The sequence below is a fragment of the Osmerus eperlanus genome, chromosome 19 (assembly GCF_963692335.1).
Source record: "Osmerus eperlanus chromosome 19, fOsmEpe2.1, whole genome shotgun sequence".
Taxonomy (NCBI): Eukaryota; Metazoa; Chordata; class Actinopteri; order Osmeriformes; family Osmeridae; genus Osmerus; species Osmerus eperlanus.
In genome coordinates this window covers 11,257,037-11,326,002 of record NC_085036.1, presented here as the reverse complement: position 1 = coordinate 11,326,002, position 68,966 = coordinate 11,257,037, and the positions used below count along the sequence as shown (strand labels likewise).

At 48.7% G+C, this 68,966-nt stretch overlaps 6 protein-coding genes across 10 annotated transcripts in view; 3 read left to right on the top strand and 3 right to left on the bottom strand.

Moving 5' to 3' along the window:
- LOC134039374 (voltage-gated potassium channel subunit beta-3) overlaps positions 1-12,091 on the bottom strand; it is a 14,444-nt gene extending 2,353 nt beyond the window's left edge. The window contains exons 1-13 of one of the 3 annotated variants that reach the window (XM_062485201.1): positions 11,699-12,091; positions 2,988-3,031; positions 2,832-2,869; positions 2,585-2,664; positions 2,350-2,394; positions 2,068-2,112; positions 1,913-1,956; positions 1,718-1,804; positions 1,352-1,441; positions 1,082-1,198; positions 716-810; positions 446-566; positions 139-227 (exon numbers count right to left, since the gene is read on the bottom strand). In XM_062485201.1, the coding sequence (XP_062341185.1) occupies positions 139-227; positions 446-566; positions 716-810; positions 1,082-1,198; positions 1,352-1,441; positions 1,718-1,804; positions 1,913-1,956; positions 2,068-2,112; positions 2,350-2,394; positions 2,585-2,664; positions 2,832-2,869; positions 2,988-3,031; positions 11,699-11,976 (1,173 nt within the window). In that variant the 5' untranslated portion in view covers positions 11,977-12,091. Of the gene's footprint in view, positions 1-138; positions 228-445; positions 567-715; positions 811-1,081; positions 1,199-1,351; positions 1,442-1,717; positions 1,805-1,912; positions 1,957-2,067; positions 2,113-2,349; positions 2,395-2,584; positions 2,665-2,831; positions 2,870-2,987; positions 3,032-4,588; positions 4,712-8,065; positions 9,576-11,698 lie in introns of those variants that run through there. The other 2 variants (XM_062485198.1, XM_062485199.1) reach the window with 2 other exon arrangements.
- A 2,942-nt stretch (positions 12,092-15,033) lies between these two features.
- On the top strand, positions 15,034-16,990 carry LOC134039893 (proteasome subunit beta type-6-like). Its single transcript, XM_062486044.1, has 6 exons — positions 15,034-15,187; positions 15,445-15,512; positions 15,614-15,745; positions 15,951-16,080; positions 16,366-16,510; positions 16,708-16,990. Exons 1-6 carry the CDS (start codon positions 15,095-15,097, stop codon positions 16,833-16,835), a joined length of 696 nt encoding a protein of 231 aa, XP_062342028.1. The 5' UTR covers positions 15,034-15,094; the 3' UTR covers positions 16,836-16,990.
- A 394-nt stretch (positions 16,991-17,384) lies between these two features.
- Positions 17,385-19,681, top strand: LOC134039659 (protein INCA1-like). 2 transcript variants are annotated; one of them, XM_062485664.1, is made up of 6 exons: positions 17,385-17,734; positions 17,855-17,968; positions 18,110-18,188; positions 18,435-18,658; positions 18,965-19,145; positions 19,325-19,681. In XM_062485664.1, exons 1-6 carry the CDS (start codon positions 17,628-17,630, stop codon positions 19,490-19,492), a joined length of 873 nt encoding a protein of 290 aa, XP_062341648.1. In that variant the 5' UTR covers positions 17,385-17,627; the 3' UTR covers positions 19,493-19,681. The 2 variants fall into 2 exon arrangements, with proteins under 2 accessions (XP_062341648.1, XP_062341649.1); XM_062485665.1 differs by lacking the exon at positions 17,855-17,968 and having other exon boundaries at positions 17,388-17,734.
- Positions 19,682-20,277: 596 nt separating this feature from the next.
- Positions 20,278-22,218, top strand: tnfsf13 (TNF superfamily member 13). Its single transcript, XM_062485409.1, has 6 exons — positions 20,278-20,500; positions 20,738-20,837; positions 20,921-20,971; positions 21,063-21,187; positions 21,270-21,408; positions 21,519-22,218. Exons 1-6 carry the CDS (start codon positions 20,297-20,299, stop codon positions 21,626-21,628), a joined length of 729 nt encoding a protein of 242 aa, XP_062341393.1. The 5' UTR covers positions 20,278-20,296; the 3' UTR covers positions 21,629-22,218.
- A 9,301-nt stretch (positions 22,219-31,519) lies between these two features.
- ephb4a (eph receptor B4a) lies at positions 31,520-58,212 on the bottom strand. The gene is given in 20 exon segments (XM_062484947.1): positions 31,520-33,027; positions 33,425-33,583; positions 34,850-35,043; positions 35,169-35,318; positions 35,542-35,757; positions 35,881-36,128; positions 36,285-36,398; positions 36,565-36,629; positions 38,044-38,143; positions 40,651-40,680; positions 40,683-40,710; positions 40,712-40,819; positions 41,265-41,389; positions 41,649-41,762; positions 41,765-41,983; positions 43,382-43,534; positions 46,779-47,169; positions 47,318-47,599; positions 48,242-48,312; positions 57,251-58,212. Coding segments are annotated over 20 exon segments (2,958 nt in total). The 5' UTR covers positions 57,330-58,212; the 3' UTR covers positions 31,520-32,915.
- Positions 58,213-65,456: 7,244 nt separating this feature from the next.
- The window catches only part of LOC134039769 (disks large homolog 4), a 25,720-nt gene continuing 22,210 nt past the window's right edge, over positions 65,457-68,966 (bottom strand). Inside the window, exons 10-22 of one of the 2 annotated variants that reach the window (XM_062485819.1) lie at positions 68,883-68,966; positions 68,504-68,660; positions 68,277-68,379; positions 68,056-68,170; positions 67,730-67,906; positions 67,389-67,431; positions 67,190-67,220; positions 66,866-66,913; positions 66,520-66,621; positions 66,255-66,427; positions 65,950-66,062; positions 65,769-65,860; positions 65,457-65,646 (exon numbers count right to left, since the gene is read on the bottom strand). The exon at positions 68,883-68,966 is cut by the window's right edge and continues 52 nt beyond it. In XM_062485819.1, the coding sequence (XP_062341803.1) occupies positions 65,540-65,646; positions 65,769-65,860; positions 65,950-66,062; positions 66,255-66,427; positions 66,520-66,621; positions 66,866-66,913; positions 67,190-67,220; positions 67,389-67,431; positions 67,730-67,906; positions 68,056-68,170; positions 68,277-68,379; positions 68,504-68,660; positions 68,883-68,966 (1,345 nt within the window). In that variant the 3' untranslated portion in view covers positions 65,457-65,539. The remainder of the gene's footprint in view (positions 65,647-65,768; positions 65,861-65,949; positions 66,063-66,254; positions 66,428-66,519; positions 66,622-66,865; positions 66,914-67,189; positions 67,221-67,388; positions 67,432-67,729; positions 67,907-68,055; positions 68,171-68,276; positions 68,380-68,503; positions 68,661-68,882) is intronic. The other variant, XM_062485820.1, reaches the window with a different exon arrangement.

Sequence of the window (68,966 nt, the reverse complement as noted above, 5' to 3'; positions counted from 1 at the left end):
AAAAATACAAAAAATGATGGGGATTTTTCACGGTTGACTATAGGACATTTGACTTAGTAGTTTGTATGAGCTGTGGTTGAGGAGCATGCAATGCAGAGTGAAGTCAGAGCGATGTTCAGTTCAGGGGTGCGTCATTACCCTGAGGGCACCCAAGTTCTCCACCAGCTGCTCAGTGTTGGAAACTCCCAGCAGTACCGAGCTGACTCCCTCACTGCGCAGACACCACGCTGGAGGACAAGCAGAGAGAGAGCAGCACACACGGACGCTTAGAGACGAACACACAGAACTGGGCTTGGATCGAAAATACCAACATAAAAATCGTTAGTGTGGAGAAGTGTTGATAACTGGAAGTGTACAATACACACGGGCAGGAGTGCACACACGGATGCACACACACACACACACACACACGTGAACGCATGCACACACACACACAGAATCGTACCTATGGCTAACTGGGCAGCAGTGCAGCCCAGTCTGTCAGCCAGCAGATGAAGCTCCTTGATCTTGGCCAGCTGTCTGCGACCGTCCTCACTGTTCACTCGCTCCTTCAGCCACTGGTAGCCCTTCAGGGGAGATCACACACACACTAATGATGGAACTGAGTCCGTCACAGAAACGCAATGGGCAGAAAACACAGGTTTTAAAAGACAGTGTTTCCAACCCACAGAATTCTTCCCCCACCCTTTTCCTCTGCCCTCATGACAGAATTCACCTTCATGGATGCCCGTGAGCAGTCAGGCACACCTTCACTGTATTTCCCCGTGATCAGCCCACATGCAAGGGGAGACCAGGTCATTGCCCCGACGCCTGAAACAAAAAGAGAGGCCGTTGTGAAAAAAGACGTCATGTTTTAGTCCGAGAAAAAAAAACGTAACGTGTGAGTCATATTAAACTTAATAAAACATCTCCGGGCGGGATTCTATTCCGTCCCTCCACTCTCGGGTTATCTAAGCAGGGCCTGACATGAGAGATCCTCATGTGATAAGTGACTTCACAGGACTGGAGAGAGAGAGTACATGTTTACTGCTTCGGGCTGGACAGTCAACGATGACGCCGGTCATGTGGTACTGTGACTGACCTATCTTGTGGTATAACTCAGGAAGCTGCACCTCCACCTTGTCCCTCTGAAAGTAGTGGTACTCTGCCTGCTCGCACACGGGTGGAATCAGGTTGAACTGGCGCGCCACAGAGTACGCTTCCTAGGGGCAGGGAGAGGGAACAACGCCATTAGTGTGGGCATCCCCCACTACCGCTCGCTGGGCCTTATGTCATCAGGAGACGAGAGCAGGTGTTAATATGACCTCATGGGCAGAAGGTGTGCCAAAAAGAGAGAGAGACGGGGAGGAACTTGCCATGATCTCCATGCCGCTCCAACGAGAGGTTCCCCAGTACATGGCCATTCCCTGGTTTATTACGAAGGTCATGGCCCGGACGATCTCTGCAAACAAACATACGTATGACGTTAAAGGCCATGAATCTCTGTAGAGGGCACTCATGCACTATAGAGGCTACGGTAGTTCAACCAAATATATAAACAATGCTCATTCTCAGAGCTTTTTAAGGAAACTGAGCTGACTAATAGTGGACTAGCCAGGCTGTGTGGTGCTGTTTGACAGACATCTAACTATAACAGGAGGGATCATACCAACACAGATTCAGAAGCATTCAGAAACATCAACCATGCATCTTATAGTGCTGATAAAGAGTAACTGACCTTCCATGGGGCTGTTGACATCATTACGGTTGGCAAAGACAATATCCACATAATCTAGCTGGAGTCTGGACAAGGATCCTCTCAGGCCTGCATCAGAGATAGTTTATATTCATCGTCATGAATCACGTAAACCCCCCCCCCCCCCCCCGTACCCATTCCAATCACATAATGTCCTGCGAGATCATTCTTCTGTACCTTCGATGATGTGTTTTCTAGACAGCCCTCTCTCCGTTTCTGCCCTGTGGGGGTGACAAAGTACATAATCATTGGAACAATCCCAACAATACTTTGTCTGACAAAGGCCAGAACAATGACAGAAAATTGGATGTTATTTCTGGCGTCTTACTTACTGGCCACCCCAGTAGATCTTCGTAGTGACCACATAACTGGAGCGTCTGCCAAACACGAGAGGAGAGGGGTTAGAGGGGGGGGTCATACGTCCTCAGACACCGCATCTGAAACATGCTGTTATCCACAGAGGTTATGAACTGAACTGCATGTGAACAAGAGGCCCCATATGTCACTGTGCAGATTGTGCTTATGAACAACATTAAAAAGCTTTGATCTGACGCGGTCAGACAGACAACTGTTCGTATGCGCTTGAGTCACATTAGACACATGAGTAATATCACCTCCATCCTTTTTTCTTGATGATGTCACCCAAGGTGATCTCGGCCCTGTGGAGAGGGGAAAGACAACGTTCCGGATAAACAGTGACGCACAAACAACAACACGTGTGGAGAGATTGTGGACAGAGAGAGATAGGTAATGAATGGCGTCAGAGAGAAAGGGTGAGGGCGAGATAGAGAGAGGGGAGATGAAAGAGCGGTATCGATCAGAAAAGGGGGGATGTGTGCAGGAGCTGACCTGCCCGAGGCGTACACCTCCGCCGTGTCAAAGAGGTTCACACCGTTCTCATAGGCGATGGTCATCAGGTTTTCAGCCGTCTATGGGGACAAGAGAGATAGCTACTGAGAGACAAAGAAAAAGGGAGAAAAGCAAGAAGGAGGATTGAAAGGGGGGGGGGGGGGGGCGGAGAGACAGACAGAAATAATGGAAGAGAGAGCGAGAGGGAGAGAGAGAGAGAAGGACATGGAAACATCTGGGCCCTCACCTCGTCTGAGATCTGGGATCCAAATGTCACCCAGGTGCCTGCAGGCAGACAAATGGACACAGACAGATCGACAATGAGTCCTGTTGAGCTGTTCTGTGTGCCTGATACATTTTTCAAAGATGTTTATGGCGGAGTTTGGGAACCAGCTTTACTCACCCAGCCCCAAGCAAGACACACGCAGCCCCGACTTCCCAAGGTTTCTGAGAGAGAGCGAGCGAGCAAGAGAGAGAGAGAGACGGAGAGAGACAGAAAAAGAGAGACGGAGAGAGAGAGACAGAAAGAGAGAGAGACGGAGGCGGGGGGAAACAAAGAAGGGTTCAAGGAGGAACACATTAATATGGACATGACTATACCTTCTCTAAAAACTCCAAACTGCACTTTCTGCAGTTTGGAGTATCCAATTTGTCGGCACAGGATTGACTATCCAGTATCCCTTATAGCTAAGGTCAATGTCAACAGCTGTACATTATGTTTCAGTATGTGTGGCTATGACACACTAATACCAGCTACGATGAGGACCAGCATTTTCACCCACTGTGCAATCTTGCTAAGTGGATTTTGTTCTGGCCCTGATAAAATCATCCGTAACAACAGAGTGCCCAGCCACTGTTAAACATGTTGACCTTTTACTTTTCTTACATCACAGTTCAGAGTAATACGCCGTCCCTCGGACAACTGGAGGGCATTGTGCCCTACAACATGGTTGACATGTACTGTATAATAAGCAATGAGATGAGGGGGGGGGTGGGTGGTTTAACTGCTTATCCATATTCAGTCCTTAATTGCATGGGCATGCCACATCCGAGCATGTACCCACTGCAGGGCAGCTGAGCTGGAACAGAGAGCAGGCAGAGAGGACTCTCTCCGACCATGGGGTCTGTTTAGCAGGAGATTCTGTGGGCTTCATGCCTGCTCTCCTCCTCCACGCGCTCTGCTCCATCCTAATTAGACCGGGAGCCAGCTGGGGAGCCAGCCGAACTGCAGCGGAACTCATCGCTTCGTCGTCTTTTCATCTCCAGCGCCTCGCCCCTCTGCCTGCCTGTGTCCGCCACAAATAGCCCAATGGAAAGAGACAGACTGTCAGAGCGTTTAGATCGGGGCGGACGAGCTCAGCTTTATTTTCCCCCTGCTCTATTTTCATTGCCTGGCCAGAGCTATTTTTAGATTTGTGCATATGTGTGCTACTCTCCATGTGTTTGCCGTGCAAATGTGCGAATTAGTCAGGTGATGCGAAATGCGTGTGTTCATTTGGTTTCAACAAAGTGCATGGGTAATTGATTAGGCACGTGTAAAAGGCTGAACAGAAAGATACTCGCCTTACAGTATATTCGATTAATTGCTTCCTATACACCTAAGCTGCGGACTGTGTAGCGTAAACAGTGGCCTCATGTCACTTTGAGGAGTGATATTTAGAAACTGAACTGTTCGGAATCTTCCTAAATGGGAAGACACAGACTGGTGAGAGGTTGTGAAGATACAGTGTAAAAGCAGGGTTGTAGTTTATATACAGTGTGTCATACACTTCCTTTTGGTACTACATAACTGAGATTGAGTGTCACTGTTGCTATGTGTGACAACTGCCCCCCCCCCTCACCCCCTCCACCCCCCCCCCCCCCCCCCCCCCCCCCTCACTCTGCAGTGCTGCAGTCCGCAGCGCTGTTATCTGTGATTCTGGGGGGATCAGAAACTCACACATACACACAGGTACACACACATACCCATACACATTCACACGCACACCCACAGATAACACAGACCTGACACGAATGCTCATAGGACACGGGAGCTGGTCGGTCGGCTGGTCTGCTGGCGTTCACGCTCGATAGGAACGTTGCTTTCGAATGCACACAGATCTGCATACAGTCATGCATGCATGCATGCGTGCATTAATACATACTCATGCACACGTAGAAGCCCTTTCTCCTCACACAGCACGTATGGCCTCCTGTGTTCTTATTCCTCTACTTTGTCTCTTCCTATAAATCATATAAGCGCCGGCGAGGTGATTTTAGGGGCTCGTCCGCTCCACACACCAGCACAGGAGCACAGACACAATGCACACTCGGCCGTTCTGTTTCACCTCGCAGTCAGCACTGTAGTCTTTGCTGACGTACGCAATTAGATTTCACCTGAGACACTCGTAGGAAACATATCTACAGATGGTTACGTACGTTCAGCTCCTTGGGGTGATGCGTTTTCAGAGATGCAGCTGTGCCAACACAGTGACAGACACAGGCACACGCACTCGTTCTCTCTTTTGCTCTGCAATTATGTGCGTCATCTGGTAACACCCATAACCTCATTAGTAACCCCATTCCCCACTTTACGAATAAGTGCCTTTTAATCGTAGACTATCCTCAATGATGGTTTGGATGAACATTGCTTTTCTCTGACAGAATGACTGACTGCAGCAACAAGGCTTTTTAATCATTCTTAATCTCAGCAGGACTTAGATACAGGATAGGAAACCCCCAGGAGAGATCACTAGTTGGAGTGTTACTTTGGGACAGGAAGATTAACATACATTTGAGAGAATCAGTCCACAGACCCTCTTCAGAGGTATACACACTGTGGCAAGAATTGAACAATTGACAATGAATATGTTTTAAAACCACGTGAAACCTACAGTATATTACACTGCCAAATATCCGCTTCTATGAACGAAACAGCTAGTTAAAGCTAGCGTGTAGAGAATGCTGCAGTGCACCGCAAGTGTTGACAGAGAAAAGGGGAAAGTAAGAGGGTGTATCAGAGAGAAAGACAGAGAGGGAGAAAAACTGATGAAGGGAGGGGTAGAGACCGATGGAAAGAGACAGATAACACAATGATGAGAAAGAGAGTAAGACAGAGAGACAGACCGATGGAGAGAGTGAGAGACACAGACACAGAGAGAGGCAGGAATGTAAAAACGGAGAGGCAGACAGGGAGAGAGCTGACTTGGGGTGGAGTAGGACTGAGGCAGACTGAGTGTGGGAGTTGATGGTTCATAGGAGCGTTGAAGGGGGAGGGAGGGAGGGTGGTGAGGGGGGGAGGGTTGGGTGGTAAGTGGGGGGGGGACTGGAGGGGAGGGGGGCTGGAGGGGGCGAGGGGGTCAGTGGCCTGCTGGAGAAGAGCCCCCCTCAGTCTAATGAATGCCCAGACTAATGACTTAGCATGGGCAATTAGGGAACATGCAGAGAAGGAGGAAGGCAAGATAGGGGGAGTTGACTCATCAACCAGCACATCTCCCACCCACGGGTCCCACAGGGTGAAGGGCATGTGAACGGGGTTCACACTGCAGACGTCACAGGAGCATGTCTGCCACAGCCAGGACCATCACTGCCTGCTCCTCCAGACACAGCCAGGACCATCACTACCTGCTCCCCCAGACACAGCCAGGACCATCACTACCTGCTCCCCCAGACACAGCCAGGACCATCACTACCTGCTCCTCCAGACACAGCCAGGACCATCACTACCTGCTCCTCCAGACACAGCCAGGACCATCACTACCTGCTCCCCCAGACACAGCCAGGACCATCACTACCTGCTCCCCCAGACACAGCCAGGACCATCACTACCTGCTCCTCCAGACACAGCCAGGACCATCACTACCTGCTCCCCCAGACACAGCCAGGACCATCACTACCTGCTCCCCCAGACACAGCCAGGACCATCACTACCTGCGGCCCCAGACACAGCCAGGACCATCACTACCTGCTCCCCCAACCACGCATCAGAGGACATCCCTGCTCAGACATGAGACATGACTGTGCTAAACCGAGAGGAGCACCAGTTTAGTCGTGCATTAACATTATATTTTGAGAGGGAAAGGGTTCAAACATTTCTACTCAAACGTCATGTTCTGTAGCTTGTCAACTAGTAAAGGAGACAGATTTTCACTTTCAACTGTGACCGGATGAAATTATTAATTATCACAATGTTATTTTAGTTGCATCTTCAAACTGAAACAGATAGGGGTAAAAAAAAAAAAACGACTTTCATTTTTGATAAGTGAGTCACAATTGCAAAGACAAAATGATTATGGGTCTCCTAATTCAAATAAAGAAAGTAACAAGAGCAGAGCGGTCTGTCATCCACAGGCCTGTAAAATTCACTGTGGTGCCGACGCCCCAGGAAAAAGTGTGTGTGTGTGTGCGTGCGTGTGTGTGTGCGTGTGTGTGTGCGTGTGTGTGCGTGTGTGTGTGTGTGTGTGTGTGGGGGGGGGGGGGGGGGGGGGGGTAAGGGGGCACTCATAAGGCACAGAGCTGCCTGCTGCTCCTGAAATAAGAGATACACTAAAGATGCGCTGGGTGTTACCACTGGCCATATTCCATACAGCCTCCTTGATTGAAGACAAATCCAATGAAGACAAAACAGTAACCAGGTTATAAATCCTCAATCCAATTAAATGAATGTGCGCATAACAAAAAAGAACACTGCATTGTGACAGCCCCATTTCCTTCTGTGCCTATTCTCTATTTAAACAGCCTTTTAAAACGAAAACTTAATTGAGTGAGGATAATGGTGTCAGGATTGAGCTATGGGGCATTTTCTTCCTCCAGTCAGGATAACACACACTGGGTCGGTTTAGAAACTTCTCTGACGTTGGATCCATTCTTATAAAAGACAAATCAATTCAGTTATTCTCCTATTATTCTCCTTTCAGTATCTTTAAATTTAAATTCATGATTGATTCCAACATATGACTATAAAACAGCTCAATCAATATTACAGTATAGTCCCAGTCAAGCTGAATCTAAAATGTGATCTCCACGACAGGCAATATAAATTTGGTGCAACATAAAATACACCAAGCTTTCTCTGCCACTTACAACGTTGTAAAAAAAAGAAAAAAGAAGAAGAAAAAAAAACACCCTGTTCACGACAAGGACACTACTCTGCTATCACAACTCAAGAGTTTGATTGAAATTCAATGAAACGGGGCCAGGCTGGCCTGTGTCCAGAGTAGAGAGAGAAGCCTCTCCTGGAGAGATGAGGTGCTCCCGGGTAACAGGAGCTGCGTGTTCCAGGGAGACGATTTGTCTCGCTTGTTCATCGTGATAATCTATCACTCACTAGCGGGTCAACCTGCCACCAGCTTTTATACTGCCACCACACGAGAACCTATTCAAGTCCTCTCATGCAATCGGATACCATTGTGCCAATGTGAACTGCCTCAGTTAGGGTGTCGTTGAAGCCCAGCCTCCACCCCCAACCGCCCTGAACGGGGGTCTGGACCCTCGCTTGCTCACCTGTATTTCATACTGCTGTGGCGTCCAATGGCCTCCTTCATGTGGGCATGGCCCTGAGGGGCCGGGCGCGACCCTGACACGTCCCTGGGCTTGGATGAGCCCTGGGGGATGTAGTTGCCATTGCCCCCCTGGCCGCTCCCTCCTCCACCTCCTCCTCCCCCACTGCCTCCCCCTGGTGGTGGGGCAGTGCGAAGGCCGCAGAGTCGATCCTCGCTGCGGCTCTTCAGGTTGTGCTCAGTGCAGGCAAAAGACACCTGCATCCTGACGATTGTCTCTAGAGGCTCTTTGAGATGCTATTTAGACTCGGATGCAAAAATGCGAATTGGTCTGCAAAAAGCTAGAGGGATTTAAAAGAAGTTTGGTTGGTCCCTGTCCTGTCTGTGGTTGTAGTTGAGGAGCAAGGCCTTCCAGGTAAAGTATCAAAGCGGGCAGGCTTGTGTTTTCTGGCAGAAGTTGAGGGTGCCGGGCAACAATCCAGGCCTTAACCTGGCTCACGCAGAGTCAGCGTCTGGTCTGACTCCGGTCTAGTGATGAAGCCAGACAAAGACTAGGAGTTTGAATACTCACAAGACGCTCCCTCTTTGGGACATTCCTACAGTCATCTGCGGGGAGTTGATGGGGATTTTCAGCAGGATGCTACTGGGCGCAGCTCCGCGGGGATTTAGTAGCTTCAGCCGGACACTACACAGCAGGAAGAGCGCAACAGATTCCTCACTTGAAACTGTTAACGGATGCAATCCGCCGGTCTGGCTTTATCTCGCAGAGATGCACGAAAATACTGTGTAAGAGACGGTAATGCTTTCTGTAAGCTTATGGGTGGGGTGGTAAAAAGCTTTCACCAGCTGGATTTCTTCTTTTCAGCTATAAACTGAGGTTAGTTCTGTCGGTCTCGAGTCCAGCTAGAGACCAAGAGTGTGCCGCAACAACGGCACAATCGTAGCTACAGGCTTCCTCGCACCTGGCCTCGCCTGGCATATTGCGTCGCAAGTACAACGAATACAAATGTGAGAATTCGCACACTCACTAATCGACTCACGGAATTCAACACCCGGCAAACGTAGATTCCTCATACATTCATAAAATGTTCCCTATCTAACACAGTGTCCAGTCTCACATCAGCAGCACCAATGTGTAGGGCTATCTCATTTAGCCTACTTTGAAGAATAATGCAGCCGAACTAGAATAAATGCTGATAATATCGGTTGGTTACCCATGTGGCAACATATTTCACTTCTGTAAAAGGATCCAGAAAATGCTATAGCTTAATTAATTCACAAAACGATCAGCGAATACATTTAGTGCTGGCTAATTCCTTGCCTAATCATAACATTCGATGTATTTTTCCAGACAGCTTAATTAAAACTGCTGATGATACCAAAGCTCTGTTGAATAAAAATTACAAACATCAGTTCTCCTCTCGGTGGGTCCAAAAATGTTTATCACGACACGCAAAGTCGATGATTGCAAGAGGCGCATCTCTCTCTCTCTCTCTCTCTCTCTCTCTCTCTCTCTCTCTCTCTCTCTCTCTCTCTCTCTCTCTCTCTCTCTCTCTCTCTCTCTCTCTCACGCGTTGTGGGGAGAGAATGAGGGGATAGGCTATACCCTACCACAGACTACCTATCGCATGCTAAAACGCTCCATTTGCATATCAGGATAGAGAAGAATAATCCAATACCATATTAGAAATGACTAAATCCCCACTATAGCTGGTTACATTGGCACGCCTCCCCCAAAAAATTCGATCGATTTGCACTGACGGATTTATATCCAACACAGGGTGCTACAGCCGAGGAAGATCAGAAACCACAAAGCCACCCGTTTTTTCAATACACCATAACAACCACACATTTTTGAATAAAAAACCCAAAACTGCAGACCGTTTCATATTAATTATCCTGCAATTCATTTCTCGTCTCTGGTCTCTCCACCATATCCCTATTGCCTTCTCTGTATAAACACTTGCTTCCTCATAGCAATAAAGCACGCAAGTCGAGCAATCTCTTGATTAACACAGACTGCGAGGGAGTGGTACGGTATTATGCAGTTGCTGGCATGCAGGGGAAACATGAATGAGAGTGGAGAGGGAGCAGCGGTTTCCCAGGAGACCTGACAGAGGGACGACGGTGGGGCGTGAGGTACAGTATGCCAACCAAACCTCGGAAGGAACCCCGTCAAGCAGGTCTTGTAGAATATAACCTGTTTTCACATGACATCCCCATGGTTGAATATGGTCTCACTGAAATATAATGACATTTAGCAGATTTGATCATGCAGGAGGGTCACTAATGTCAAATCAGGAGCAGTCCATCCACAGATATGACAAGCAATACTTTATCCACATTTGCTATTGTATCATGAGAAATAACTCACAATTTATATGTGTTGACTACAAAACGGTTCCAAATGTCAATGGGTGCAGGTGCACGGACACAGGTGTGAACCAATCACAATGAGTTACCTTGGATGCACAAGCCAATCAGTGAGCATTTGTGCGAGTGTGGAGTGAGACAATACAGAGAAGAGATGCAACATCCAAGGCAAGCAGTGACACCTGCTCAGCTAGAAGGCCATTCTTCACCAGAGAGAATGTTCAGGAGGATCCTGAGGATTGATTTTATCCTTAAGGTTTTAGTCTACTAAAATAGTGACTACAATGTGAATGGATTGGACCAGAAAGTGGCATTCGTAAGAGATTTATTGGACACACATCTTCATTTGAGCTGGCTCTGTCAAACCAACTTAAGACAGGGGGCCCAGCTGGCTGAATTTCAGCACCATGGTCAGATCCCCTCTAGCTGTATGTACCGAAATACTCACAATAGCTCACAGCTCTGATCGTAAGATTAATGCCCTTATTTGCTAAAACCTTCACCCTCTGTTCGTAACATCAAGCACCGTAACCATAACCTTTGACCCCAACCTTAACCTTAAGTCAAACTTCCATAAAAGGTCCTAAAGGAATAGTGGGATGTTAGTCATGAAACAATAAAGATGGATAACTGTCAAGGGATGTGACATTTGACATCTTGTGAACACTGACCCGGTCAGTCAGACTAAAGGAATAAAAAGGCTTTTCTTTCACTGCGCTACAATCACAACAATGCAATAGCTCCATTTGTGATTCTCTGTCAAGGTATGTTGTGATACTGGACATTGTGTTGATCCCTAGTGGGGGAACAGGGGAACTGCAAGGTGTCTCTTTTAGGAAACAGAACATATGTCATTGTCACTGGTGAAATATGTCTCATAAAACACGTCAGCATCCTGGTACATTCCCCTCCATCCTTTCCTGAGAGTAAAATAAACATACAAGTGTAATTGGACAGTGAAAAGAACTACCAGTACTTTTTTGTCATAGCTGCGATTCAAACAGCAGTTTGAGAGTGTATTATTCCCAGATGGTTTGGTGATGAGGGCAGACTGTGCCTCCCTCATTCTCTCCCAAATCCAGACATTTGATTTATCTCAACCCATAACCTACTCCCTCTCTCTCGTAAGCATATAATCCAATCTTCTCTTTGTGTCTTTCACATGAAATAAGCAATCAATAAATCAACACAGAGAATGAGAATGTGTGGTCTATCTCCCTATCACCTCTCTCTCTTTCTTCCTCTCGTTATCTCTCCCTCTCACCTGTACACCATGGCCGTGCGCTCGGCCTCACAGTCAGTCAGGGAGAGGCCACACTCTCTGAGGTACAGCTCCAGTCTGCGGCGCTCCATCAGCTGATGGGCTGCTTCCAGAATCTGGCTGGCCAGGTCCTGTGATTCGTTCCTCTGAGCCTGACTCCTAGATCCCCGGGCTCCAGCCTTGGGAGCTGTGCCCCCGGCAGCCTTGGGCTTCTTGCTGATGCCATACAGGTCCTCCACTGAGAACTTGCCTCCCTTGCCTCCACCGCGACCTCCAAACATGATGGTTGTGTCTGTTTACCAGTGTGATATTGGAAGAGAGGTCCTTAACTTCTACTTCTTGCCTTAATTTTTCTTACTGCATTGTTGTTAAAAAGGAAAAAGTATTAAACTCAATATGCAAATCAAGGTATAAACAAGGATGCTTCTAGCACCATCCAGTATTGCTCTCTCCACTCTCCACAGGTCGAGATATTTCACATTTCAGAGTAAAAAAAGAAATAACTGAAAAACGTATCTAGTCCCTCTGATCCAAAACACCTGTAAAACATCAACAAGTTCTGATTGCTCTTTTCTGAAGTCTTAATCTAGAATGAAGCCGTATCAAAACTTTAAAGTGACACACACTTCATCCAGTCACAGTAAAAAGAGGAGAGACGGATGCATGCTTGTTTTGATGAAGATGAGAGACAGCAATCTGCATCCCCTCTTTATCTCTCTCTCAGATGAGGGACAGAAGGGGATTTGTGTTGCAGCCCTACCAGCTTACATCTGCCCAGATTAACGGAAGGCCCGGATGAAGGAAAAATAAGAGAGGAATGGAAGACTGTAGAAGTCAACCCCTTTAAATATATCTCATCATCATCACTGTGCGATCAACAATTGATAACCATCGTAGATTTGGATCTAATGTGTCTATACTCAGACACTGATATGATAAATAGATCAATTGATCTAAAGATCAATTCAGGCAGTCCTACTCGTCAATGACAGAGACATTTTAACAATTTACATTTGTGTCATTGGGTGCTGGAGGGAGATAGACATGCAGCCTCAGTATGCCTCATTAACGGGCCCACTGACAATGTTGTTGGCATGGGCTGGGCTGATGTTTTGGCAACGAGACAAGCCTCTTTTTTCACACTGTCCTTTGCCACTTTACAACACACCTCTCCTCTATGGGAGAATTCAACACATGGATGCTGTCACACCATCTCACCATACGTACCTGTGCAATCTCTCCTTCTATAAGTAACCCTAAACATGGATTGATGAGACAGAAAGATGAAGATATACAGCACTGAAAACGCTCACAACTCGATGTTGCTTGGAACTCATAAAATGGTGATATCAAGAAATTGCTGATATCAATCAGAAAATCGTAAACTGAACATTTATCATTCGGCATTTGGCTCTATCCGCAACCACTGAGTCGATAAAAAGAAGACCATGTTCATCCTATTGTAAGAGAAACAATATTGTAAATGTTGTATAATAAAAGATAATAACCATGCGGATGTCACAGAAAAACCCCTCTCCTCTTCCTCCTCCTCCTCGTCTTCCTCGCCCGCCCGGCTGCTCTCCATGGGCGAGTCGGCCTCCTCTGCGCGTCCCGGCCCCTCCTCCTCCAGGGCCGCACTGAAATGCTTTTGCTACACATTGAGACCTATTTGATAACAGCTGGTGACACAGACTTTCTGACAGAATCAGTGAATGAATGAACCGGCGTGCAATACAGTACAATCCTGCCTGTCTGTAAATCTCATTGACTGCCCAAGTATCCATTCAGTTGTCTGAGTGGTTTTAACAGTAGGTCTATTCTCATCTGTTTTCCCCTTAGTACATCTGGTAGCCTAGCTGCTATGGTTGCAGTATGGGCTATTTCTATACCCTGTGGACCCTGGACGGCACTGGCTTTTAGGAAAGGCGATGATCTGGGATTAAGATGCTATAAGCGCTCTTTTGATTGACTGAGATCACGCTGGCAGCTGGGATGAGATTAATCTCTCCCGTCCCATTGTAAAGGACAGACCCTGGGGGTTCTCTAATGGCCTGTCACCTGTGAGCTTAGTACAAACATGACAAAATCACATATAAGTGACTGTCTCTGTATGTAGAAATATATAGACGGGATGAATATCCTTACATTAATGGATACTATATTTGACATGTATTTCCAAATCAAAACATCCTTTTGATGTTTTGAAGGATAGTCTTCAAAATCAAGGTAAGTATGTAGTAAATGATTCTACTATGAGCTGTAAAGTGAAGTGTGTTTTACAATCTTGTTATTTCTTCTGGTTCCCTACAGTGTAGCTTCACTCCAGGCAGTGCAGTGGAGGAGGTCAGAGCACAGTGACATTTTCCCTAACAGTGTAATATTGTGTCTGTGTGTGTGTTTGCGCTTGTTTTAATGTCACATAATTATCTAAGCTTGAGAAGTACCACGTTATAAGCAATCTGTTGCATAACTGTGCAAAGATGTTGGAATTTGACCCAATAATCCCTTGCATTAATGGCTTGTGTCTTAAGCCTACATTTAAGCAAAATACAAACAGACTCAAATACACTGACGTGATATTTTGTGACAGGGTGGACCTGGATCGAGTAGAAGGAATATAACAGCCAATAGAGAGCTGTGAGTCAGCTCAACACTATCACATCTCTGGGTTGCCTGAGGCAGTCCTTATTTTACTTACATCTTCAAAATACATCACTGAAGCCATATGAAACAGCCCTATCTGGTGTTGATCGCAAGTGCACCTGCATTGTAATGTGACTGGGTGCAACTAAACAATGTTTTATCATTATTGTTTTCACACAAACATCTGTTCACAGATACTCTTGGGTGGATTTTCTCCTTATGGCAGGTCAAATGTTTAACATTGAAGATAACAGCTTCAATTGAATTTCAACACCTCAACACTATGGAATAAGATGAGAAGCCATGAGGGAAAAAACGTGAGACTTTGCAGCTGATCTGGCCTTTGGGTAATGCAGAAGACAGTACTCTCCCCTACTGCTAATGCACTGTTGCAGAGCTCTCTCCCTCGTGAATCGCACTACATGTTTTAACCATCGACCCAATCAATAGCAATGGCAGTAGGGTCAAAGTAAAGTACAAATCCATCCACAGTGAGGACTTCAGTGTTTTACGAATGCTATAATCTTTTACATAAGCTTTTGAACGTAAACGGCATTATTATTATTTTTAATAGCTTTTTTGGTTCGTTTATGTTGTGTCGGTAGGTCAAATATACATTCTAGAGATGCTTCTGTTCTCCTGTAGAATAAAGGGAATTTGTTATCCACGTACTCCAGTAAGTGGCAGTAGCGAGCATAAAGTTGAGTATAACGTTGCCTTTACACGCCATCAAAGAAGAGCTTACTTACAACAAAGATGGCTGCATGTATATCAGCTAACCTGTCCGATAATTCTTTCAGTACCAATGATTTGGTGCCGGAATGGAGTCGAGAAGAAGTCAGCACTGGGGTGAGAGAAATGGAAACGAAACGTTATTTTGCTTCTTTTGCTATGTTTTTTTGTTTGCTAGCGCTAACACATCAGTTGACGTGTCCCCCTGCCGCGTTAGCTTGCTAGCTAGCGTCAAAGATGATGCGGCAAATAAACCTCAGCCACCAAAGTAACAGCTAGCTGGTTATCCTCATCGAATTAATGCTTCACAACTCTGTTTACTAAAATAGATAATCGATCATTGAAGAAATGTAACATGTTTCATCCACTTGCAGACAACTATAATGGCTGTGGAGTTTGATGGAGGGGTTGTAATGGGTGCAGACTCCAGGACAACAACGGGGTATGTTTCCATGCGTGCAGAACTTGTTTGGTCAACTTCACAACAACAACAACCGTTCAGTAACTGTATTGAAACACATCTGTGTCCACACTTTTGCTCAGGGCTTACATTGCCAACCGTGTTACTGACAAGCTGACCCCCATACACGACCGCATATTCTGCTGCCGTTCGGGGTCTGCAGCGGACACGCAGGCAGTTGCTGATGCTGTCACCTATCAGCTGGGCTTTCACAGGTAAGACCCAGAGATCTCAACAAAACACCCCTGCAGTAAAATGATTACTTCAGGCCCTAGCTATCTAGATTGTTTTACAATGTGCTTCTGAGTTCACATTTACATAAGATAAGAGTTGTAGCACTTTTTAATCCCCAGATGGATATTGCACTGTTAAAGTAGCAGAGGTAGCCTAACAATTAATTTGCCCCTTTCTTTGCTGCAGTATTGAACTGGACGAGGCTCCACTGGTACAGACAGCAGCTAACCTGTTCAAACAGATGTGCTACAGATACAGAGAGGAGCTGATGGCTGGCATCATTGTTGCCGGCTGGGACAAAAGAAGGGGTGGACAGGTGGGTGCAAAGCTCTGGAGCTCTGGGGGTCAGATGGCTGAACGGTTAGGGAGTCGGGCTATTAATCCGAAGGTTGTTGGTTCGATTCCAGGCCGTGTCAAATGACGTTGTGTCCTTGGGCAAGGCACTTCACCCTACTTGCCTCGGGTAGAATGTCCCTGTAGTTACTGTAAGCCACTCTGGATAAGAGCGTCTGCTAAATGACTAAATGTAAATGCATAACCTTTGTCCCTTCCACACCTGGCTGGAAGTCTGAAAGATGTGACCCTTCCTCCTCTCCCCCAGGTGTACACAGTCCCCATGGGAGGGATGCTGGTGAGGCAGCCAGTGTCGGTGGGCGGGTCTGGAAGCTCCTACATATACGGCTTCATGGACTCCAACTACAAGACAGGGATGACCAAGGAGGAGTGTCTTCACTTCACTACGCAGGGTGGGTAACAGCAAATGCTGTCAGTTAGGATATGGTTCTTACAGTTCCAATCTGCTAAGATTAACATAAATTATCCATTTGGTGGGGTCAATTATAATCTCTTACACATACCATGCTCATGCTTACTTAAACCTCAAAATGCATTACATAAATACCTCATTTTATTTTTAAATATTGCGTTTCTCATACTTCTGCAGCTCTTGCGCTAGCCATGGAGCGAGATGGATCCAGTGGAGGAGTGGCTCGTTTAGCCGCCATCACAGAGGAGGGTGTAGAAAGACGTGTGGTTCTGGGAAACCAGTTGCCCAAATTCTTCAATGCCTAAAAGGCAGATAAGTTTCCCAAGAAGACAAGGAGTTACTCCGTCCTCATTAAGCCCTAAATTTAGTTGTACGTAAAATCAGAAGCCATGCGTCTGTGTTTTTCACCACTTTTGTTTTGTTAAATTAGATTTGTTGTGTAATAAATAACGGTCTTGGATTTATTGGTGTCATTTTTACATTTTGAACGAACTGGCACACTGCAAACAAGCACAAATTCCCAATACATGTGACTTTTGTGAGCTGACAGTGAATAGAGCTGCGAGTTGCAGCTATGACTGTGCAGCACATGGTGTGCTAATGTGGATGATGTGGAGTTATGATAGAAAACTCACTGGCATGGAGCAAAAGAGTGACTCATCGATGATGGAACGAACTGCTGTTCAGCGTGGCCTACGCAGTTGTAGCCCAGGGCAAAAATGAGTAAGAAGCTAGTAGAAATATGCACCTGCGGGAGGTGCACCCAGCTTGTTACGTCTAAAATATGTTTGCACGACCCATTTAAATTGAGTTAGGGACTTGCAGTCTTGTATGAGTAGACATGAGTTCAGGTCACTTGCACGTCGCTTGATTGCGTCATAGATGTCGCTCGTGCTGCTGCCTTGGCGGGTATCATCGTCAGACGTCACCTTAATTTATTGACATCCTTATTTACTAACGCTAGCTAATGTGAAAATAACATTTATATCCAGTGACATTAATAATAACCGCGTGTTTTATTGTATAGACCCATTTAAATGTTGTAAAAACGATTACTATTTGTTGGTGGTTCCCATTTAGGGGAGATAATATCAGCGATGTGGCATTTGGGAGACAACCAAAGATACCGTCAAGACGAACAAACCCCTCAAGTTATTGATCATTCAGAGGTGATAGATGGTGATCAATTCCTTACATTTGCCAAGTGAGTAAACTGAAGATAAAATAGCTTAGCATATGAAAGCAGAAATACTGTGTCGTTTTGTCATGCAAAGTTAAACCAAGTGAGCACAGTGTGGTTTACAAGGTCCCAATATCCTCTCAGGAAGTCAAGGGTTGTGCAGCGTCAGAGTGAACCTGACCACCCTCTGCTTCCACCAATTTACAATCCGGAAAACAGAGAAGATATTTGGCAAAGGACATTTGGCCATCAGTCAAGGTGTCCACTCCCCACTAAGCACTCAATTGCCATTTAATGCTTGCCATTTCTCCATGTTTGTCAATATAATCAGTAGGCTATTTGGAATGTGACAACATGGGTCTATTTGTATACACATTGAGAGTTATGTGCTGTGTTTAGTGAAGATGAGGAGTCCTTTGAACACACACCCTACAGTACTTATCAGATACAGAGGTTATCCAGTAAACCTGAAGCCCAGGTGAGTTTCCAACCTACAAGAAAAATGGACATGATGAGAAAAGGAACATGACGATTGCACACTATGGGCATGTTTGGAGTGATCTTAGTTATTATTTTGTCTTACGGTGTATGCTGTAGTATATGTCTGTGTTTAATGCTGTTCCACATATTCCCTAATAAAAGCTGATAAAGTTATCCCTCGTCTACTACCTTCAATTGCAGTTCAATTGCACCACTTTCACAGATGTATTTTCTATATGCATAGGTCGGTACGGCCATTGCAGAAAGGCCTCCAGCTGCACAGCCAGGTAAAAGACAGAGACTGCTGCATTCTGGGAAGTTACCCTCCCCGGCCGAGCTGATGGGCCGGAGGAAGAGAGGCAGGACAGCCGGGGCGTTGCCAGGGCGTTGCCACGTCCCGCAGCCCAGAGTGGCAGCAGTGCTGCAGCATATCGGTGATCTGCACAGGAGACAGGGCTCCATCGACCGGTAGGACCTCCTGGCAGTTTTTAAATTAAACACTTTGGCAGGACGTGATGTGATGACGGCCTGTTATCACAACACAGAACTGTTTGCACACATGCATGCTGTGTACAACACAGGTCAGGGAAGGAGAGTAACAGTTTGCCAGGTTGGCACTTATGAATACATATATTGTATATATATGAAGGGGGCCAGTAAAGAGAAGACACACTCATGTTATTACTGTTATTATCATAACATTGCATCAATGGTCATACCGTACTTACAATGATGACACAAAAAGAGAAAACCAAGAAACGATCCCAAACCTAGGTTGAAGAGAGAGAGGTGGTGGGGTAAGGCAGGACTGCCGAGCCATGCAGAGGGGCCAGAGGATAGTGACAGCCCCGGAGCAGAGGCCCCCCAGGGGCCCACCATGAGCTTCAGTGAAGACAAGACAGAGGACGGGGCAACTGTCTCAGTCATTCCAGAACATACTACTTTTAGACCGGAGGTATACAAACAAAAACAAAAAACATTCAGCCTTAACATTGAGATGTGTTTTTTTTTTCCTTTTCAAACGAGCGCTAGTTCAAAAAGGATGAAGACAGGCTTGGGTTTTAGCTGGTCACAGGTGTGGAGGTTGTAAAGGAAACATTTTCACATCACATTTAATATCGTCTGTGCATACAGAGTCTGTTTGGGGGATTTGAGGAGGCACCACACCTGGCCCCTGGGGGGAATCCAATGATGTCATTCGTCCTGGCAACCGCTGACAGACAAGCCAAGGGAGCGTGGCAAAGCCCTAGACTGTCTCATAAAGAATTCTGGGGCATTGAGCACCACGCAGAAGAAGAATAGTTCAATTCTGTATTTATAATTGTATCAGTTTGGGGTCGGGCTTTGTTAATCTGCAGTCTTACATAAAGCATGAATCTTGTTCGTGTGAGTATTCACGTTGAAATGTCCATAGGATACGCAGTCATTTATTCTTTTAAATGTTCGAACCAATAAAGATAAGAAGGTAAATATTTTTGTTTGCGCTATCATGTGAAGAAGAACATAAGACTGTTTGGTATTTGAAAGGAGTTGCTAAGGGCTTGAACTTGTTTCTGGTATGACTGACAGTCTTTCCAACCCTCCGGATGAATTTGTTCCCTCAAGACATGGCTGTGCTGTCTTTGAGGTAGTGAAGTGTGATACTGAGCCCTGCAGCTGTTGACAGAGCTCTTCACTTAAGAGTCCTTTGACCTTGTGCCGTCTGAATCAAACTGTCATTTTGCTGTCCAATGTGTATTTGGGTCCAGGAAAATAGTGGAAATAATCTGTACCAAAATCTTTTCACTGAGTTGGTTCATAATCTGAATAATGCTTTTTCAAATGCAGAACTATTTTCATTTTCTTAACTCTTTAGCATAATTTGAAAGAAGGTAGCTGATTAATTAAAATTCTTTATTTCAACAAACATGGCAAAAAGGCCATGACACACATTTTCAGTGTCTTTGTTGAGTCTAAAACCTTGGGACAAGAATTTGTAACTTCCTGCTAAAACAACTGACTCATAATTTCCCAGAAACGAATAGGAAACATTATAAAATAGCCCTCCCTCTCCCTGATGACATTCAGAAAACGAAAGTTAAGGAGATAGTTGAAACATCCTAATCCATGATGGTAAACAGTAAGCCCATCATTCATTTCCATGGCTCATGGCTGCTGAGTATCGCCTCTCTTGCTTCGGCCTGCATCTGCCTTTGCCTGATGTCCCTGCAGTCCACCAGGCTCAGACATCTTCAGATCGAATTGGGGGAACTGCGTCAATGGACCGGCCTCGAATGCAGAGAGACAGATGATGCCATCTCGCGCTGCGAAGTAGGTGAGTAATAAAAATATGCGTGACAAAAATTGTATTTACTTAATATAAGTACAATTCTTCATTCCCGACTGCTAACATGTCCAATGCACACTTCAGCCTGATTCTCAAATTGCATTTTATTATTTTACCATCGGTTGGTGATTTCATATGAATTACACGAATTTGACATCAAATCACATGTTTACAATTTGTACGAGTTTCACCTCCGATGTCACCTCTGGCATGTGATACAGATGTATAACTCTCACAGAGGTTATCAGTGGGACGGAATAGTCAGCGGCAAAGAAAAAAGGGATGTTGCCAGGTCTGGTAAACGACGACAACGCTTTGCAGGTAGGTGTCGTTCTCTCTTCCGTTCCCTACTTTCTTTCTCTTTCTGTTAGACACACATTAAACTTAGCATCCCTCCGTTTTAGCTGGGAGGGTTGCTGTTCTTCATCTTCAACCTCTCTCCTTGCACTCATATGGTGAGTAAATCCTTTCTTGAACTTCGCACACTTGCCAACTGTGTGCCGCTTTATTATTCTCGATGATTCTAAACCAGGCATATTCTCACAGATGAAGATGATTACACACTGATCAAATGGACTGTTGGGAAAAGTCTGGGGAATGGACTGCAAGTAGGCCTATCTGGAGAAACGGTCACTATAGTAACAGAGGGGACATACTTTATCTACAGTCAGGTATGTGTTCAGGTATCATCTTCACTGTAATACTTTCTCTGGGAGCATTGCATTGCGAGACCTACTGTTATGCTGTGTCCAGGTGCTGTATAAGGACACCACATGGACCATGGGACATGTGATTAAAAAGCGAATACATGGAACAGTGACCAGCTTGATGAAGTGCATACAAAGCATGCCTAGCAACATCACAGTGGCTCAAAACACCTGCTACACTGCTGGTGAATATGACTGCAAGCTAAAATCACACAAACAGTCTATGGGATGGTGAACGTTATTGACTGCACCAGTAACATGTCTGATGTCTCCCCCCCCCCCCCCCCCCCCCCAGGTGTCCATTACCTAGAGCCAGGATCAACATTGGAGGTCTCTGTTCCACGTAAATCTGCTGGTGTAGTCCTCAAGGCTCATGCTACCTTTCTCGGCATGTTCAGTATATGACGTATTTGACTCAGTTTCCTTAACATACACCTCAATGTAGCATGCATGGATACATTCTATTTCTCCAACAGTAACCCCGCTGTTAAATGAACGTGCATTATCCATTTGGGAAGAATGACGTTGGATGAAATAGCGACCTCTTTAGACCGAAGAAGTAACTTTGCTAGAGGCGATGTAAAGTCAACTGTTGTAGCCTATAAGATTTTTCAATTGTGTTATTCCATCGGTAGTTAATTAGGCTACATCTTTTCTGATGGTATTCTTGTCTGATTGAGTTTGTCGTCTTCGACTCGATTTTGTTCTAAATATTGCTATTTACTAAGCTTTTGGGTAATAACGGATGACTTAAATGTAAAAAGGTTTTTTATCTGTAAATGTAACAAAAAGAGCTTACATTTGTTGGCTGTTTGACCTAGCCTACTATATTTTACCAATCAATGAGTTTTTCCTGTGCCCTCTGAGGACGGGGCCGGAAGTGCGTCTACCTGCCTTGGTACAATTGTTGTGATGACCAGTAGATGTCACTGTGACCTCAAGATTCACATCGTGACGTCAATGTGGTGTCAATAAATACTTAATTTTAATCATTATACTATTACTGGTTATTCATAGTATTGATACTATGGTTGCTATTATTACCCTTCTTGATGTTTTGTACAATTGTACATAAATAAGCAAATAAGCCGAGATTGAAATTCTTATAATAAAGGAATGAGCCATGCCTCAGTTGAATTTTCTCATTATATTCTAATAATTTTTGTATAGTTGTTTGAATAATTATCATCCTTGTTGTTATTCATATTATTCATCTTGATTAATAGCCCAAAACAACCAAAGTACATTCCAGAAAGAACACAAGTTTCATGTTAATACATAAATCACACAGCTGCCAAAACTACATTGTTCAGTCACTTTCTGTAGGTGAGGAAGTTTGAAAGGTTGAAAATGGAAAGTGTCCTCTTCCTCTCCCGTGGTCATAGCAGAGCTCTGTAACCTTTATTGTGTTGTAGGGTCAGCTTTGCGCTTGGACACTTAATAACAATCAGCTTCAAGGGTGGAGTAGGAAACTGCCCTCGCGCCAAGTTTCCATAAACAGAGCTGACCAGGCCACCGCTTAGAGCAATGTTACCATGTTCTGATTCAAGTAACAGACATCCCTAACAAACGAGGGTTCATAAGATAAAACGAGTACAGGATAAGTATGATGACAATAGAAGGCGGGGGGGGGGGGGGGGGGGGGGGTGTAAAAGGAGAGTGCCGAATACAGTAAGGAGGAGATGGTCATACTGACACATTTTTTTTGTTGGTCTACTATCTCCATGGTTTCCAGGCAGAGCAATCACCCTGACCTAGATAGTGTTCAAAGGCTGAGATATGCTCTGCAGATAGCTCCCTCTGGCCAGCTTCTCTCAGCCTGGTCTTATCACCAGGTATGTACTTGATCTGCCGCACAAAATGCAATGTTTGGTGAAGTCTTACCGGCACGTACATTAAAACACACAAACACAGATACACGTATATGTCACAATACAAACAGAATGATCGTTACAATGCCTCCTCCCGACCAGTGACTGCCAGGATGAAGACCAGAGGTATGATGTGCCGTTAAACTCCGTTGCCGCCGCTAGAGGGCGCTGTGAGCCCGTCTGAGGGTGTCTGATGCCATGAAGCTCCTCTGCGCCTCAGTTCTAGCGTTGCAGTCAGATGTCCAACAGAAATTGAGTATTTCTTTTTTGTTAAGTTAACGTTTGTTAAAGTCCAAACAGTTTGTTGATATGGCCATACACAAGAATGCTTTGTTGTGGAATAATAGAGGGATTTCAAGAGGATCTTGAATCGACACCACAGATGGGATTCTATGTAAATGTTTATTTGCAAAAGCTGAGGGAATTCTCTTTTATTGCTGCAGTGTTGTTGTGACATGATACACAACCACTCAGAGACTATTTAGATTCAGCGAAGGCCCATAATCCCCCCTCCCTTTTTCTCCCGGTGAGGCTGGTTCCTTCTGGAACAGCCTCTGAGGCTCCCAGCTGCCTGGGGGGCTAGTTGAGCTGCTCCAGGGGAGATGGCAGGAAGACAGCCTAATCCTAGAGGAAAAGGAATGAGGCTGTGAAATAAAATCTCTCTCATACCTTTGAGATTAGACTGAAGTCGTTTTTTTTTGTCTCATTCAGAACGTCATTTTGGTCTATTTATTGATTAGATGTTTTAGTATGAGAAAGAGAAAAAGATGGGTAGAGAGAGAGAGAAAGAGAGAAAGTGCAAGAGAGAGTGCAAGAGAGAAAAAGAGAAATAGAGAGACTACTTGCTCATTCTGTAGGAGCAATTGTTATGGTCACTACAAATTAGTTGATTTATCGCCTCGGCCACACCAGTGGTTGTGTTGTTTGTCCTCCTCTCCCTGCTTCTCTGCTGCCTTCATCTCCGCAGGATGTGGTCCAGGCAGTGGAGCACTAACACTCTCCCTGACCACAGGCCACAACCTTAACCCTCCGGTCAGCAGACTTAGCGTCTGTCCTCCATCTCCTTATCTGTGTGTACTTTCCAGTCAACCTTTATTACAACAGCCCGGAAGCACAGACACTGACTTCAGTCAGTCTGAGACTGAGCCCCAGTACTCACGAACGTCTCTACAAGCATTGACAGGAAGTCTGACGGCGAGATCCCTCTGTTCACAGCCCTCAAAGATTCCCATCACATTCTGGGAAGAGCCCTGGACACAGATCGCAAGTGGGCAGTTGGCTTTAATGGAGAATTCATTTATAATTGATCAGCCCTAATGAGAGAGCAGGTCTTTTGTTGAGAGGCTGCTAATTATGCACGTTAATTAGCAAGTCAGTGTTTGCCTCAGTCTACATTTTAAACACGAACAAAAACTAAACCCATAGCCTATATACAGTACAGAGTCATCCAATACATGGATGGATATACAGACTCACTTGAAACGTCCACACCTTAGCGCTGCTATTACACCGTGGAATTACTTGAATAGCTATTTGGAATCCAAGTGGTTTCCAATGGTTAAAAGTTGGTACATGAGCTTTAGTGTCTGGCAAATGTCTGTGCCAAGGTCGTCACGGGCAATCGGTCTGTACATTTTGATTGACACAGTCTCTCACTCGGAAACAGTTTCCATTTCAGCAACAAAATGTCTGAGCAGGAAACACATTGAAACATTTACTGTTCAAAGGAAAGAGATGGAGCAAAAAGTGATCAAATGCACCGTATGCAAAGAGTTAAAAAGTTGTGCAAGGCTCAGGGTACAGGGAGTTTAGCAGCACACTGTGTTGAGTGCCAAACTGTACATTGAGACAGAACTGTAACCACTGCTCATATACTGTACATATCCACACTTCAAGTTGACACGAAACAAAAGATCATGTTGTTTCAAGCTCAAACCACTGACAACCGTATCTCGTACAAAGCTGTAGTAAGCAACACTCTAGCAGGTGGGAGCCTCTGGTCATTAAACCCAATTAAGAAGACAAGTTGTGTTGAGAGGATTTTTCTTTTGTCAGTGAGAGAGGAGGAGGGTTACAAAACTGTGATGGCGTGCAATTAGTCACTGTATCTCCACCGTCCATAGAGATACATCTGTAACGCTACATCATAGTTCTTTCTCATCTAAACTTCTGGAGGCTTACTTCCTTTATCTAGTGAGGACGACTCTTTGGACCAGATGGACAGCAGCAAACCCACAGATCATCACGAAACGTTGGTTTCCCAAACCACAACACCATTTAAAATGCTTCTCTATACTTTTCCTGTCATCTTCAAGTGACCAGGTCCATAAACACACTTATATTTAGCCGTGGACAGATGCGGTCCTGTCCAGTTGTGTGACCGTTGTGCGCGTTGACCTGGACAAAAGAACACATGCATTCTCCATTCAATCCAGCCGAGAAATCTACCCCAGAAAGGCTGTGATATCTTCGGCTAGTCACTCAAGACAAACAAGGACTGGCACGACCAACATGCCATGTTTTATATGTGTTCTTTGTCTTTTGTCAGTAGTGTGTGGACAATAAATCACCAGCTTAAAGACAGCAGTTCCTCGGAAAGTATCCTTTGGGAGCTTTTGATATTAATGCATGCACACACACACACACACAGGGGTGAACACCTGTATAGAATTATACACAGACCTCCTCTGTCATTACACGGCAGTTAGTTACCCCAGGGGGAGGTGTGTGTGTATATGAGTGGCGGGAGGTCTATAATCGATGCTTACATCCGCAACGAGAAGCTGGAAGGTGAAAAGAGAGGAATTATTGCTTGAGGTCTGAGTTCTTAAGTGTGCCTCAACCAGCATGAATGACAGGGAAATATTTTTGCGGGAAAAACATGAAAAAGTGTTTTAGAGGACAACATAAAGGCACTCTGCAAATTAAGAATAATATTGACCTTCAATATTGCAACCGTTTCAGACCGCAAAACTAAAAAGGCTTGAAACGTCAATTTCGAAAGAGCGTGAGGTTATTGAAAATCTGTGGGATGTAGGATTCTGTTTGTAGACAAGAATGGCTGTTTGATCGAGCATTGAAGATGTCTGTGAAAACAGCATTTTGTGATATGCACTGTTAATAAGGCATAACATACTTAAGGAATAATTTTGTAGTGACGTGAAATGCCCCCACCCTACCCCCCACGACCTTAAAATACACACAGAAACACACACACACCCTAAGGGAACTGAACTAAATGAAGTAACAGGCTCAATTAGATAAATGAACACAAAGTTATTACAGTCAGTTATGGTAGTCATTAAAACAGTCTTTAGGGGTAATGTTGGGAGAAGGCTGTGGTCGAACTAGACTGTGTCTGGGAATGTGTAAGACGTAGAGGCAAGAAGTGCAGATAATTGGTAGAATAATATTGTGACGGTATGTTTGATGGATGAGTCTCTAATTTTCAAAGTCACTGGGGAAATCAGTGCAAGAGAAAGTGAGAAATTCTTGTCAGCAAGACCACAGTGCTGAAGGTAGCCAAGTCAGGAACTTAATGTCACCCATAAAGCAGAAATAGATGCCAGCCTTAAACTCTGGTACCTCTGGGATACTGATAGATATTCAAGGAATGGGGGTTCTCCAGAACTCTGAAATGATAGCAGCAATCTAATGAAATACAGAGTAATAACTTGAGCCACAAACCCTTGCTATCATCTTCTGTGTGTGTGTGTGTGTGTGTGTGTGTGTGTGAGAGAGAGAGAAAGAGAGGGAGTTTGTGTCTAAGATATTAGTTTGTATCCATGCTTGACCAAGGTAAGAAAAAAAGACGAGAGAGATGTGAGGAAACCTGATATAGCAGCATCGTGATGTACAAAAAATCCAGTGGTTTCAGTTCTTCAGACACAGTAAGGCCCAAAATGTGTGTAGGTGCCCCTGCATGACAATGGCACTAATTATGGATGCAGTTCTGCATTTGTGTGCTTCTGTGTGTGTGTGAGAGAGGATTTGTAAGTTGAGTTGCAACTGAATTAGAATAAGTTATTAACCAGGCATCTGAATGGATGTACTTTAGGATTTACGCAGCTCACATCAATCCAAGCCCATATGTTAGTCCAGTCATGTCTGTAAAAGAAAGATAAGTCTCAAAGTGAACTGAAACTCACCCTAAAATTGAGCTTTAATGTGCTCTCTCCAACATTCTGGTAACAGGCCTGTGACCAGCTTAGATTATTGAACTGTGTCGCTATGGGCCGCTGGCTTCCCTATACAGGCGCTGCATGTCTGCTACCAGCAGAGAGGGGGCCTGGGAAGGGGCTTCTGCTGGAGGTGAACGCAGGGAAACCTGCCTTTCATTACCAGAGAGAAAGAAGGACTCGGTTCAAGGAGAGGGTAGCTCTGTTCTCTGTTATGCATGCATTTCTCCAAAGCCCTGTTGCCCGCCCCCCCCCCCCCCCCCCCGCCCCAACCCTTGCCAACCCCCCCGCCCCGCCAACACACACATACACACACGTCTTAAAATTACAGACGACAAAGTAAACATGTTTCATTGTCCATATGGAGAGAATAAGTTGTTGCTGTGCCGTGCCACCATTTTACTGAGCCCTCTACATGGTGATGACCTGCAGCCATTTTGTATCTGAACATCCACGGCTATACTCAGTCAGCTCTGCCGCATAGACCATCACCGTTACTCACTGAGAAGCACGTAAACCACCGTTTGTGTTCAAACACATTAAAAGTAAGCACCTTCGTGGGACAAGACACACTATCATAGATATTTACTCTTTTTGGCAGCTCTTCATTACAGTGAGATAGATGAGGAACTAACTGGGCCAGTAGCTCAGACATACTCCTCATACTGAGGGCTGTAATCTCTGCAAAGAATTCAGTGGTTCCTTAAACAACACACACACGCACAAACACACACACACACACGTACACACACACACACACAATCTCCAAAAACATGCCTATTGCCACCAGATGCCAGATAAATCAAAAGCATATGCGTTGGCCTCCAGTTTCTAAGTATGCGTATGCTGAACAAAGATATGGGGGATTCAAAGAAAAACACACACACAAGCGCACACACTGCAGCGCCCTGCAGACCGTCACGGTGGGAGTTCCCATAAACCATGCTGGCGGTTTGTGGAACAGGTCAGTAATGAGCGGGAGCAAGCATGTGTTTTCAGTCTAATGAGCGATTATGAGGGGCTGTAAATCATCCACATGGGGCCTGAAGGAGAGGGGGGTGGGGTAGGGGGGGGAGATAGGGGTATGACCCTAGGGGAGATCCCTCTCACTTAGGAATCAGACACTCTCTATGGGACTCCAGATCCTGTTTTCAACCTGCACAGATGATTGTGCTTACAGTAATATGCTCTACAAATAGTGCAGAGTTTTGCAGTCATTTTCCATCCATGGAAAAAACCCCAAAAAAACAATGTAGCCATTACTCAGTTGTGCTTTACGCAACCTCATCAAATTCTTCATTGTCACTGAAGTGACAGAGACACTTAAGGATAAAATATATATGTTACGAGGAAGAATGAGGGGGAACAAGGCGCTTTAAACAGATGGAAGAGAACTAACAGAGGATGGGGAGCACACCAGGACATAGGATGAAGTATTGCCCAGACACACACACACTGACAAAACAACAGGCCGCACTGGCACAGAAAACAGCAGACAGGACACAGAGACACAGAGTATATTAGCAGAACAGGAACAGGGGTTTGGCTGAGGGGGATTTATACTGGTAGAGGTTAGAGGTGAGGTGAGTCTGGGTTAAGATGGGAGATTAAGCTGAGGCCTGTGTGAGAGGGTAAGTGCGAGACTGACTGGGAAACTGCCACGGGTGGAGCTAGGTTCACAGGCATTCAAACACAAGCTTAAGAAAACACTCTGGAAAAACCTGAGGCTGAGATTTTAACACATCTTATCGCCATATCTCACAATGGCCGATGTGAAATGTCACAGCCTCAACTATTGTCCATCTCTGTGAGAAACAGAGTTGATTTGTGACAAATCGTTGTAACGTTTGGCATCCAATCAACAACAAAAAAACTGCCACATAAAAAAAAAAGTCCAATTTGTCTCTAAGGCCATGTACAGGATGGAGAGTAGGATTTCTGTCAGACGAGGGAGTGCAGAGTGCAGAGTGGTGTGAAAGGTTGTTTTGAGCTCCGGCAGTCTGAGTGCAGCGTCCTGACGTGGAACTAAAAAGGTTGTAGAGGGGTTAAGTAACAGGGAAGGAATCCACTTGTCTGGGGGTCTGGTGGGAAAAGCTCCAGGGCTGCAGGATAAACGAGAGAAGACTTAAGACATTGCAGAGTTCTGAGGCTAGCTGAGCCATATGGACACATCCTCTCGACAAGACACACACAAATCAATCCCTAAAGTTATTGATTCTCACTTAGGGGCCTCTTTGAGTAACTCTATAGTTTTTTCCCCTCTTTCGATCCCCCCCTTTCGTTGAAGAACCCTGAGGGGCCTAAAAGCCTGGGGCTTGAGTTTCAGCACACTGGGGACAGGGAGGGAGGGAGTGTGGGCAGTAGGCGGGGTACTCCTCCCATTTCCTCATTAGAGATGGGACATAAGACGGCTAGGGATAGCTGAGAGGGACAGCGGGAGAGATGGATGGCCGGAGTGTGTGGACAGGGAGAAAGATGGATTGAGGAAGTTAAGACAGATGATCAGATAAGGCGGATGAGGGATAAGGCATTGAGGACTGCATAAACACAGACTGACACTTGAGCAAAGACAGACAGACAGACAGACACAGGCAGACAGACAGACAGGCACTGGCAGGCAGGCAGAGAGGCAGACAGGCTAGTGAGGGGAGTTGTGTATACAAGAAACCAACAGTCTGGATGACAGAAAGATGGATGAACACACGGCTAATTGAAAAGAGAAATAAATGAACGGGATGTTGTAATGTTAGTTCCCAGATCCTCATGACTAGTTGCACCTGCTGCTACAGAACAGCAGAACGGCCCTCGGTGAGTCAAAAGAAGGATTGTTAGATTAGAGAGAAGGCAGACAGTTCACATCTACCCCCACGGCTTAAACAGACTCTCTTTCTCTCAACTCCCCTTCTCCTCCCTAAAACACACCTGTCTCTCTGCTCTATCTCTTTCCAGCCCCCCCCCCCCCCCCCCCCCCCCCTTAGCTGCACACTTGAGTGCGCACAGGAATGTAAGGGGAATGACACAATCCTTTAAGTGCTGAAATGTGATTGGTCCAGTCTCTTATCTGCACAACAACGGCACTAATGGATGGGCATTCAGATAAGGGTCAGAGGTCACACAGACACTGTCAACACCGGCAAGGCATAACTAGCCAACTGCCTACCTCTTTATTTCAGTTTCTCTCTCTCAAACGCAGTCTGACACACACACACAGTCAACATACACATAACTCGCACATGTAATCATACTCATTATTGTATTCTGCGTCTGAGAAAAAGGAATTAGCAGATGTCTCATTACAAAGCCATGTCCAACTGGGACACACAACTGCACCTCTGTAGTTGAATGAGGTTGAATTGAAGAGCATGAATGAGAAAACAAAGTTCAGCAGAACCCACCAATCAGATGTGCTGAGGTGCAGCAGAGGACATTTATTGTTTTACATTGGGGGAGGGGTCAGGGGTCAGGGGGGTTGGGGGGGGGGGGTCATCCTCTCATTGTTTATCTCTGGCACATGAAAGCCCCTTTGACACACTTCCTGTGTGGCAGCCGCATGCGAGCTACAGCACAACAGCCAGGACCCAGATACATAAATCAACCTGAGCACATTCTTAAAAACCAACACAGCCACGCTAGTGGTCCACGGTGGTTAGCATTAGCATTAGCCAGCGTGTGGGGGAGTAAGCTTGTGCAGAGCGGAGGGGCTGCTGGCAGGCTTGGGAGCGTGTTGTTGGAGACGGGTGCTGGGGAGGGGAAAGGGACAAGTCGTCCGGATTAAGAGCTGAGGGCCAGAGGGGGGGGAGCACAGCGAGTATCAGGGAGCTGGGTAAAGGACAGGGCCCCAGCCCCCGGCCCCTGGGGGAAGGGGCCGTCCCTGTTAAGGAAGGAGCAGGAGAGAGGAATGTCCGCGAGGGAGTTAAGCTGGGAGGGTTGAGGGGGGGGGGGGGGGGGGGAGGGGTAAACTCAATTCCCACCCCGCCACCGCCACCAACCCCCTCCTTGCTCTCCCTTACTTGTGTGAAGGTCACTGTATCTATAGGGAGGACTGTTTGAAACAAGAGCTGCCAAGAAAACGGATCACCTTAAAACGATTATGGGAACGGGGATATTATAGGTGTGTGTGTGTATGGGTGTGCATAATATGAATGTGCACAAGCTTGTTTCTTACGTCTTACTTGGAATGCCCCCATGTGTGTGTGTGCATAACATTAAACCAAAGCTCTGTTGCAGTACAGACAGACCGAGGAGAGTTCTGGGTGATAAACACTGGCGTGTATCTTTATTGTGACTGAACAGAATACAGAATACACTCAGATGGGACAGGGATCAAGATCATACTTATATCTATACATTAATTAAAAGGAGACTTTATAAAAGATAGGTCCCTGTTTTTATTCCACAGATCCTCAATGTGAAGACTGCATTTCCCATAGTCCTTTGAGGGGCTAAACAATCTCTTGAAAGGTGAAACATAATCATCTGAAGTGGCAAGTTTAAAGGACATTTTCCTTAGATAAATCTGCTTTATAAAACAGGCTTTTTAGTCTACCAATAAGTTGAATGGCACTCAGGCAAGAAGACAAGTTTGAAAAGAACAGACCACTTACAATAGCATCCATTCAAACAACGAGGCTGTGAGTTTTCCCCAGAAAAGTTTCTGTAGAAAAGAGATTGAACAGTGCTCTCTTGGTCTCTGTCCTCCACTGGCTCCTTGTTCAGTCAGACTGTGTGGAAATTAGCTGCCTCGGTCCAGCAGAGAGACAGGAAGTGGAAATGGCCAACCATACTCCAAGAGAAACATAGGAAGTCCTGCAGAGAGAAGGAGGGGGCGGAGCCTGGGAGAGACCCCGCCTCCCTCTCTCTGGCCAACAGCTTCTCTCTGAAACAGACAAAGTGCTAATATTTCTCAGTCCCTCTCTCCTCCTCCCACACAACTGGGCCAGTTAGAGGCCCAGACTGCCTCTGACTGGGAGGATGACAGGTGGACGGCTGGCCCGCGTTGCCGTGACACCCCGAGGAAAGAACCAGGTCATTCTGAAAGCAAACGCAAATAGAAGTCCAATCCCAAGGTCTGCTGAAAAAACTGTGATTGCAGTCCAGAACCTTCTTATAAAAGGCGGAAGGTTCTAGAACCTTCCAACTGTTTAACCTTCCGACTTAAACAGTTTGCCTGTCCACCATTTCAGAGCAGAGCAATCCACGTGGCCTAATGCATGCCACAACAACAGGAAGTGTCACCTCAGCCCACAGACTCGTCCCCCACCATGCTGTACACCAACTATGAAAGCGACAGTCCTTAAAAAACAACACCGGTTCTGATCCATGTCGCTCCAGGGCGGGACCACAGTCAAACATTCGCCAGGAGCTGGGAGTGGAAAGGGAGGGCGGAGATGGAAAACATCCTCTTCCTCCTCCTCCAGCATCAGGTGACAGCCGGCCTGCTCCCCCCTCCCCCCCCCCCTCGGCTGGAGGGACGAAAAACGTGGGTCTCTGTAGCGTCAACAAAGCTGCGCCCCCATTTCTTTAAGGGACTCCATGTATGGCAGCGGGGGTCTGTTTGTTGACATGGAGGTGTGCTGGTGTCTGTGTCACAGTCAGGGGCCGAGGCCAGGAGGGCGGAGGAGAGGTGGGGGGTGGGGAGGGGGGTTAGAAGCGGAGGACCCCGGGGTGGTTCTTGCTGCTCATGGTCAGGGTCTGGACGCTGGAGATGATCTTCCTCTGATGGCCCGCCAGGGTCACGCCCAGACGCAGCAGGTCCCTGCGCAGAGGAACACAGAGAAACACACTCAGTCACATCGTCAACACACACCCACACACACACACACACACACACACACAGACACACAGACACACAGACACAGACAGACACTTACGTAGACCCAGACAGTCACAGGAGGAATAAACAGGTTGAGAGGACAGGAAGACAGCAAATCAATATAATCCATTTATACCACACAACATACCACACAGGCAGACAAAGACTGCAAGACCAGAATAGACAGCCATGACAACAACAAAAAATTCAGCCAGCCTGCCAAAAATTTGACAGGCAGAGAGATTGACAAACAGTCAGCCAGCCAAGCTGACAGGCAAACAAACAGTCAGCCAGGCCTGTGGCAGCAGGTCAGAGCAGTGCAGGTCAGAGCAGTGCTTACTCAGTGGTGATCTGGGCCAGGAGGTCAACAGAGGTGAAGCCGGCCTGCAGGAAGCTCTCCTCGTAGCGTTCCATCTTGATGGCCCTCAGCCACTCCCCCACCGAGGAACAGGAAGAGGGCGCAGGGGGGGCGCGCTGGTCCAGCAGGGGGTGGGACGGCCTGGGGGGGGGGGGGGACACAAACAGGTTACACACACACCCTGTCACCAGAACACTGGGGGCTTACATTCAGGTCCCCTGGAGGGGGACAGGGAGGAAGGGTCTCTCAGGAGAGAGGGGGGCGGTATCTTGCCCCGCGGGAGTGACAGGCCCAAACAATGGCTGCTGTGGGGGTGGGCGGGGCCTGGCTTTGAGTGACAGGTGAGTATGCAGGGTGAGGGAGGGGGTCTGACAGTTCCCAGCAGGACACAGCAAGGCGACAGAGCATGCCCAGTGGCAGGTATGCAGAGGCTGACACACAGGACCGGAGGAAAGTGAAAGACTGAAAGGAGGACTGGAATGACAGGGTGGCCAGGAATGGGACAAAACACCCATTCCTGGCCACCCCCCCCCCCCCCCCCGTTCTGAGTTCTCCCAGATTTTGGTACTCAAATGTTGACAGGTATGGTGGAGGGGGGGCGGGGGGCGATTGGTCAGAGACAGAGGATGCCAGAGGCAGGCTAAATAAAAAAAAAAAAAAAAAAAGTCCCTTAGTTATAAAGCTCGAAATCACCAGTGTGCCCTTTTGTGCCTCCGCAGCTCGACTGTGCTGTTGTGTTTCATTGTATTGCGTTCCATCCCAAAAGGCGTGGGAATTGTCGATGCGGCTTGGAGATAAGAAATTCAATTCCTCCGTCCATATATTGTTTTGCAGCCATATTTTTTTGTTCTTCGCCGTAGCAACCACCTGAGACTTTTAATGCCATTTCTACCACTGATTCTTCATTCAAATTCCCCCGTCTACTATTCAAATTTTCCCGTCTACTATTCAAATTCTCCCGTCTACCTGCGCAGATATCAACAGCGCAACTGGGTTGTAGGTTGCCAGGTTGAGGTCACAAATGGGTTGAAAATTGCATGATATGTATGTGAGTAGGATGCGTTTCATACAAGATCTGGCAACTGGACAACCTTGGAATAATGTATTGATGTGATTATTCATATAACGAGGTTTGGGCCATATCAATTAAATCAAATCAAATCAAATCTACGAGAGTTTCACCAGAGAAATAACAAAAGGGGAGACGGGCGTAAGATTGGTGTGAAATACGGGAGACTCCCGGGGAAAACGGGAGTGTTGACAAGTATGCCCTCCACTCACTGCTTACACAGACCTCAAGCTGTGTGTTGAGCCACCAACTCTAGTCTCCTCACACAGGCTCGTGAACGCTCTCCACCTGACCCCTCCCCGCCCCCCCCCCCCCACGCCCCCTCGATGCCCACTCACCCTGCTCCCTCCTGGGCCACGATCTTCAGAGAGGCGGGGTTGCGGATCAGCTTGTCCAGGGCGCTGACGATGGCGGCGAAGCGGGGGCGGGCCGAGCGCTCCTTCTGCCAGCAGTCAAGCATCAGCTGGTGGAGGTGGGTGGGGCAGTCTGGGGGCGGGGGCAGGCGGTAGTCCTGCTCTATGGCGTTGATCACCTGACAGGGCGGAGAGCGACGGAGGGGCGAATTAAACAGACGTCATCTGGGTCTGCAGGAGGACATGCAAATCTTTTTCTTTCTCTGTCAGTGTCAACCTGACACACACACACACACACACTCACATCCTGGTTGCTCATGTCCCAGTAGGGCCGCTCCCCGAAGGACATGACCTCCCACATGACGATGCCGTAGCTCCAGGCGTCGGAGGCCGAGGTGAACTTCCTGAAGGCGATGGCCTCGGGCGCTGTCCAGCGGATGGGGATCTTGCCGCCCTGGACACACCGGACATGGGAGGAGTTAGCTACCTAACCCGACTCAGCTCCACACATCAGTGACTCAAGTGATATATAACTGAGGTGCATTTGATTTGCTTCACTCGACTTAAATCAAGCGTACCACAAATATTTCCAGACCCATGGTGTGCATCCCATCACAGTGGTGTTGTGAGTGGGGAGTGTAGTGTTGGTGTGGGGTCAGTGTGTCTGGTGGTCTCACCAGAGAGCTGGTGTAGGTGGGGTCAGAGGAGTTCTCCTGCAGGAAGCGGGACAGGCCGAAGTCGGACACCTTGCACACCAGGTTGCTGTTGACCAGGATGTTGCGTGCGGCCAGGTCGCGGTGGACGTAGCTCATCTCCGACAGGTACTTCATGCCCGAGGCGATGCCCCGCAGCATGCCCACCAGCTGGATGGGCGTGAACTGACCGTCATTCAGCTACGAGGCGACACAGAGGACAGAGAGAGTGAGAACGCGTGGATGTGTCAATGAGCTAGCTTGTTTGTGAGTGTGAAAATTCAACAAGCTTGTGTGTGTGTGTGTACAGAGATTCAGACTGACCCGTAGGAAGGAGTCCAGCGCTCCGTTCTCCATGAACTCGGTGAGGATCATGACTGGACAGCTGGCTGTGATGATGCCCTCCAGGTGGATGATGTTGGGGTGCTGGAACTGGCCCATGATCGACGCCTCGGACAGGAAGTCCCGCCTCTGCTTGTCCGTGTAGCCTCCCTTCAGAGTCTTGATGGCCACATAGTTCTCCTTCTTCCCTGGGACCTTCAGCCTGCCCCGGCACACCTCTCCAAACTCACCTGCAGCACACACACACACACACACTTAGCATGGAAAGCTAAACTCCCTGGAGAGAGTCCATGTTGCTTATGCTAACTCCTGACCCCTGGGAAGTGGATTATCTGTAAAAGGTGGCTAGTTTATGTTCACACGGTAGCGCTGTAGGAGAGGCTCACCTGCTCCAATGACCTCCTCAATCTTGACAAAGGAGACATCGATTTCTTTGGCAAACTCCCGCACCGCCTCGTTCGGGTCTTCGTAGGTGAAGGGGTCGATGTACACTTTGACCCCTGAGGCAGAGAGGATCGTGGGTGAAGAGACACGTGTCAGAGAGAGAGAACTTGGATTCACAAACAACCTTAACACTTGTGTGGTCCACATTAGGAAACGTGACTTTGAAAAGTACTATTAATAGTACGCGTGTGTGTGTGCTGGTGTGTGCATGCGTGTTCTCACCTTGGCCGAGGAGGTACTGGCTGTTTTTGTCACTTAGCTCTGGGTCCTTCATTCTGCTGTGTCTCCTGCAGGGCAGAACAGCAGTGAAGAGAGAGAGAGAGATGAAGAGAGAGAGAGAGAGAGATGAAGAGAGAGAGAGAGATGAAGAGAGAGAGAGAGAGATGAAGAGAGAGAGAGAGAGATGAAGAGAGAGAGAGAGATGAAGAGAGTGAACGAGGGAGAGAAAAAGGGTACGGTGCCAGGGAGGGTCAAAGAGGGAGAGACAGATTGTTAGCTCAGTGACATATCGCCGTCTACATCCCTCTCCAAAACAGACGCTGCTGGCGCCCCGTGCGCCCATGTCTCGGACGCGCAGCATCACAAACATCCCAGCAGAGCACGAGTATGCCTCTCCTCCCTCTGTCTCTTTCCCTCCGCCCCTCTCCCCCCCTCTCAGTCTGACTGCCGCTCGCTTCTGTTCTGCTAGGGGGCTCCATTAGTAAGACTTCCTTTGGCCCAGGCCCATCCCAGTAGGACCCTGTGGCTACTGGACCCCTGCCTTGCTCAATCTCTCTCTCCCTCCCCTTCCCCACAGGCTCAAAATAGCTCTGCCGTCCCACCCTCCGCTGGCTGGAGGTCCAGACCTCTACTGTGTTGTGTGTGTGTGCGCGCGTGCGTGTGTTGGGGGGGCGGGGGTGTATTTGTGCGTGTGGACAAGGGGAATATGTGTGTGGATTGTTCTACGTGCGTGGTTGAACATACGTGTGGGTATTTTTCAATGCATGTTCTGGGTTTGTGTACTGCGTGTGTGGGTTGTGTGTTCGGGTGTGTGTGTGTGTGGCTTCTAAGTGCGTGTGCCCCAAGGTCAGGACTATTGTTCTTCTGTCCTGTGGAGACAGGGTTGGGACGGCTGCATCCTGCCCCCCCTCCCCTACTTCTCCCTCCCTCCCTTCCCCTCTCACCCTCTCTCTCTCTCTCTCTCTCTCTCTCTCTCTCTCTCTCTCTCTCTCTCTCTCTCTCTCTCTACCTCTCTCTACCTCTCTCTCTCTCCCCCTCCCCCTCCCTCTCTCTCCCTACCCCCATCTCCCTCCCTCCCTCTCTGTCTGTCTGTCTCTTGCTCATTCTTTGACAAACTGGTTCTCTGTGTTCCCAGAACCTTTCTTTCCGGGGGCATCTAGGGCTATTACCTGAAACAATGAAGGGAACGTGCTGTCATCGAGGGTAGAGGGAGTTTTAGCCTGCTAAGCACTAAGTCTCATGAACACGGCTTTGGTTCTCATGAACTGGTAGGATCGTTTGATAGGATTAATTTAGGTAGGAATAGCTTGATAAGATACGACTGGTTAAAATCAAATAAAGTAATGTCAAATGTCATGATTAGAGCCACAGATTTTGTTTTCGATATCCTTACATATCTTCAGTCCTCCCCGCCTTCTCACTTGTTCTTCACCCCCTCCTCTCTCCCTCTCCCTCCCCCTCCATGCCCCTCCTCCCTCTTACCGTATACAGTAGACAGCCACAGTGATGACAGTGATGAGCAGCAACATCCCCATGGCGATCAGCACCCCTGTGACCAGGAGCTGGGAGGAGTCATCGTCCACTGAGGAGAGGAGACGAGAGGATGGAGGTCGATTGAAGTCAAGAGTGGTTTAAGGATGAGGAAGAAGAGAAGCAGGAGAGAGAGTGTACACTGTAAACAATTGCTGTAAATTTACAGCCAATTTTCAACACTAAAAAACTGCTCAAATACTTTCATGTATGTCAGCCAGGGTTGCCTCCATGTCTTGGCCATGATCTTTTTGAAGGCATTGTATCCTCTGATCTGGCACTGTACATTAACCATCTTGTTAAGGTGGATAAACCATATAAATACACTTCCACCACCTGACATTGAAGATGTGAAAAGCAAATGGCCTTTTCCTTTCACGCCAAGGTATATGTACGCACATTTTGAGTTGCTCACAGACGTCAATGTGCTTCATAGCTTGCAACTCAACATGGAAGAATGTGGAAGTGTCATCACAAACTACTTCAGGGCAAAACCTACCAACCAGAAAGTCAAGGATATCCTCTCCAATGGTAAAGATAATGTGACGGCACTTCGTGTAGTGCAGCTGCTCATGGCACACTTCGGAGAGGACATAACCGGGCTGATCCTACTTACAGATGTAAGTTCTTTTTTCTTTCTAACCCTGTGTTTTAAAGGGTGACTCCACCAGTCGTAAGTGTCCAGACACCTAATGTATGTACTAGTTTAGTGGAGTACTACTACATATAATGCCAAATCTATTTAGTAGTTTGACTGTAGTTACTGGGTATTTTGTTGGACTATAGGCTTTATTATAATTCCATTTGATGTCACTTCTATATGTCATTCAAGTCCACTCGATTTGTGCAATGAAGAAAGGCAAAAAAACAATTCATTGCAATTAATTGAATGTACACAAAACGGTATGTTGTTGCAATCCCACTCTGATTTTCGACTATTTTGATTTCAGGCGCTTCATTGGGATAAACCCAGAGAGAGGGAAAAAGGGGAAAGGTAGTCTCCAAGAAAAAAGGTGTGATGGTGCAGAAGAAGTCTTCTACAGTAAATACACACGTCGCCATGCTGCTGAAGAATCTCCTCGATATTGAATGGAACTTCATATAGTTCGGTGAGCTCTTTAATCTCGCTCTCTTTGTTTTGACAGTCTGGCATTGTCACATTAAGCCACAAGAGAACTGGTTTTATTAACTTTATACGCATTACCTTGGAGTGTATACTGTACATTCCTGGTTATATAGTATATTTATTATTGTGATAATGATTGTTTGTTGTTGTTTGACAGTGGCAACACTGGAATAATGCCACAGAGGAACAGTGGCTACCTCAAAGGATTACAGCTTCATCCCTAAATGTTAATGTTGATCTTAATGTTATTGATGCATATTGTCAAAATGGCAATAATGCACATTTTCTTGAGTTCACATGTTCTTAAATTTGTCCAAATGTTGCCAATTCTGCATGTCCACAATTTTATTATGAAAGTATACATTTTTACAGACAGCAGAGAATACATTGCAGATGACCTATGTAAATCTTTTAAATTGATTTTTGTACATGATGTATGATGTTTTGATACATGTATGTAGGCCTACATATACATGTTCCTACCTTCCTGTAAGAAGGATCAGCGTCATCCAACAGGGTTTATTTTTCTTTGTTTACATTTTGTGAAAATAGCGGTCATCATATTACTGTAACATTGCCTTTGAAATAAAGGTATTTGATTCAGAAGTTGTTATTGCTTAATTTGCATAACATTCACAATAATGCATATCTTAAGCAATTGTCTATAGCCCTGAGAATAATGAAGTTCATTGCAATCAATATTGATTGCAATGAAGACTGATATTTTAGGAAACTGCTAAATGTAGTTATTGTATTATATTGTGGGTGGCTGAGTGGTGAGGGAAGCGGGCTAGTAATCTGAAGGTTGCCAGTTCGATTCCCGGCCGTGCCAAATGATGTTGTGTCCTTGGGCAAGGCACTTCACCCTACTTGCCTCAGGGGGAATGTCCCTGTACTTACTGTAAGTCGCTCTGGATAAGAGCGTCTGCTAAATGACTAAAATGTAATGTAAATGTAAATTATTGTAATTTACCAATAATCACAGAAATATGCAGCATTAATGTTTTTACTGTATTAGACTGTGAAATCATTTAACAGTGTGAATACAGAAATATACAGTTTTTCTGGTTTACATACTACTACCGTAAAATATTTTACGTATGTAAACCGTAAAAATAACGGTACACTACTGGCGTCTTTTCTGCCAGCACTTTACTTTAATAATAGAAATACAGAAATATACAGTTTTTCTTGTTTACAGACTACTACCGTAAAATATTTAACGTATGTATACCGTAAAAATAACGGTATACTGCTGGCGTCTCTGCTGCCTGCTCTTTACTGTTATTTTACAGGAACATTTTTTACAGTGTAGAGTTCGCCATACTGAAGCACAGACAGCACATAGCAAACAGACAGAAGTACATTCACTGCTGGCGGACGATGGAAACCGGGGCCTCCGGTGCGCCAGAGAAGCCTGGGCCTTTCCTTACCGTCAGGCAGGGTGCGGAAGGAGGCTGCCGGCCGAAGCTGCCGTAGCCGGCCATGGTGCGATGCGCGGACCTGCACCTCGTACTGGGTGGCCCGCCGCAGGTCGCTCAACACCACCTGGTTACTGTCGCTCTCCCTGTAGCGACACGACTGCTCCTCGCCACGCCGCTCCTGCGGAACCAAGGGAGGGATGGAGGGAGGGGAGGGAGGGGAGGAGGGAGGGGGGGAGGGAGGGGAAGAGGGAGGGGGCGAGGGAGGGGGCAAGGGAGGGGAGGAGGGAGGGGGCGAGGGAGGGGGCGAGGGAGGGGGGCGAGGGAGGGGAGGAGGGAGGGGGCGAGGGAGGGGGGAGGAGGGAGGGGAGGAGGGAGGGGGCGAGGGAGGGGGCGAGGGAGGGGAGGAGGGAGGGGGAGGAGGGAGGGGGCGAGGGAGGGGAGGAGGGGATGTTTCAGGACTTGGGACTTACACAGTCAAAAAGAGCGATCATTTGACAGGGATGATAGAGTGATGGTAGAGCTAAAGAGAAGGAGGGAGAGATGGAGAGACACAGGGGGGCGGGGGGGGAGAGGACGAGGGAGGTTGTGGGGAAGGGATGTAGGTCTCTGGGGGTGTTCCTCACCTTCTCACAGTAGCGGAGCTGATACTGCAGGATGGTGTAGTGGGGCTGAGCTGGCACAGACCAGTGCAGAGTCAGACTGCTCTCAGTAGACACCGTCTTCCTGACCGTGGACACCAGCACGGGCACTACACACACACAGGTCATTAGATTGTGGAAAACAGTGAAACATCACATGCCCAAATCACAAAATCCTCAGTATCCCTCTCTCCCCCCTCTCTCCCCCTCTCTCCCCCTCTCTCCCCCTCTCCTCCCCCTCTCTCTCTCTCTCTCTCTCTCTCTCTCTCTCTCTCATCTCTCTCTCTCTCTCTCTTCTCTCTCTCCTCTCTCTCTCTCTCCTCTCTCTCTCTCTCTCTCTCTCTCTCTCTCCTAGTTTCAGTCTCCTACCGTCGTGGCTGGTGGTGATGTTGACGCTGTCGCTGGTCGGAGGCCTTGCCGCTCTGCTGGGAGACCCGTTGAGGGCCTGGATGGAGAAGGTGTAGGTGGTGTGCGGCAGGAGGCCCAGACCACCACCGAGCGGCCCAGCAGGCCTCGCTGGGCGGGCCGGTAGCTCACGCTGTCCCCGCAGGGTGAGCAGGGGCCCCTGGGGGCCCCGCACAGGGAACACTCCAGGGAGTAGGTGAGGTCGCTGCGGCCGCCGCTGTCCAGGGGCTCGCTCCACTCCAGGGTGACGGTGGTGTCGTTGATCTGGGTGCTGACGCTGCGGGGGGCCGAGGGGGGCCCTGGGGGGGGGGGAGAGAGGAGGGAGAGTCAGAAACTTCCGGAGCAGCCGCTGCCACTGGAACAGCCCGTCACGAAACGAACCCTGAAGAGAGAGAGGGTGGGTGGTGGGGGGGTCAGACACCACTGGATCATGCATCACGTAACATTAATCCTGTCTTCATACCAAGACAGCCCCCCCCCCCCCCCCCCCCTCCAAAGAAATGTCAACCAGGGGCTCTGCTCCCCCTACCCTCCCATCCCATCAGTCTCCTCCACGGCTCATCCCTGAAGTCCCGTCACGCACGTTGGATTCCCGACACCCTCTCCCTGTCTCTCTCTCCTCCAGCCGACGTCCGACTCGCCAGGGAGCCGCGCGGCAGGAAGCCATGCCGTGGCGCAGGATAGAATCGCTGCTCCAATTACACGCGTCTAAAAACCCAGACGATAATGATCAGCGGGCGGGGGGCCGGGGGCGGGGGATCGCTGCGGAGGAACCACGACTAAACAGCAACGCCACTCAGACGGTGTGAAGGAGGCTCTCCGCGGGCTCCTGCCAAGGAGACTGCTTTGTCATTGGGCCTTGTGCCTGGGGACCACGGTGGCTTCTGTGCCAGCCTCACATAGCGGGATAGCGGGTACCAGGCTCTCTCAGGGGACGAGGGGGGGGGTGGTATAAGTGGCGACAGCCGGCGCCAATCGTGTGCCTCCGTTCAGCTGAGACTGCCGCCCCTGTCTTCAGATCGACATTGACGGGGACAGAGTGAGACGGAAGGCGTGGTCTGGGACAGGAAGGGATCCAGACGGGAGCCTGGGATGACTCGTGCTTTAGGATCGCCGTGAACGGTGGACGTGCGAGTCCCAGCCGGTCCCAGCCGGTCCCTCCGGGCTCCCGTCCGCTGGGAGTCAGTGGTGGGAGCCGCCGCTCCTCGCTAACTCCTTTTCACGGCCAGTCTGGCAGAGTGTGGCCAATTAAAAAATACCTCCCCATTCACACATGAGGCCCGTGAATTGAAATTCCGGAATCCGCATGGAGGTGTCACTCAGGGGCCGTCAATGCTTCCCCTCTCTGGGCCTGACCTCCAGGCTCTGCACCCCTCCCCCCACCCCCACCCCCAGGCCCACACAAAAGAGTAGCATTTCAATACTGTGAAGCAGTGGGACAAAAGCCACGGAGCAGGTGAGGAGAGCAAAGGAAGAGGGGCTGCAGAGGAGGAGCGGGGGACACAAAGAGGAGAAGGCAACAAGACAAACACCAGTTGAATATAAGAGACGGGGAAAACAAGAAAGTAGGGCAGCGAGTGCAGCAGGGCAACGTAAAGAGAGGAGAGAATGGGGAGAATGTTTGTTTGTGTGTGTGTGTGGTTGTGTTTGTCTTTCAGTGACTGTGTGTGTGTGTGTATGTGTGTATGTGTACTCACTGGTGCACGGAGTGTCTGGGCTGTCTGACTCAGCTCGGAGGTATCCAGGGCGACAGGAGCAGGCGGAGGACCCGGTCACTACGGCGTGGCTGAACCCTGGACAGGCCGAGCACAGGCCACCTGGAGCTGCCTTAAACTGCCCCAGGGGGCAGGCTGTGGGGGGGGGGGGAAGCAGGAGGAGACGGGGAGAGAGAGGGTTAGTGTGGTCCCAGACACCGCCCACGAGCGCCGCTTCAGAACACATCACCTCCACCCTCCGTGTCCCGACCGGGAGACACGGAAGCCAAAAACCACATGAAGAAGAAAAAAAAAAACAGCCAAACAGGACTGGAGCGCTCATTAATCACCGCCAGGATACATAAACACAATGAAATGGATCTGAATGCGTTCTCCTCTGCTCTCATCCCCATTCACACGGACACCCAGCTACACTGTAAACACCCTATTAATCAAACCTGTGCAGACACACCACGCTCATTCAACTGAGGGATCTTGCACAGCATGTGATGCCTGTCTGTACGTGTATTTGTGTGTGTGTATGTGTGTGTGTACGCTTGCATGTCTGTGGGTGTGTGTGTGTGATTGTTCTGTACGTGGGTGTTATTGCAGATCCGCTCCATACGCATTGGTTTATACACGCGTCTGTACAAATAAATCTGGTCAATAGCCATTCCCAGTATGTATTCATATGAGGATATCGAAGTGCTAATTTTAGTGTTAGTGCGAGTCTGTGAAGTGTGCAATAATCAAAACAGACGGACTCTGGAGAGATTAGTCATCAGAGCCACTCAGAGCCCTTTCATCTGCTGGGCGAGTCGAAAACCAACACACCAGGACGAACAAAGACTACAGCTGGCTTCACACACACAACACACAAGCTAGCGTTAGAACTCCTGACTCTTTGCAAGTCATGCTACAAAAGATGTGGGGATCGACAAGGAATGCTGTAAAGCAGCAGTTGTTAGAATTATCACCGCTGCACACTCACAGTTGGGAACAGATTTGAATTTGGTTCTGGAACTTCAAGCCCCCTTAGCTGTTTGTTAAGATGGCGGTACAGTTTCCATCCAACTGTTGAGCAGCTAGTTGCTAACATCTGCTGTGGCAGCCCAGTGCTGCTGAGCTCAGTGGCTTTGCTCCAGTGCTGGTGAGAGGGTTCAGCAGTGTCGAGGGTTAAATAAAACCAGGCCTTCCTGACAGAGAAGGTTTTTCCGACTCCCTGGAGCCGATTTATCATTAACCAAATAAAGAGGCTGAAGAGTTAAGGTGTTAACTCGGCCAGGCAGGAAACTACATGTCGGCAGAAAGAGAAAAAAAAAGCCCCGCGTCAGCCTAATCTCTGAATAAAATGACATCATTACAATTCGAGTAGCCCTTCCTTTCCCAGACAGTATAAATAGTTTGTCTTTGTTATACATGTGCTGGGGTACAACTTTCACCTTTTTTTCTCTCCCCCCATTGTGTCCGAGGAGGGTCTTTCTATAAGACCACAGAGAGGGGCAGCACAGGGGTTAAAACATCCACTGACAGAAAACCCCACCAGCAACACAAAAAAAACAAAACAACAACAACAACAAAAGGAAGCGTCATCAAAAGTTTCCATTAGTCAGATGGCCCGCACTCAGAATGCTAATGAGGGCTCCGCCAGAGATGTGTGCTGGCGTGGGGGGGGGGGGGGGGGTCGACCTGCGTCCCTGGGCCTGGTAGCCTCAGTGTCCAGAGTCCTGGGGGCATCAAAGGCCCTCAGGAGATAAGGCATCAGACTGACCTGTTCATAAATAGCCTGTAACCGCTGGCTGCTAAGATGCTGCGCACAGAGACGAGGTTTATAGCGACGTGATAGGCTCCAGCCCGGCCACTTAAAGAGCTTTACGGCCTATCTCTCCCCTGCCACCGGCACACTCCATACATCAACACACAGCCGTTTACGACACTCGTTTCCTCCCCGGTAGGCAGAAGGAATGCAAAACAGAGCATACACAACTCTCTCCCCGCTACACTAAATAGGTTTGGGGACGGAGATGGAAAACCGGCCGTCCTCAAAACACGCCGGGCCCGCGTGTGTGAAACGCTGACGTCCGTTTAGTTTGGAGTGCCGCTGACTGAGCATGTGTGAGGAGAGGCAGGGAGACGCAGAAGGTCTTCTTTCTCCTCAAAGCTGGGAGTGGAATGTGACCCCATCTTGACCTTCTCTTTACTTTTCTCCAGAGGCAAGCGGGAGAATGGGGTGGAGACTCACTCGCTCACAACAGACACACACACACACACACATATGCGGGAACATAGAAATAAGACCACAATAATTAGCGAACACAGGAAACTAACTGCCTGTGGTTCCGTGTGTGTTAGGGTGTGTCGGTGTAGACATGAAGAGGAGATGGGTGGCTCGAGCTTTTGTCTGCGTCTTTTTTTTGTGTCTGTGCATGCCTGTGCTGGCGTGGCAGAGATTTATTGCCTTAACATGCTCTTATCCTACATTTTCAGTCATCTGCAGTGCCATTGGTGTTCCTGTAATGACCTGCTGAGTGGGGCTTTTCTGGCTCAAGAGCAACTCCTGTCAAAGCAGGAAAATATCTCCCCGGCAAAATGGAGGAGAAAGAAGGAGAGAGCCGACCAGGTTTCATCCACATTAGGGCCCATCTGCCTGCTCTCCTCAACCTGTGTGTGTGTGTGTCTTTGTGTGCAAGGCTTTACAAGGCTAATTTGCGTTATTAGGGGGGGGTGGTATAGCTCCACAGAGAACCCCCCCTCTTCCTATTCTCTGTTATCTGGTTCCCTTTGATGTTCCAGGAGTGCTGGATTTTTCACCTGCACATTCTCCCGCCCCCCCCCCCCCCCCCTCCCTTCCTCTCCTCTTGTCTTCTCCTCCCTCTATTGAAGGATAAATCACAGGGTCTCTCTCTGACATGTCCCAGTCCCCGCCCTCAGCCCCCCCCCCCTGCCCTGTGACACCACCCTTCACCTCTGACCCCCCCCACTCCGACCTCCCTCTGTTCCTCCAGCGTCCCAGCCTTTCACTTGGCTCATTACCCACACCCCCCCACCGCAATCCTTCCTTCAACTCCTCTCACACTAGACCTCTTAAGCCCCCTCCCTCCCACCCCGCCCCCACCCCCCAACCACCACCCTTAACCACCACCTTCACACTTTTTCCATTGTCTCATTGTTTAGGTGTGAGTGTGTCCTCCAAAACAGATGAGATGGCAACAAAACTCACTCGCCAGCCAGCAGACCACTTCCCCTCACCTTCCCCCCTCACACACACCCTCTCTACCGCCCCGGTGGGCCTCACCTCCCCCCCTCACACACACCCTCTCTACCCCCCCGGTGCGCCTCGCCCCCCCTCTCACACACCCCCTCTCTACCCCCCTGGTAGGCCTCGCCCCTCCCCTCTCACCTGTGCAGCGGGTGTGGCCGTCCGCCGCCTCGTATCCGGCCTCGCAGCTGCAGGACGTGGTGGGCTGGCCCACCCACTGGCCGTCCTCGCCGCAGAACAGCTTGGGGGCCCGCGGGCGGGGCCCCTGCTGGGTGGCGTGCTCCACGCACACGCCCTGCGCCTCCTGGACCAGGGTGCGGGGCACCGTCTGGGGGAAGGAGGACAGGGCGCTGACCAGGGTGGGACACTTCTTGAAGAAGACCCGCACCGAGAGCAGGGCCATGCAGGCCCCCTGGGCCTGGAAGGCCAGGTAGAAGCCTCTCTTGGTCAGAGGACCCAGGCGCAGAGTCTTCACGTTGAACTTCTTCTCTCCGCCCTTCCTCAGCAGGAAGTCCGCCGCTACCGTGTCCACCTGTCGGGGAGGTGAGGCGGAACTGGGTTAGCCAGGTGTGTGTGTGTGCTTGTGGATGGGTGGTCAATACTACCGTGTGTGTGTGTTTAATGAGCCCACCTGTGTGTGCATGTGTGTCTAATGGTCCCATCTGTGTGTGTGTGTGTACCTTGGTGTAAGGGTTCTCCATCCAGGCCGGGTGCGTGGGCGTGGCCTCGTCAGAGTCGGCCTGGTAGTAGTACAGGTTGAAGGTCTCCTTGCAGCTGGGGCTGTGCGTGTCCCTGGACGAGCACTCGATCATGGTGAAGCGCAGCTCCACGTACACCTGCGACGCCTCCCGCCGCCCGATCAGCCGGCTGCGCAGCCAGTGGCTGGCCGAGCCTACCGTCTGGCAGATCTGATAGGTCCGCACGCTGTTGTTCTCCTCGTCGTGGCCGCTCACCTCCTCCCACTGAGGAGACGGCAGGCGCAGGGTGAGAGGGGTGAGAGGGAGGGTGAAAGGGAGGGGGGGGTGAGAGGGGGGGGGGTGAGAGGGGTGAGAGGGAGAGGGGGGTGAGAGAGAGGGGGGGTAGGGGGGGGTGAGAGGGGTGAGAGGGTTGAGGGGGGTGAAAGTGAGGGGGGGTGAGGGGGGTGAGAGAGAGGGGGGGGTGAGAGGGGTGAGAGGGAGGGGGGTTGAGGGGGGTGAGAGGGGGGAGTGAGGGGGGGTAGGGGGGGGTGAGGGGGGGTTATCTAACGGTGAGGCCAGGGGCCAGTGTACCTCCGTCCCACACCCAGCAGGCATGTGCACATCATACCCAGGCAGGGCCCAGTGCATGAAGCAGACAGCTGAAGGACATGGCATGTGCTCGGGATGACTAAACGATGTGCCGGGGGGGGGCAACTAAACGATGGAATGTGTAAACGGCTGTAAGAGGTGTTTAAGCTGTCGTGCGTGAAGCATTAGGATGAGATGGACTGTAACAGCAGGGCAGGGGAGGTGAGGAGCATAATGAGAGGGCTGGGCCGAGGCACTGTGTCCTGGGGCTGTGTGTGTGTGTGTGTGTGGTGTGTGGTGTGTGTGTAAGCAGAGTAAATATGTATGCAGGACACACACCTCGGGTCCGGCATGGGAGTAGACGGTCCATCGGAGGTCGGACATCTCCGTCTTGGTGTTCATCAGAACTTCTGTGGGACACAACACACAACGTGAGTCTTCTGTGAGTCTAACACATGCTGAGGTAGAACACGCACGCTCGCACATAAACGCGCGCACGCGGGCGTCGAGGCGTGCAGACTGTACCATTGCAATGCTAACAGAATGAAGCCGATTTAAGCGCCGGACGTGTGCGAACAGGCGGTGTGCTCAGAGTTCCATCTGTAAGGCCTGTGCTGGGATTAGAGGAGCCGGAGGGAGAGGAAACAGGACGAGACCCTGCTAGAGAAAACACACAGCACTGCTTCACAGCCACCCACCAGATCTGTGGTTCCTACAGGTCTGATCCCCCTCTCTGCTTCTCAACCAACCACCAGATCTGTGGTTCCTACAGGTCTGATCCCCCTCTCTGCTTCTCAACCAACCACCAGATCTGTGGTTCCTACAGGTCTGATCCCCCTCTCTGCTTCACAGCCACCCACCAGATCTGTGGTTCCTACAGGTCTGATCCCCCTCTCTGCTTCTCAACCAACCACCAGATCTGTGGTTCCTACAGGTCTGATCCCCCTCTCTGCTTCTCAACCAACCACCAGATCTGTGGTTCCTACAGGTCTGATCCCCCTCTCTGCTTCTCAACCAACCACCAGATCTGTGGTTCCTACAGGTCTGATCCCCCTCTCTGCTTCTCAACCAACCACCAGATCTGTGGTTCCTACAGGTCTGATCCCCCTCTCTGCTTCTCAACCAACCACCAGATCTGTGGTTCCTACAGGTCTGATCCCCCTCTCCTCTGTCCCTCCCTCCCTCCTCTTGTCCTCCATCCCAATTTCTAGATTAAAAATAACCTGGTGAGAAACCACTAGCGGGGGGGGGGTGGGGGGCGAGGGAGACATGGGGACTTAATGGTGGGAACAAGGGTATAGCCCAAATTCACACACAGTGTACATACATATACACACACAGCCACACACACAAGCGCAGCATCCACGCACTTAAACATCCAGAGAGCGGCACACACACCTACACACCCCTCCAGCAGGGAGCTGTGATTAAAACTGAATTGATTTTCTGTAATCTCCCGAAGCATCGGCCCACTGCCAGCCCGGTAACAGCCACAACAGTTCTGCTATGATTGAGTAATTCAATACAGACTGGGACCCGAACTGGAACAATGCAGAAATGTCACGGGCAAGCACGGCCGCTGAAATCATTTCTCTTTTTCCTGTGTAAATTCTCAAGCCTCGCCCCCTTACCATGATGGCGCGTCTGTTTGCTGTATTGTCAGCCGGCCATTACTTATTGATGGGGAGAGGTTTGGTTCAGAGAGCCTGTGGCATGGTCCACAGCCCAGTGGAGCCCCAGGGCTGTGGCATGGTCCACAGCCCAGTGGAGCCCCAGGGCTGTGGCATGGTCCACAGCCCAGTGGAGCCCCAGGGCTGTGGCATGGTCCACAGCCCAGTGGAGCCCCAGGGCTGTGACATGGTCCACAGCCCAGTGGAGCCCCAGGGCTGTGGCATGGTCCACAGCCCAGTGGAGCCCCAGGGCTGTGGCATGGTCCACAGCCCAGTGGAGCCCCAGGGGCTCCCAGCAGGGGTCTGGCTCAAGGGTCAGCCTGTCTGCAGGTAAGATGGGCATGTGACCATCCCCAGCCGTGCCCACATCTCAGCACAAGCCGGCTGCCTTTGATCTATAAATACATTTTCTCTGAGCACCAACACCAACTTCTCTCTCTCTCTCTCTTCCTCTCTCTCGTAAAGGGAATTACTTTTATCTATCTTATTTCATTTTACACTTTGGTACATTCTCTTTTGTGGGTTTTAGAGCATATGCTTTTTTTATTTTCCTTTTGTGTTTTCTGGGTCAGCCGTCTTAAGAGCAGCATGTGCCAGCAGTGCCATGCCATCAATAATTCTGATAGTTTGATATGAATCCTACCAGTCCTGACACTTTGTCATTGACGGAGACACACTAGATACGGCAGCCTTTATCTGGCTCCCTCACTGCCTCCCTCGCTCGCTCTCTGACATCCCGTTCTGTCACCGACAACCTCACCGCTCCTCCTCCATCCCATCCTCTCTCTCTCCTCCTCGACAATCCCTGAGAGCTTTGACACCTCCCTCCCTCTCTACCACCCTCTTCTCCCAGGCACTAACAGGCTGCAGAGGGCTGATAACCACAGTCCGACGCAGTGAATAAAGAGATGGACACCAGAGGGGGGTGGGGTGGGAGGAGAGGGGGAGAGGAGAGGATGAGGGGTGAAGGAGGGCAGGGTCGTCCTCAGCTTCAGACGGGAGTGGAACGAGTGAGAATCCACCCTGGGGGAGGAGGACAGGGCGCTGGGATGGGAATGGAGGGTTGAAGAAAACTCTCTCTCACTCGGTGCTTCCCCACTATGTGATGCACCTCAAGCTCGCAGGAATAAACTAATTACAGACCCTCTGCGAGGTGGTGCTACTCAGGTTGTGGAAATGGAAGAAGTCCCTTGGGGGGGGGCGGGGGGGGGTTCTCAATACCAAATCTCAGTATTCTGGTGGATTCCCAAACCTATTTAACTAAGTCGTGTTATGAACTCCATGTTTGGGCTTCTAACTCAGCAGAGTTATGTAGATCCAGTGGAGGGAGAGGAGGGGGTTCAGTATGGCTTCAACAGTAAGGATGATATTTTATTTTCTACAAAGAAAATTGGGGTCTGGGCAATGCAACAACACGTTGCTCTGACTTGGATGAACCATTTGAAGTATTGACCCAAATAGACCTGGCTGACAGCATTGTTCCTACACCTGTCCCAGTGCTAGTGAGCAGCATGAGGAACCCCACCCCCACCCCTGCCCTTTAGGAATACAAGGTGTGTGTGTGTGTGTGTGTATAATCACTGTTTATCACCCCTCTATCATTATATTTTATGAGACAGGATGCATGCGTGTCTGAGTGTTTTTGCTTGAGCTTGTGCCAACTTGTGTGTTCAGATGTTTGGGGTTTTTCAAGTGTTATGCCTGAGATTAAGGGTGCACCAAGGGCACACACACACACACACACACGTGAACACACACAGCTGGATTGACAGTGTGCGCTGGAGCAGGCTTTGACTCATCCCTTTAAAAAGACTCCATTCCTCAGCCTGCCCTTCTGTAATTCCCGAGAGCAGAGAAGGCTCAGGTCTCTGACAGAAGGGCTTTCATGTATTCCTTTTGGACCCCTCCACCTTTGGCCCGGCTGCTGGAACCACCCCCTCTGTTTGCTCCTTCAGTACCCCCATCATCCCTCGATCCCAGCCCATCCACTCCACAGCAAGAGGTGAGGAAGCCCAAATGTGTGCTGGCTTTAAATAACTGACCTTGAATATGATAGCCTGACCCAAGCGATCACAGAGTGAACAAACCCCCTCTTTAATTACACAGCCACTACTTCACTTTCCCCTCTGCTGTGTGCCCTCCCCCCCCCCCTCTCTCACTCTCCCCCTCCCCCCCCCGTCACTCTCTCCCTCCCCCTCTCTCCCTTCCTTCCCCTCTGCCGGGCTCTGGAGTGTGATAGGGAAATTATAGGCCTGTGAGCCTTCGCCCTACATCTGCTTCAATTAGACCCCCGCTTTAATTAAGGAAACAGAGAGTACCAATTACCCCCTACAAACCAGAAGAGGAGAGCAGGAGAGAGATGGAGGGGGTGAGAGAAATGAGAGACAGAGAGAGGGGGGGGGGGTAGGAGGAAGAGGAGCGAGGAAAGAGAGAGTGTGGAAGGCCAGCGAGGGGTAAGTGACCGGGGTTAAGGATTTACGAGTGTTCTGGGAGAGAGGAACAGATGAAGTGAAAGAGTGAGAGCTGAAAACAAGACGAGAGGAGCTTAACAGGGCTTTCTGTCACTAAGACTTCTCCTGGTGCCCTGCGTGGGGTTTGATGTGTTTCTTGTGTGTGTGTGTGTGCGCACGAGTGAGTGTGTATTTGTAGAACACGGCGCGCACGCGCGTGTGTCTGTGTTTATGCGTGTCGGACACGTCAGCCGAGCTGGTGAGATTAGGCCTCTCCTTCCCAGAAGCCCCTGCCCCTGGTGGTTTCCTGCTGGGGAGCAGGCTGAAGAGTGATGGGGCTGGCCTCACACATCCCCAGCATTCACCAGAACCACTGGGCCGAGAGCCCTGCGCAGGAAACACAAACACCCCGCTCTACAATAACGGCTGCGTGTGACCGTGCGTTCGTCTGAAGAATAGGAGTCGAGGAGCAGAGAGAAAGAGAATGCCAAAGCGGTGAGAACGCGTTCGTGATCGACTCCTCGTTCCTCCCTGACATCTTGGGCACGGGGGAGGGGGGGTGCATGTGGAGCAGTGTTGGTGTCCCAGTGGCCCCGGTCCCAAAACAGAGCCTGACCCAGTTAGAGGGCAGGCTACTGGATGGGTCCAAACCACTACCGCTGCCAGGACAGAACAACACAGCTGCGAAAGCAAAATGGCTGACCCTTAAGCAGCGAGGATTAAGTGCATTAAAGCTAGCCTCAAAAGAGCCTGGCATTCATTTGGGTTTCGAAAATGTGTGGGCTTAAATTGACTCAATCCTTGGATTCGGGGTAAACTTAAATTCTAATATTCTCATGCCACAGCAGAAGAGCACGGCAGAAAACGCCGCCATTTTATTGGTTGAAGTCCACACCAAAGCTATTGAGGACTAACTGGATTTATGGACTTAAAAGTTGTGCTTATCCCTGGCTAACTACTAGGTAAGCTCAGGTGTGCTACTCCGGGTGTGTTTCCCCCCTAGTCAGATGTAGTTTCCACACTAATCCCACAGCGGAGGGCTGGTCTGAAAGAGGCCAGATGACTCCACACAGCTCGCACCCGAGCTCCCTGGCTAACAAAAGACACTGAGCTGTGGGTGAGATTAAACTTCATAAAAGCCCAATTAAGGAGAGCTGGAGTGGAACAAAAAGCAGAGTCACCCTCCCCCCCCCCCTGAGAGACAGAGCACCACACTAAAAGAAGCTTTCCATAAGAAGCCAGATCAAGGAAGTTTCCTGATTATACAGCTAAGGGGAAAACTGTGGTACAGTTGGCGTGCTGTTGATAGCCATCTTAATTAAAACAGACTGGGTGTCACAGTGTGTGTCTGGTACAAAGGACTTTGTCTTAAGTCAACCTCAAAGCACAGAGTAGCTGAGAGATCCTCACTGCTTATCTGAATGAGAGCTTAATGCCAGTGAGGGTGATGGGGGAGATATCTTACACAGGAGTTTATTTAAGGATGTCTCATACGTTTTTACTGATAGCTTTACAGCGAGAAGAAACATTAGTTTTGGACATAGATCTGTCTTACTGTCAAGTACGCATGAAGGCACGGGTTATCTCTCACTAAAGTACGGGCTTATCCTCCCCTCTCCCTTTTATTAAACTGTGATTCTATCTTTTTCCCCTTCGGAACCCCTTCCCTCTCACAATTTCAAACAGTCGGTCCCGTCCTCGCGGTGGAACAAAGCGGCAGAGGAGCTTGTGTTTGCAAGTGTCTCCATGTCAGTTACGCTTGTGAGACATTTCCGCCCACAAAAGCCTGGGAAGGATCCCAAACGAAAGGTCAGCACATACATACACTTCTACACAAGCCCTCGAATGCGCTCTGACGCAAAATAACAGGCATCAAGCTACTGCAGAAAAGGGAACACGAGCGACGTTCACCAGCAGCGAAGCTCCCCTGAATGTCAACTGTTACACTTGTTACACTGTTTAATTTCCTGCATGTCAACTGCACCGGTGTCTGGTACAATTATACAGATGAGGGATTGCATTAAACAATCCGTTTCATCTTCAATGTGCAAACTCCAAAAGGAACACAGACACCGCACACACAGACCTGATTTACACACACACACACAAACAGAGTGGCTCTCAGTGACTAATCCTCAGTGGGAGGTGGACAGCTTGAATCTGGGGGACAGTCTGAATAGAGCATAGACTTCAGCTAAATAAACCATGTAAAGATCGGCACATCCAAGCTGAGGTTGAGCAGAATAGTCTCCCTGCATGGGCCTTCTCTTTCATTATGACACATCGCCGTTGGTCTTCCTCTCTCTCTCTTTCACCAGCCAAGTAAAAACAGACATCTTGAGGGAAAGGAGCCTTCTGTACACCCTTCTTCACTTAACGCTTGGCACTGGGGAGCTGGCTGAAAAATGCCATGCTACTGAACTGAGGGGGGGGGATGAGATGGGGAGGCTTGTATGGTGATGATACATGAAGAAGAAGGAACAACCAGTGGGAACATGTCTAACTGTGTGTACTCTGAGAGGGTGGCTAACATGCAGGAATGTCTCAGAGGGGGCAGCGTTACTGGAGCTCCAGCCCCCTGCTTCCAGACCTGGATCTGGGGGGGTGGGGGGGGGGGGGCTGGGGGGGGACTGGGGGGGTGGGGGGGGGCTGGTAGAATCCCACGGGAGCTGCAGTGTGTACACCGCACACACACAGGAAGTCCTTCTGTCAATGATCAAGGTGAGATTTATTATCGTCATCTGCTCCATACACACACACACACACATTAAACACACACCCCCTTTCTCTCTCCCTCCCTCTCCCTCGGCTGTATTCCCATGCCTCCTTCACAGACGTGAAGTGCTGTTGTGCCTCGCTCTCCTGTCTAACACGCCGCGGCCTCCTTCCCTCTCCTCTGCCGCCTGTCCCCTCTCGTCCCCATTGAGTCCCCTCTCACAGTGAGTGGCGTGCGGGTGGAGGTGGAGGAGGGAGCCACCCGGGGCGCAGGCCCCGCCTTTTGGCAGACAGCGTATCTCTGACAGTGATGCATGGCCTAGTGGGGGTGGGCTTTCCCATCAACCAAACTATGATCCACCTGTCTGTCGACATTTCCATATGCATCTTATTAGGGGTCGCTGCAGTACCAGAATAGCCTGGGCTCTGATAAACCAGGCTCGCTCGCTCACTCACTCTCTGGTCCATCTGCCTTCTCCAAGGCCACAGTCTACACAGGCAACTTCATCAGGTCTACGAGAGGACAAGAGGAAGGAATGAGCGAGGGGGGGAGGGAGGGAGAACGACAGGGATATGAAAGAGAGAAGAGAAGATATAGAAAGAGAGGGAGGCAGAATAAGAGGGAAAGAGAGAGAGCGGGGGGGGGGGGGGGAGTTACGAGAGAGCAGAGGCCGATTGGCCTGTAGATTACAGCTGCACCACTCGGATGCCTGTTTAACTCTTCAAGAGGCTAATCGTGGGATTAAGCCACAGAGGATGATGGGCTGGGGGTGTCGGGAGGGGTTGCTTTAAATGCAAATCCCTTTCTTATAAAAATCGGTTCCATTTAATAGGATTTCTGGGGAAAGATCCGCAGTTGTACGGCAGGGTAGCGACAGTCAGCAAGAGAAGACAGCGCCGCCGCCGCCGCCCTCACAAGACAGGAAGGAGGGAGGAGATGGAAAGAGCAACAGAATAAAAAGATTTGCGTCCGAGGGTGGGGCTTGGGGGGCCAGCCTCTTTCACCTGAGGCCTCCTGTTTTCAGAGCAAAAACAGACATTCAGCAGTTTCTGGTTTCAGACGCTGAATTTATGGGTTGTGAAGCGTGGTGTCACTCAGCGTGGCGGTGGATCAACAGAGGAGAGGGAGAGTCGGGAGGGAGGGAAGGAGGAGAGAAGAAGAAGATGAAAAAAACAGGCGAAGGAAATGAGAAGGCAACAGAGAGAGGATGAGCCTTCTTTGAGTCTTTCGGGGGGTTAGTTAATCTAGGAAGGCTGATTGTGAAAACTCACTGGCATAGAAGTCTGTTTTCTCTTCAAATCCTCACTGACAAAGACCACTAAATATCTGTTATATGATACTCGGAGATCAGCTTTTGTTTAATCATTCACACACCCACACACACACACACTAATCCTGGTGGGTTTGAGTCTGTGGAGACTTTTACCCTGTGGACAGAATCTAATCTACCCCCCACGGATCCTAAGCTTAACTTGGCCAAATTAATAATTACCAGAATTGCCTTTTCTAAGACCTTCCCAGAAGGGGCCACATGGTGGTAACTCTTCAAAAGAATTGAATACTGTGCAAATAAATATCAATAGCTTCAATACAAGTGAATAATTTGTCAGCTCCACGTGTTAAGAGTGATGAGGGGTTATAGTGGCCTATAAACACCCATGTATGAGGAGAGGGTATATCTGTTGAGTCAGTAAAGACTAGGAGGGAATGGAGTAGGAGAAGAAACAGGTTTGGGCTAATCATTGCTACAACAACATAGAACAAGTTGTTCTCCACCTTTCTAGCAGGCTGTGGTTCAGATGTAATGTTTCATGGAAGTTGCTGGGAGTCTCAAAGAAACTGTCAAAAAAGATTAGAGCACAAACATGATACGGTGTCTAATGAGAACAGTGCTGCAGGCCTAGTGAGAGATGTTCCTCTCAACTACTCAGTAATGCCAGAGCATGGATGTTATGGATTTCTGTCCAACACAGCCATGTTAATTGTTGGAAGATAGCGGGGACCAGGTGTCTCCGTTTCAGCATGTAATGTGGAACTAATCCAAGCCATGCCGCTCAAGATGGATTGGTGATGGAACAGCACAGAAATGGTCAGGGTGGCTAATGGTCTACAGGTCACCTTTCCAGAACGCTGGTAAAAAAAAACACAAAACCACACGCGCGACCGCGCGCGCACGACAACACGTACGTGCACGCACGCACAGTGCTAATTTAACACTGGTCTTCCAATGTTACAATTTAGACATGGAGAGGTGAAATGGGTTTGACTTAGGAGGTTAATTTCAAGTGACCATAATGACAAAAGTATGATCCTATCTTGATGAACAGCCCAAAAACTAGATAGACTTAGGCCAAATATATAACAGTTCTAACAGATTGATAAGTTGCCCGTGAATGAGGCGTGTGTGTCACGTCATGGCACAGGTGAACAACTGTTACTAGAAACAGTCTACATTGATATGGTTAAGCGTGCTTAAAACCCCAAAACATGCGTTTTAGACCATCCGACTCACCTTCCTCACCACAAGACAGAAGAATGCACGCCGACAGGATAAACCAAATGAAGGCACAGCGCCTGGATGTGAGCTCCATGATGTCGGGCAAAATATCCGTATTATAAACGAACCGTTTTCGGGTCGGAGTCAAAAACTAACTACTTGTTTTGTCTCACGGTCAGCTGGGCCGTGTACCCGTTGGTCGTAACACTGACCACATCTGAGACTGACACAGTTCAAATAACAGTTTTACTCAGAATGGTTTAAATGTTGTAGTCACAACATTGCGAAACAAAAACAATTTAGTAGATGGTGATGAAGCCGATAGTTTGTTGTTATCCTATAGGCTACACGGCAATCAAAAACACTTTATAAACAATATGCCTCAAGATAAGCAGAAAAAAAACTTTCTTCGACGCTATGATTCTATGTTCACCAAGTCCGATAAGTAAACGTCCTTTAGATTATGTTGGTCTTTTGTCCATGTTGTCTGCCTATACACCCAAGAAAAGGCAAATGAGTGTAGATGAAAACTTATCGTATCCTGGGATGTAGCCCTATTCTTTGTCCGCGAGCCCTTGACGACTTCTCTGAATTTCGGTCAGTAAAAAAGATGCAAGTCCGCAATCCAAAGACGTGTTCGGTTTATCCTCGCCAAACAATATAAAAGGAGTTAGTCAATTTAAGCCAAGGATTTTTCATTGATGTCTTATATAGGATCGGAACCAGAGTTTTTTTTTAGTTTTTTTTTAACGAAAATCTCACAAAAATGTAGGCGACTGAGAACTGTTTTGTTTCCACCGGGTTTTCCTGTGGCGCGGGCTACCTCTAAAATACTGATTCGTCAAGAAACGTAACGATAAAAAAAATCTTGAAGATATGAAATGTAGACCCGCAAGAAACTAAAAGTTACGCACTTATCGCCCTTGTCGAGTTGCGTAGGCTCCGGAGACATCTCACTGCACACAATCAGAGTCGGATAGCACTAACCACCACTGACTGCATCCATATGCTCCGCCTCCACTCACACAGTTTCCATTCACCATAGGTCATTTCAAGCTGTCAGTCATAAAATATTCTGAATATCAAAGCTTTCACCCGACCCCATTTTTGGGTTGGCTGTATATTTTTTGCAACTGTGTGTTTCCGAACCAATTCTTATTGAATTTGATTAGGTTCTAATCCTGATGATAAGTGCCCTATAAACTTAAGTTTGCTAGATTTTTCTATTTTGTATGTTCTTTACCTATAATAAATATACTCAGGCTAAATAAGGACACATGACCCTGCATGTTATTTAATGAGCTTTAGTATACCTATCCAGTCTGCTTGCAGGTTTGACCAGACCTGTAGGTGGGTAGACAGTTGGGTATCTATTGAGTCAGAATGACTGAACGTGTTGGTGTCATGTCTTTCCTATGGTAATGTACCCCACTAAAACCTGAGAGAGACACAGGAAACCGATTTTGTGGATTAGCTGAGAGGCCTGTTATTTTCTCTGGAGAAACCCCACGGACGTTACGTAGCGGTCGCCTTTCTCATGTTAATCACCTGCATGTCCTACACGGTAAAACAAAGAGTGCTCCTGTGAGGTTGAGGGCGGCAGCGCTTTCTTTGGTGTCCCTAAAAATATACGTTGTATTATTTTCCATGTATTATATTTTGTGTCGTATTCTCCAGTCGAGGTTGTAGCCTAGTATTTAACCTGTAGAAGCAGATATTTGAGTCAAATCTGATCTATTGTATCAATTTCTTCAAGATATGAGCATTTCAATAGGAAATCACTCTTCCATGCCAGCCAATTAGGCTGTTTAGTATTCAAGCATACAATGCTAACATCCGAGACAACCACATTTCAGATATTACGAAACCACTTTTCTCATTTGAATGGGGTATGTTAATGTTCCTAGAATAATCACCCAAATCAGTGCGTAGCAAGTAATTACTCATATTGAATCGAGGTATCTCTAAAATCAACCATTCTATGCTAGACACAATTAAGCCCATGCAAAAACACCCAAAATACAACACTCCAACAGAACAACCTCCAACAAGATTCTGCCATGCTGCACCACACTCACTGATCCATCTGCACAGTGAGCAGCAGTCCCAGGATTGTTCCGGGACCAGGATGCAGGCTTCAGACTCAAGGTGGCCCCGAAACAAGCCTCTGCCATGGCAAATGGGTCAGAGGAATGTGCTAAATGGGGTCAGTTCTGAACCCCAGCCTGGTCAGAAGTCTGGGAGAGCAGCAGTCAGCGGTCAGCAGAGTCACTCTGTCCCGTGGCTCATTACGCTGTAAAACAGCTCCTTTCAGTCACACAGTACACATCTGACTCACTGAAAGCACAGTCCCAGCCCTCCATCACTGCCCCTGCTCGGCTGGGCACCAAGAGGAAGCTTCCCTCCCGTTCCTGCGAACAGCCAACATCCCAACAGCCAACAGTGGAGGTGGCACAGTGGTGACAAGGACGTAAGTCGAAGCAGTAAACAAAGAGAATTAAGTCACACCACCCGGAACCTCTGCAGTTGTAATGCCTGAGACCTGGACGTTAAACCGCGTGCGTCTTCACACCTCCTCTAACAGCTCCGTCCAGGGCCTTGGGCCGGGGCTGGCGTCCGAGGCTCCCCTCTCCTGGGAGAGAGGACGTGGTGAAGGTGGGAACAGAGGGGAAAGGAGTAATGAGTAAAAGGAAGACACAGCAAGAGGGGCTCACACAGCTCACACAGCTCCAGAGAGGTGTGAAGGCGGCTACAGTTCAGCTTCAGTGCCCATGGGTGTGTTTGCATGTGTCAGTGCGTTTGTATGTGCATGAGAGAGAGAGAGATGGAGAGAAAAAGTATGTGTGCGTATGTGTATGTGTCAAACCATTAGTTATGCTAGGTTGATGCCACACATGAATCATCCTCGGGGCCAAAACATCCTACCTAGAGCAGAGGAGGACAATATTTAGCAACATTTTCCATCTCATAATATTTTGTTGCCGAACCACAACCACACTGACAGTTCTTGTGATAACCCCCCCTCCCCCCCAGACCCCTGCAGCCTCACCCCTCTCCCCCACAATCTCATCTTTAATTGGGATATCAAAATGGAACTAACAGAAAAATACGGCGTTGCCATGGTTACTGGTGAGGGGAGGGTGGTACGGTGTACTCCGGAATGCAGGACTGTAGTCATAAAGCAGAGAGACAAAATAATTCATTATGCAGAGGAGGGAAGAGGGGAAGGGGGGGGAATGAGCGAGAGAGGAGGAGATAGGGCGAGGGCACAGAGGATACTGAGAGGGAGAGAGGGAGAGAGAGAGGGAGAGTAGGAGAGAGGAAGGGGACAGAGGAGAGGAGAAGGGCATGAGGGATACAGAGTGTGGGTGTGGTGTGTGTGAGAGAGAGAGAGAGAGAGAGAGAGAGAGAGAGAGAGAGAGAGAGAGAGAGAGAGAGAGAGAGAGAGAGAGAGAGAGAGAGAGAGAGAGAGAGAGAGAGAGAGAAAGAAAGAGGGCAGGATTGTGGAAGAACTGCTTTCATGGGCCATGGTGTTATTTGGCAATATTCCTCAAGCAGTCACGAGTGAATGGAAGTAGAACAGAGCCTGCTGGAAACCCACAACACTACCAGGTGTTACTTCTAACCTAACACACACACACACACACTCCATGTCCTCCTCTACAACCTCCTCACATACTTTTAGCACCATACCCTAATCCAGACCCATATATGGTTACCCACCCTTATTCTTCAACAGGCTCTATAACCCTGCTAGTCAGAGCCGGTAAGGAGGTACAGTTTCACTCTATCCTCAAAACCTGTTGCTTAAGGGAGGAAACTGGGATAAAACCTTTGAAGGATGATAATGGTTTTATTTTACATTCTTATGTAATTCTTCTCTTGACAGACATCCGTAGGCCTTGGATTCCATGTCTCATTGTTCAGACCCTTGTGTGGCTGACCTAGTTCTGAAAAGATAATGTGTTCATAAAAGCACAGGTAATTGAATATCTATTGTCGTGACCCCAAGTGCTGAATTGCAGTGGGAAATATGCAAACAACACAAAAACGAGTCTTTCGCACCACAAGGCAGAGATGCAGGGTGTTCCGCTGGCACATACACACACACACAGGCAGGCACACACACACATACGCACACACAAACACAGGAATATTGCTACTGACTGAAAAGATGAGTTTCAGACAGAGGAATTATTTTTAGGTGAAACGTTTCAGCGTGTCTAATTGACAGTGATTGCAATACAGGTACTCTCTGGGATGAGTCTGGCCAGCTCAGCTTTCTTTCAGACACATTCTAATTACGCTGGCTGGCTGGGCCAATGGGACTTTCTCCGCTTCTATCCCATTGGATACACTGCTAACAACACACCCACAGAATAAGGATTTAGAGTACATAACTCACTGCATTGTTAGGTTTGTGTGTCGAGAAAGCATTCAGCAAACACACACGCACACGCACGCACACGCACGCACGCACGCACACAGGCCCACACGCACACGCGCGCACACACACCACTGTATCTCAGGCTGGCAGAGGAAGCATCTTTGTTATGTGATTTCCTAAAGGAAAAGGGTGGAACGCAGACTCTCCTGGGAGACCATGGGGGGGAGAAGCAGATACAGTAGAGAAGTACAGAGGCTGACAGACAGACAGACCGAGAGAGAGACACAGAAAGATAGTCAGAGAGAGAGAGATAGAGACACACAGAAAGACAGAGTCAAAGAGAGACACACAGAAAGATAGAGTCAGAGAGAGAGATAGAGAGACACACAGAAAGACAGAGTCAGAGAGAGAGAGACACACACAGAAAGACAGAGTCAGAGAGAGAGACACACACACACAGTACACTTAGAGAAATAACCCAATCCATGCCTCCTAGGATGGAAGCAGGGCAGCTCAAACCTCCTCAGTTTACAGGCAGCTGCCATGATGAAGTAGCACCCTCTACTGGTCACCATCGTCATAGCAGCAGCAGAGAGAGCTCAGCTCTGTTGACTCTCAGTCACTTGACATTTTCAGGGTGGTCGTTAAAAAAAACAAGCTTGCAAGGGCACTTTTTCAGAAAGCTTATTTTAATTAATTTGTATTATTTTTTATAGCTAATTTACAACAAGCGATTCACTGAACTGAAACATATTAGTTTGCTTGATATTGTCTTTGTTAAATATCTCTTGCAAGATAAAACATTTTAAACATATTTTTCTGCATTAGTTGACTTTGTTGTAATTTTATCATCAGTCTTTTCAGTAGAAATTAATATATTTTGTTTAGGAGTATCACACTATGGATATGAATGACTGAGACAGAGATTAAGAAATACATTTGATTCTTCAAATAAAGAAATGTAAAACATATTATTATTTATTTCATGTAGATATGTGTTTTGTGTGCGTGTGTTGCTGTGTAACGTGTGTTCGTGCAGGTGTGTGTGTGTGTGTATAATTCTCTGTTGGAATTGACTCTGTCTGTGTGTTTGTGGCCCTTATCTTGCTGGTGCAAAACTGGTAAGTATGGAGCCAAATCTACTGTAAAACGTTGAATCTGGGAAGTATGTCTGTGTGTGACCCACCCATAGTGTTCAGCAGTGTTGCTGTGGAATATGAGAGGTATCGGGGCAGAGGGCACACCTCCAAACTGAGGCCGTTGTCAAGTCTCCTCATGTCTATCCATGTGCATGGCAACGTGTCCAAAGCCCCACACAACCCCAACATAGCAATATTTACAACAGTTCTGGTTATTTCCCCAAAACTGACATTTTGCAATATGAAAAATGAAATAATAGCAATCATAATGGAAAAAATATACAGACTTAACGTGAGTAGAACTGAACAGTGAAAGTAGCTAATAAATTATCAATTCAAAACATTAAAAAAAAACATTTCACAAGCTTCTTCTGTTTCATCAACTGTGAGAAGCACATGAAAAAAAAAATCATAAATGAACACTCAGAACCACCGCTAACTGCACTCTTAAACACCTCAAATCAAAACATCAAAAATACAACCAGTGTTTGTAAACCCATGGCTTCTTCACTGTCATTCTCCACCAATACCTGTAATACGGAATGCGGTCAGTGCAAACTTATTATTCTGATATATTCTTTTAGTACACACAAACCCATCTTCATTGCATAACACTATTGCACTAAATCTTCTTCAGCCTTTGTCTCTCTAACACACACACACACACACACACGCATGCACACACACACCCACATACACACCACATCACCTTGCTTCACCCCCCCCCCCCCCTCCCAACCCAACCCAAAACAAAAAAACAATTGCACTATAACCTGAACCTGTATGTCAACTCCCTTGCTATGGAGGGAGACCTGCTGCAACTATGCTTCAGTCCTGTAAGTCAGTTATGTTGTGGATGTGAGGGATGGTACACTGGGGAGAAGGAGATCAAGTTCACTCAATGACCAAAAGAAATCCTCAAAACACAACAGAAACATAACCAAAGGAATCAATGGAGTATTGTTTAGAGATGGTACAGTTTACAGGCTCTAACTCTTGTTAGAAATTGTCATTAAAAATATATATTCATATAGGCCATTTGTTTGTTTAATGTGTTATATATAAGTAGCCATAATTTGTGAGGACACAAGAGAGAGAGAGAGAAAGAGAGAGAGAGAAAGAAGCAGAGGAAGAGGGGAAGGGAGAGAGAGGAGAAGGGAGACGGATTCCTCAGACAGTCCACACACCCGCCCACACACCCGCCCACGCACACACACACACACACACACACACACACACACACACACACACACACACCACACACACACACACACACACACACACACACACACACACACACACACACACACACCACACACACACACACACCACCTGCTGTTACTGTGGCCAGTGAGAATACAGTAGGTGTGTGTGGGCTGCCGAAACGTCTTTTTGAAAGAGTGACACGAGAATTGGCCACGGTGCTCTTACACGAAAGCGATTAATGCTAAGAGCGGTGCTGCTGTGCCTGACGAGAACATTCTGTCAAGTTACAAACGGGTCCGAACAACCGGAGGGGCCAGATGGAGACGTGGGAGTAAGCACCCCAGAGAGGCCCCAGAGGTTACACTGTATGAAAGGCCCTTTCTGGTCTACGCACACGGGACTGGCACCCCCCTCTCTCTCTCTCTCGGTCCACATCGCTCTTCTCCCTCCAGTTACATGCTTAGAAAAATTCTCCCGGCGTCAACACAGAGTTGGGAAACCCCAGAACGGAGCGCCCGGGTCGGAGGTGTTCCCCCCCACGCCTCCGCTCCGCGTCTCTTCCCGTCATCCTCTCAGCGTTTGTTCATAGCTCCCATCTTTGTTGTCTCTGAAGGACGCATGCACAAAATTCAGCACTTTTGAGTTTTAAATCTTTTTTTTTTTCTCTCAACGGAGCTGCTTTAAAAAAGAAAAGAAAACATCCTTGCAATACTTGTCATGGGAGTTGGGTGGTCGGGGGAAGGAGGGGGGTGGAGGAGGGGGTGGAGTTAATGCCAGTCTTGGTCATTTGGACGGTGGTCATAGTTCAGCAGTGGACAGGCTGCTTGCTGGAAAAGACACTCCTAAAGATGGGGAAGGGGGCGGGGGGGATTCAGCAGAATGTGGACATCCCTCCAAGGTCTCCCTCTCTCCCTCTCTCCCTCTGTTCCTGTCCTGAACAGAGGGAGCGTTGGCAGGGGGAGGAGAGAAGACGAGCAGATATAAAAAGGAGGGATGAGAGGTCTGGTCTCTGCTGCCACCTCCTGGTGTGTGTGTGTGTGTGTGTTTAAAGGCAGCCCGTGACCCGGAGAGAAGTTGAGATGGCGGATCTGTTACCCTGGTTACCCTGGGTCAACCCTCCCTCCCCCCGCTCACACTCACTACTCCTTCGCTAGTAGCACAGCCTCATTTAACAGCAATACTGATGAAGCCTCTGGTCTCTCAGTCTCCTTACTTACAGTACTTCTATGTGTGTCTTCATCGTGTCGTGTCACCTTGTTTCTGTAACTCCCATTCCGACCCTCTGTGTGTTTCTTGTCGGTGTCTTTGTGTGTGTATGCGTGTCTGTCTCTCAGTGTCTCTCTGGGGTCTATCTGTCCATCTCATGAAGACAGTGCTGGCCGGACTGGAGGGCAGGCAGGCAGACAGTCTGAGGGGGCTGGGGAGGGGGGTTAGGGGAATGGGGGGGGGGGGGCAGGGATGGGGTGGGGTTGGGGATGGAGGGGGTGGGGACAGGGGTGGAGTGGTGGATTGGCAGGGGTAGGGGTAGAGGATGGTGTTGGCAGGGGTTCGGGGTGGGAAAGGAGGGCTGCCTCACAGCCTCTCCCTGGTGGGAATCCAGATATAAGGCCCCGATTGCTCCTCAATCACGGTCTTCACTTTATGGTAAACCTCTTCAAAGCTGTCCCCTTCCACCACAGCTGAGGGAGAGAAACAGAGCAGAGAGAAAAAGAGAGAGAGAGAATTACAGTGAGGTCATATGCAAACGATGAATTGTGTGTAATGTTAACTGTTCCATGACCTCCACAGCTGTGGGACTAACCTGAGAAGCACTCGATGAAGTCCTGCTCTAGTTTGAGAGCTCGGTCCATGCCCTTCCTGGCCTGCTCCTCCGTCAGTCGAGTGTTGATCTCTCTACAACAACAACAACACCACCCAGCCCCTCAGTCAGGGAGCTTTGACAGCTTCAGTCTGAATGCTGGGCGCTGGTTGCGTTTACTTACAGGACGTTCTCCAGGGACTTGGGCCGCACGAAGATGGCGATGGGGTGGAGCTGAGCAGCTTGTAGTCTGCGTACGGCATTAGCCGACACGTCCAGGATACAGTGTTTCCCCTGCTACTCACACACAAAGAGAGAGGGAGAGAGATAGAGAGGGAGAGAGGGGGAGAGAGAGAGGGAGAGAGAGAGGGAGAGAGAGAGAGAGGGGAGCTTTGATTCAGAGGGAGCGTTGTATTTATTCTATGTAACTGAGGCATTATTACTGTCAACAGACTGTAGAATGTAGAGTTGGAGGTCCTCCCGGCATACCTGTTCAGCGACCTCGCGGACGCTCTGGACGCTGGTTCCGTAGAGGTGGCTGTTGTACTGGCCCGCCTCGATGAACCGATGGCTCTGGATGTCCTTCTCCATCTGTTCCCGCGACGACACAAAGTGATAGTCCCGCCCATCCACCTCATACTCCCGCTTGGGCCGCGTGGTGTCTGCGGACCAATCAGACGAGTCGGTCGGGCTGTCAGCCAATCAGAGCGAGTGAAAAGTGCATGGGATCTTAGCCTGATTATTGGCTACTCACGTGGCACACAAGATCCAAACTTATCAGGGAACTCAGACAGCAGGTCGTCATTCACCCTGTCCTTTATGGGCCCCAGTATTATGATGGGTCTCGCATAGTGGACTACAGACACAGAGAGAGAGAGAGAGAGAGAGAGAGATAGAGAGAGGGAGAGAGAGAGGGAGAGAGGGAGAAAGAGAGATCGAGAGAGAGAGAGAGAGAGAGAGAGAGAGAGAGAGAGAGAGAGAGAGAGAGAGAGAGAGAGAGAGAGAGAGAGAGAGAGAGAGAGAGATAGAGATGTTAATACCAGTAACTATTAATATCACAGGAGGGAATCACATCCAATTATGAGGTTGCGTGTTCTCACCTTCCACTTGTGTGACTGTTTCATAGCTATGTGCCGAGTCATCTCTCCCTGAAAACAGAACAAACACACACCAGTCAGCAAGCTGCTCAGGCACACGCTGGTCACCACCGTGCAGGGGACAGACAGACGGACAGACGGGACATCGTAGCAGAAGCGTTTCCTCTCCCTCGGAAGACTGACGGCGATGTGGCATCTGCTCTCTGCAACAGGCGAACTGCCTCTCCTTCCGAGTCACCCCCTGTGGGTGGGACCACCACCCTGATGGGTTTGGGAGGGCCGTCACACAGCTTAGCATTCTCCCCTCCTCTCCCCGTCCTCACTCACCTTGAGAGCCCAGGCTGTCCCGACTGTGGTCCTGCAACACAGAGAAACACGCAGTTAAACACCAGGGGAGGCAGCAGAACAGAGTTCATTCAGAGAACAGCCAGAGAACATTCAGAGAACAGCCAGAGAACATTCAGAGAACATTCAGAGAATGTTCAGGAAACATTAAGAGAACCTCAGAGATCATTCCGGTCCTTACCCTCTCTTTGGTGTTCATGCGAGACCACTCTTTCCTTTCTACCCTGAGGGGGGGGGGGGGGGGGGGGGGCAGGAATGAACGGAAGCAGTAAACGGCAGAGAGAAGGAGAAGAGGGAAAAGAAAAGAGGAGAAGGAGTGAAAGCCTGAAAGCGTAAACGTTGCCATGGCGACAGCGCACCTGGTAGAGCCCACACTTCAGGACGAGGTGAAAGAGAAAAACAAACAGGATCAACCAATGGAAACACACAACCTCTAGACACACACACAAACCGCCCCACATACACACAGCCCTCCCACATACACACAGACCCCCCCCCCCACACCAAGAAGAGGTGTCTGACCTGCGTTTGCTGGGGATGAAGCCGACCTCCTCCACCTCGTTCTGGGGACTGACCCTCCGGGCCTGCCACCACTCCTCGTCCCCGCAGTCCAGCACGTGCAGCACGTCCCCGAACCTGAAGCCCACCGCCTGGCTCAGGAAGCCACAGTCGGCCGTCTTGTCGTAGTCGAACAGCGCCCTGAAACACACACACACACACACAAGGACGGACACACACACACACACACGTGAACACGGAAGCACACACACACACACACACGGGGTTAGCGTGTGGCCGGCCTCCGGGAGGTGGTGCTGTGGAGGTGCGGGGGCGGGGAGCCTCAGTACCGGATGTAGAAGCCTCTCTTGGGGTTGGACCTCAGGGTGGTCGTCCCAGAGCCCATGCTGCTGTTCATCAGCTGCTCCCGCAGGTCGTGGATCTTCGCCTCGAAACGGCTGTACTCTGCGCACACACACACACACACACGCACACACACACATGAGAACACACACCCTCCTGTTACATCTGTAGCATTAAGTGCACCGTGTGTGTGTGTTGGGTTACTTACCCTCAGGTCTGTACTGAGCGATGATGGTGACAGTCTGCCCTGCGTTCTTCAGGGCGGCTGCAGCCTGCTCGTGTGTGGCGATACGCAGGTCCACTCCGTTCACCTGACACACACACACGACCATGAGCCCCTGACCCAGACATGACTGCATGCGTGTGTGTGTACACATGTATACGTATGCCTGGGATTGTATGCGAGCGTGTGTGTATGTGTGTGTGTGCTCATACACTGAGGATCTGGTCGCCTTTGCGCAGCTCTCCGCTGAGGTCCGCGGGCCCCCCGGCCAGGATGAAGGAGATGAAGATGCCCTCTCCGTCCTCTCCTCCCACGATGTTGAAGCCCAGCCCTGTGGATCCCCGATGGATCAGCACTCTCCTAGGATCCCTGACGGGGGAGGAGGGAGGTGTGGGGGGAATGGAGGGATGAGGGCGGACGAGCGGATGAAAGGAAGTGGGAAATGTCGGGGCGAGGCCAGACATGGAGGGAGAGAGGGAGAACACAGAGTGCGTGAGCTTGGAGTCGGATCATGGGGGGGGGGGGGGGGTGTTGGAAAACGATTGCAAGTCTCCACGTTCGTTTGAAAACCTCCCAGCTAGCTTTGCTCACCTAGGAAGGTCTTCATCTCCCATCATGCCATGCAGGACGGGAGAGAAACGGCTTGGCGAGGTGGGAGTGAGGGCTTGTGGGTAA

Bases quoted from the DNA above. Each gene is read 5' to 3' on its own strand.
- tnfsf13 (XM_062485409.1), top strand. From the start codon at position 20,297: ATGATGGTAAACAGTAAGCCCATCATTCATTTCCATGGCTCATGGCTG. The intron at 20,501-20,737 runs GTAGGTGAGTAA...CATGTGATACAG, and splicing joins ATGCCATCTCGCGCTGCGAA to ATGTATAACTCTCACAGAGG. The intron at 20,838-20,920 runs GTAGGTGTCGTT...CCTCCGTTTTAG, and splicing joins ACGACGACAACGCTTTGCAG to CTGGGAGGGTTGCTGTTCTT.
- LOC134039659 (XM_062485664.1), top strand. From the start codon at position 17,628: ATGTGGCATTTGGGAGACAACCAAAGATACCGTCAAGACGAACAAACC. The intron at 17,735-17,854 runs GTGAGTAAACTG...ATATCCTCTCAG, and splicing joins CAATTCCTTACATTTGCCAA to GAAGTCAAGGGTTGTGCAGC. The intron at 18,659-18,964 runs GTAGGACCTCCT...TCCCAAACCTAG, and splicing joins AGACAGGGCTCCATCGACCG to GTTGAAGAGAGAGAGGTGGT.
- LOC134039893 (XM_062486044.1), top strand. From the start codon at position 15,095: ATGGCTGCATGTATATCAGCTAACCTGTCCGATAATTCTTTCAGTACC. The intron at 15,188-15,444 runs GTGAGAGAAATG...ATCCACTTGCAG, and splicing joins GAGAAGAAGTCAGCACTGGG to ACAACTATAATGGCTGTGGA. The intron at 16,511-16,707 runs GTGGGTAACAGC...ATACTTCTGCAG, and splicing joins TCTTCACTTCACTACGCAGG to CTCTTGCGCTAGCCATGGAG.